Source organism: Phaethon aethereus (genome assembly GCF_964289735.1).
Source record: "Phaethon aethereus genome assembly, chromosome: 1".
NCBI lineage: Eukaryota > Metazoa > Chordata > Aves > Phaethontiformes > Phaethontidae > Phaethon > Phaethon aethereus.
Genome location: NC_138575.1, coordinates 219,011,424 through 219,082,417, shown reverse-complemented (window position 1 = coordinate 219,082,417; position 70,994 = coordinate 219,011,424). Strand labels below are relative to the sequence as shown.

Below are 70,994 nucleotides of genomic sequence, written 5' to 3'. Positions count from 1 at the left end.
AGTACCCACTGATTTGGTTTTTTAATTTTTTTTTTTCCTGGGGGCCTATCTGTTTCAAAGAGCCCAGGTCCAGATGAAGAAGGCATCTGCCATCACACAGCGATGCAGGCATTTGCTACCTCTGGAAACCAGGATCTGAGCTTTTAAAAGTTTAGCATCCCAAATCAATGGCTCCTTTGGAAAATTAGGGCCCTGGCTTCCAAAACATTTGTGGATCTTGCAATGTGGAACGTGCAGTGTGAATTTAAAATGTAATTTCTGCTTACTGTAGCAATGCAGGCAAGCAGCAGGCAGGACTGTAACTTATCCACTAGTGCTGGAAAAAAATAGCTTAAAGCAAAAAAGGTTATTTTATGCCTGTGTAAAAGAAGATAGGGTGAAGAGGGACCTTTGGATCTCTGGATACATGTCCCTGCTTTGTAGGCGTTGACATTACAGACCCCTTTCATGAATGTTCAGCTACACTCCTCAAAGCAGGAAAGGCTTTTGCTCCCACTGCGCTTCTTTCATCGCTGTTCTACCGTTGGGTTGCTTTAGTGGTTTGAGTCTCTCTTCTAATATCCAGTCTATATGTATTTCTGGCTATCTTATAGTTCATTTGATCTTAATGACAACATAAATAGCTGAAAAAGCTCTTTTCCCTCCCTGGTGTTTATTCCTTCAACGTACGCAGGCAGAGCAGGCCCTTCCCATCTCTGCTCTCCCGTGGCCGCGATAAACAAGCCAGGTTATTTTAAGCTTTTCTCACAGGAAAAGTTCTTCATTTTTTTGACCACCTTAACAGGCTCTTCAACAACTGCTCCCACGTCAGTTCATTGGTCTTGGACATGGAAGGTGAGGTTTGTGCATCATGTTCCAGGTACGGTTCGTCATGGCCTTAGACAACAGCTTGAGAGGTCTTTGTTTTGCCATAGAAAACACCTTTTCTTCTGCACCACAGCATGGTGATGGTCTTTTCCATGGCTACAGTTACACTGGGAACTTTTAGTCACCTGGTGTCCAGCTGGATGTCTCCAAGCAGATGAGTTACTGTCACATAGCATCCATTTCTTGTGCCTTGCATGCGTTTTGAATCAATTCATTTCCTCCTGGTTCTACATCTCTAATCCTCAGGGTCTTCCTTGTGATTCCTTGATCCTCCTCTTGTGTTGATGATGCCTCTCAGTTTTGCATCATCACAAATTTCACAGCCATGCTCAGAATGTTTGTGCTAACATCATTAGATCCTGAAGAATGTTGCTTTAACCTCCTTTCAGAGAGCCAGTCAGATATGTTCTACTTCTGTCCTTTGACTAGAAATTCATATATCCTGACAAACCTGACTTTGGCATCTATGGTAACCCACTGTGGCACACTATTCATTCTTCCCAGTCATCCCGCCATTGCCTGTCTTCATTATAGGAACTGTCTTCCTATTCTGCCCACAGAAAGCACCATGCTAAAGTTAACAGAGTCATTAAAACTCACCAGAGTTGAATTTTACATGATGGAAATCACCACCTCCTCTTGCTTGGAGTTCATGAGCTCTTCACGTTTCGCTTTCACATCAGCTGTTGTTGCTCTTGTTTTCGTCCTCAAATCTTTTAGCTGCCTCTTCTTTGCCACCTTGATCAATTCCCTCCTCTTGCTGAAAACGAGGGCAGAGGATGTGTTTAGCTTGGAAGTCACAGCTAGAGGCCATATCATATCTTTAATCACCATCACATCCTCCGTATACCGTGACTGCATGGCTTTCCTTATTCTCCTCTGATACAAATCTCTGCAGAAGCTTTTCTGGTATTTTCTTAGTTGTCAAACTTGGCTTGACTTTTGGTATTTCTCAACATTCCAACATATTCTGATCTTCAAGCTTTACTGACTTTACTTCACGCCTTACTGGCTAGCCTTTTATTTTTCCAGTTCCTTGTAGACTTCACTTACTCCTGCTCTTTGCCTTGTGGTGGTTAGTTATCTGTGTTCCCTTCGTATATCAGACTGATAAGCAAAAAGGACTGATTGGGTAAGATAGCTGGGCCGAGGCGGGAGGCTGAAGATCTGGGACATCTTCAGATCAAAGGTACTGAAACGGTTAGCAAAGTTCGACCCTTGGAGAGCCCAAGCCTTAGTTACGTCCCATTTTTGTTTAACATTAGATTTAAACAGAAACAACCTGTCATCACTCAGTCTGAGGTTATTTTTTTATGAGTGACTTCTGTAAAGTACTTATTACTTGCAGAAACATGACAACGTGTTGGTTGAGTGGCTGTTGAATAGATTTGTTAGCTGTGACATTCAGGAATATCTGGCTTCTATTAGGGTTACCAGTATGTTTTTTTAATGCGTTTTTAGAAATGAATGTTTCCCACACAGAATTTAAAGATCTGAATCTGAGTGGATTATCCTTACCAGTAACAATGCAGAGATCATACCAGTATCACTTGTTCTCTAATGGTGACAATGGAGAGACCTTGATCAACACCTCACGCAGATACAGATATCCATCATTACCCCTTTAGATCTGCCTTATGATGTTTTAAAAACAGAGGTTGTCCTTCTAGGGCCTCCTCTGAAAGATATATTAGAAAATCCACAAAGCAGAACTGTGGTATACAGAACACCATATTGATGATAAAAACTCAAACTCAAGTTGACTGAAGTTAGTGGAAGAAAACCCCATTTTCTTCTACGGACTTGGGTCAAGTCCTCTGATGAGCCACAGCATGCTGATGACATTGGGGTAATTCAACTTCAGGCTCTATTGTGCTTTGAATAACACGTGAAATGCCTTATATGGAGCCCACCTCTTACTTGGTCATCCCACTGACTGGACACGAATTTGAAGGAGGTTGAACCCAGAGCGGAGCTTGGCTTTCACAATAGGTGCATTAAATTTATTTTAAGAGTTTGTATTTCATTTCAGGATGATCGAGTGGGTGTCCTGGCCACTGGGAAAGAACATAGACAAGTGGATCATTGCTCTGCTGAAGGGTTTGGCTGCAGTGAAAAAGTTCAGCATCTTGATTGAAGTTACTCTTTCGAAAATTGAAAAGGTCAGTGGCCTCTTTTAAACACAAATGTGAATAACAGACTTATCCTTGCACCTGAGATATCTCCTTGCCTCTCAACTGAATGAGGATGAGATGTGAATTCAGGTGTATCGAAAAGAGAAAAGGGGTTTTGAAGGGACCGTTGTGCCCTCTGCTCTCTCTGCAAGTGCTGCATTGCTGTGCATGGGGTGGTGGTCTGATGCCATTTTTGCGACCAGGACTGATGTTCTCCAGAAGAACCTGCAGTTCTTTCTTTAGGTTTTGGTTTGCAATGGTACTGATGTCGTAAAGGTTACAGACTAAAAAAGGCCAAGGATTTGCAAGCCAACCAAACAGTTTTCTTCCCAAATTATGGAGCTCTTGTTCAACCTGCCTTTGCGAATATGACACGCTCTCCTTCAACGGTGCTGGTTTTAATTTCAAAATACACACCTGTGAGCATGTTAACAGTTCACAGAGTCTCAGGTCAGTTTTAAATCCTGTGCCATGGCCTTAGTTAATTTAATAGTGCAGATAAAGCCCCCCCCTGCCATTGCCATCACCTGTTTCAGCAGGTGATGCTGCTCTCTGAAAAACAAGTGCTGGAATTGGTCACTGCTTCAAAAACATTTTCCATGCTGTGGTCCTGCTGTCCCCTCCCTCGTAAAATGGTGATAACACCTGGCTGAGCCTCCAATGGATGTCACCATAGAAGTTATCAATACCATAATTATCAGCATTGGAACATTATCAATAACTGCATTTGACCCTGTGATCCCCCACGTGCATTGAGCAGTCGGAGAGTAGCCAAGCATCTCTGGCTTTTCTTTATCTTTCCTTTCATTGTTATTGCATAGGAAAGGGACACAGCCCTTAAAATAACGTGATTCTTGGAACCTTTCAGAAGTATAGTCTGAAAGGGGTAGAGGGCATCGTCAGCTTACGCCGTTTTCTGTAAAATAGGATAAATATCATTACTTAACCTTTGAAAAAGGCCTTTGCTTTCTATCTCTTTGCCTGAAAGGTTGGTGATAAAGTTCCAAATATCACAATAAAACAGAAGAGGCACATTTTAGAAAATCTAGCATTGATTTTGCTTGCACGGCCTCATCCATCAGGAGGTACGGAGCTCTGCAGCATTCTGTGCCAGGCATTGCACAGGCCTGAAAGAGTGAGGATAACTCACACGGTATTTTTAGGATGCCCTGAGGCCATGCTCTGGACAGGAGATGACTCTGGAGGACTGGCTGTAGGATGCTTGCTTTGATGTCCACCATGGAGTAGGGACAGACCAGCAGCCATGGTAGATGCCCCTCTCTTTCCTGCTGGCCCCCTCTCATGCGTGTTGCAGTGCCATCCTGCCTTCTCATTTGCTTTTTTTCTCCCTCGCCAGGTCTTCTCCAAATTGCTGTACCCCATCGTGAGAGAGGGGGCTTTGTCCGTCCTGCAGTACATGCTGCTGAGCTTCCAGCACTCCCACGAGGCATTTCACTTGGTAAGGCTGCATCCGGCACTCGGATGGAGGCATCACCCTGACTGTAACCGTGCCACAAGGCAGCGCGGGTGGGAGGGAGCCTAAGGTGCTGAGATATTGGGGAATATTTCCCTCACCTGCTTGATTTCACCAAGTGATGTAAACCCAACTGTGTCCGTCCGCTTCCAGCCTGTCCTGGCAACTGCTCACCCTCTCCCAAAGCCCAAACAGCTTTTTGGGCACTGCGGAGCTGGTGCTGAGATGCGGAGGCAAGTCCTGAGCCTAAAAGGAGTCGGTTGCCACAGACAGAGCAACCACCCTATGTCAGAGCACGAGGTGCAGAGGAGAAGTGAGGCTTTGCTTTCTCCTCGGATGGTTCCTCCCATTTCTCTTAAGGCTTATCAGCTGGATGGCTCATCTCTGGGCATAAAGCAGTATAAAGCTAGTTGGGGCTTGGCCCTTCCAGAGTTGAAATATGTGCAATGTGTGCACGCTCTGCTTTTTTTCTGGAGTGGTCTCCGTGGGCAAGTGCATCCCCATGGTCCTCTCTGAACTTCAAACCCCACCAGCCAAGGATACAGATAATGGAAGTACGCGAGATGGCCTGCCTGAGCCACACCGAGGGTCTCATCAGCAGTGGCTGTATTGCTCTTGCAGTTGTTTTAACCTGGTGTTGGCAGGCCCTGCAGGAGGAAGAGGAGGTTCCCCTCTTCCCTGGTCTTGCTCTTAGAGCGCTCGCTTCTCCCAGCCGCTCCCCCTTGTGCTGAGCCTTTGTACGGCTGAAGTGTGGTAGATGTTGCCACTCTGGCTTTGGGATGCGTTAGGTGAAGCCTTTGCACCGAATGCGCCTCGGAGGGCTCAGGCAGTGGAGGACAGGGAATATATATATATTCTTAAAGAGAAAGACACAGCAAGAACACCTTGCCTGACTGCCTGTTGGACTCAATGGGCCCCATCCCACATGTGACTTGAAATTGTCACCAACATATGGCACCCATTACCATTTCTTGAAGTGATGGGTCATCTTTTAAAGCATTGCCCAGTATCAGCACAATAAGACTTGAAGACGGGACCAGGACATTTAGGCTTCATGAATTCTCTCTTGTTAAAAACAAAACATCATCTCTAGAATCACAGAATCATAGAAACTTTGGGTTGGAAGGAACCTTTCAAGGTCATCTAGTCCAACCCCCCTGCAGTGAGCAGGGACATCCCCAACTAGAGCAGGTTGCTCAGAGCCCCGTCCAGCCTGGCCTGGGATGTTTCCAGGGATGGGGCATCTACCACCTCTCTGGGCAACCTGGGCCAGTGCTTCACCACCCTCATTGTCAAAAATTTCTGCCTTAGATCTAGTCTGAATCTGCTCTCTTTTAGTTTAAAACCATTACCCCTTGTCCTATCACTACAGGCCCTGCTAAAAAGTCTGTCCCCATCTTTCTTATCAGCCCCTCTCAGCCCTGGCAGCTGCAGGAAGGTCTCCCCGGAGCCTTCTCTGCTCCAGGCTGAACCCCCCCAGCTCCCCCAGCCTGTCCTCCCAGCAGAGCTGTTCCAGCCCTCGGACCATTGCTGGGGCCTCCTCTGGCCCCACTCCAACAGGTCCATGTCTCTCCTGTGCCAAGGGCTCCAGAGCCGGACGCAGCACTGCGGGGGGGTCTCCCCAGAGCGGGGCAGAGGGGCAGAACCCCCTCCCTCACCCTGCTGGCCACGCGGCTTTGGGTGCAGCCCAGGACATGGTTGGCCTTCTGGGCTGCAAGTGCACATTGCCAGCTCATGTCCAGCTTCTCATCCACCAGTACCCCCAAGTCCTTCTCCAAGGGGCTGCTCTCCATCCCTTCATGCCCCAGCCTGTGCTGATACCAGGGGTTGCCCTGACCCAGGTGCAGGACCCTGCCCTTGGCCTTGTTGAACCTCATGATGTTCACCTGGGCCCATGCCTTGAGCTTGTCCAGCTCCCTCTGGATGGCATCCTGTCCCTCAGGTGTGTCAACCACACCACTCAGCTTGGTGTCATCTGCTAGCTTGCTGAGGGTGCACTCGACCCCACTGTCTATGTCATTGATGAAGATATTAAAGAGTGCTGGTCCCAATATGGACCCCTGAGGGACACCACTCGTCACTGATCTCCATCTGGACATTCAGATGTTGACCACTCGGTGCATCCATCCAACCAATTCCTCATCCATCCTACAGTCCACCCATCAAATCCATCTCTCTCCAATGTAGAGAGAAGGATGTTGTGGGGGACCGTGTCAAAGGCCTTACAGATCGTCCAGGCAGACGACATCAGTAGCTCTTCCCTTGTCCACTGATGTGTTCACTCCATCCTAGAAGGCCACTAGGTTGGTCAGGCAGGACTTGCCCTTGGTGAAGCCCATACTGGCTGCCTCGAGTCACCTCCCTGTTCTCCATGTGCCTTAGCATAGCTTCTAGGAGGATCTGCTCCATGATCTTCCCAGGCACAGACATGAGGCTGACGGGTCGGTATTTCCCAGGGTCCTCCTTGCTACCCTTTTTAAAAATAGATGCAATGTTTCCCATTTTCCAGTCTCCAGGACTTCACCTGACTGACAGGACTTCTCAAATATCATGAACAGTGGCTTGGCAACTACATCAGCCGATTCCCTCAGGACTTTGGGATGCATCTCATCAGGGCCCATAGACTTGTGCATGTTCAGGTTCCTCAGGTGGTCTCAAGCCTGATCTTCTCTTCCAGTGGGAGAGACTTTGCTCCTCCCGTCCCCATCTTGCAGTCCATCCCCTCAAGAGGTGTGGCAAGAGACACTGCCAGTGAAGAATGTTATTCTTTGCATCCCTTGCCAAGTTCAGCTTCAGCCACGCCTTGGCCTTCCTGACCCCATCCCTGCACAACCAGGCAGCGTCCCTGCACTCTTCCCAGGTTACCTGTCCCTGCTTCCACTGCCTGTGCATTCCCTTCTTGCCCTTCAGTTTGCCCAGCAGGTCTCCACTCAGCCATGCTTGTCTCTTTCCTTCCTTTCCTGATTTCTTACACCTGGGGATCGAGAGCTCTTGCACTCTATGGAAAGCGTCCATGAAGACCTGCCAGCTCTGTTCTGCTCCCTTGTCCGTGAGGGCAGTTTCCCAGGGGGTCCTATTGACCAACTCCCTGAAGAGCTGGAATTTTCCTAAAACTGAGGGTCCTGACTTTACTCTTTGCCTGCCCCATTGTCCCTCAACACTGCGAACTCCACCAGTGCATGGTCACTGCACGCCCGGCTGCCTCCTTGACATCACCATTTAGCTCACATGCATTGGTGACCAACAGGTCCAGTACTGCATCCCCTCTGGTAGGGCTGTCTGTTACCTGGCATAGGAAGTTCTCCTCCACGCGCTCCAGGAGTCTCCTGGATTTCCTACAGCTCTCCGTGCTCCTTTTCTAGCAGATGTCGGGGTGGTTGAAGTCCCCCAGCAGGACGAGAGGCTGTGAGCACAGTGCCTCTTGTAGCTGGAGGGAGAAGGCTTTGTCAATAGAGTCCCCTTGGAGCATTTTAGCAACATTTGAATCTCCTCTTTTCATTTCCACAGGGATATTTTATATCTTATATCGCTGTTGACACTAAGGCACAACTCTGCTTCTCGCTGGCGTTGCCCCTGGAATGCTGCAATTAAAAAGCAAGGCTGAAGGCAAAGGCATGCTTGCAGTGATTGAACTTATAAAAGCAATACTGGAAATTTGCTCCTATTAATGTTTGATTTTATACTTATTCGTTAAAGCCCTTACATTTGGCTTTTCACTAAAGTTCACAGAATAAACAGATAAGACTGGAAAAAAGCAAAGCTAGCCAACATTTTCAACGGGTGTTTTTTTCATTCCTCAGCTGGAGACACTTTAAATGAGCCTGAATTTCTTGAGAAACTCTTCGGTTTCTAAAAATAGGGTCATTCCAACAGATTGTCTTCAGTTGGGCGTCCAAATTTTTAAACACTCCAAAAGCTGTCGGTTGCTCTTGGCTTGAAGTTTCCATCTGCAGCCCAGCGAGCATAAATTTCCTCCCCTATTTTTAGGAAACAGGGCACAAACCTGTGTTGCTTCTTACCTTTTTGCGTTTGCCCTGCACTTTGGAAGAGTTTTGAGAATTGTTCCCATCACAGCTTGTCAAAATATTGATGTGTAAAATAGTAATGGGATCCATTTGCTTCCCCAGCAAAACTTTTCTGTTGGACAGGAAATAGTTAAAATCTCCAACATTTTGAGGAGAGAGAAAGAGAGAGAGAGAAAGAAGAGAGGAAGATGAAGAGAGGAAGAGAAAGCCAGGAAGTAGCTGGACTGGGGATCCTGATACTTTACTCCAGGATTGTTCTGGGGTAAAAAATAACATAAAACATAAATATGAAAAAGGTTGCGTAAGTTCCCAGGGTCACTCTAGCACATCTGCAGGGTTGGAAATAGGTTATTAATCCTCTGTGCAGCTGCGGGGTCAGCAGAGGGTGCCCGTGAGCAGTGTCTCATTTGCGTTTGCGTCTGCTTGTTCAGTTTTAAATTCTCTAGATGAAAGCAAAATAACAAGTGTGCTGTTTATGTGCCTGTCGCCATCCATCCGACCATAGCCATTCCAGTTTAGTTTATACAGTACAAAATAAAATATAGCACACCCGACAACACTTCTGGTAGGCTAATTCATCTGCCTTGTAAGTTTGAATCCCTACACTTGGCAGCCGGCATATGATGCACCTCTCCACCGTGATTCAGTAGAGATTGATCTGCACAAGGAACGATAATCGCATCGTGGCAAAGCAGCAGCACCAACCTGCAGGTGTCATGCAACATGAAACCCTCTAAGGTCTATAGCATTTGCACTACTAAAGTCAACAGAAGAGTTGCTGTTGAGTTCATAGGGTGAAGGATGAAGTCCAGAATGGGACTGAAGTCAACTCCTGTTGACTGTCCTTTCTGCCTGCGGGTGAATTTCATTCCCCTGCATGTGTGTTAAAGCTCTGCGACTAATTTGGAGCCATTTTTGATGTAGTGAATTTTCCTTTTCCAGCTGCTCCCTCACATCCCCAGACTGGTGGCCTCTCTGAAGAAGGAGGACTCCAACTCTGCCACCAGCTCCCTCGAGCAGCTGGCCGAGCTCATCCACTGCATGTTCTTCCGCTTCTCAGGATTTCCAGATCTCTACGAACCAGTCCTAGAAGCGGTTAAAGTAAGGCACGCACCTCTCAGCTATTTTTCTGTTTTCCATATGGAAATGACATCTTAGTTTGCAGCCTAGTGCAGAGGGATGTCCTAACCTCAACACCTCAAATTGTGGTAGAAGAAAGGGTTTAAAATTCCAAGTTTGAGCCTCACAAAGGCAAGTTGAGGGAAGATACTTCTCTTACAGCGGCCTCGCAGAAGTCCTGATTGTGCCTGTGGGTTTTAGCTATAACTTTAATCTTGAATGCCTAAAAATAGCAGCTAAACACTTCCTTGCATGGATGCATGTTCAAGCAAAGAGCAGAGGAAATGAGCTGCGTGAACACCTCTAGCAAAGGAGTTTTGCAGCTGCCGTTACTAATTCTTCGCATGGAAAGATAACGATTCGTAACACCAGTCTCTCTTTCCAAGGCTCTTCCTATTCCAAATGAAGATCGGATTAAACATCTCTTGGGACAAAATGCTTGGACCTCCCAGAAGAACGAGCTGGCCTGCTTCTACCCACGCCTGGCATCCAAATCAGAGACGGGCAAGATCGGGTTAATTAACTTGGGAAACACCTGCTACATGAACAGCATCCTACAGTCTCTTTTCATGGCTTCGGAGTGAGTTTTTGCTCCCTTGCTCCCACTCAAGACTTCTCCAGCGGTTGCTCATCGCACCGGCCTTGCACCTCCTGCAGTGATTTTCCATCTTACTGTTTGCGTCTCTGCTTTTCTTTTGCAGCTTTCGGCATTCGGTGTTGAATTTAACCGAGGGTAACTCCCAGCCCCTGATGACAAAGCTCCAGTGGCTCTTTGCGTTTTTGGAGCACAGTCAGGTAATTATTTCATGTTCTAGTTATTTGTTTGGACTGTCGGCTGCGGAAAGGCTCGTCTCCAAGTAGCTTCCTGCCGACTCCAGCGTGCTGATAAGGAGCTGTGGATCTTGGTGGGTTTTTATAACGGGACGGATTTTGTTTATATGAAAGAGGCTAATTTTGGGGGTGGAGGAGGCAAGCTCCTATCACCCATGAAAGTGAACTGTGTTCACACCAGGCTGCCTGTCTTCAGCCCGTGGTCCTCCTGGGTTGGGCTGATGTAATAACTAATAGTTTTGACAGTGAAGGCCATTTGGTAATAGTTTACATATGTGGCCAGCTGAAAAGCCTGTTGGTATAAAGCAAAGGTTTTTGTTTCTTGCTGTGCAGCAAGGAAGACTGGAGCAGCTCACTTGTCCCCTTGCTTCACACCACAGCACAAGGAATCGATGAAAATTGCCTTAAAGGTGGTTTTGTTAAAAGTATAATAATACCACCCCCCCTTAGATTCCAGATGCCTTGAATGCTCTGTATGTGAGGGAAAGTAAAATAAAAGTAACACCCTTAAGCAAATCAATTATGAATGCTTTCTTGACAAACATGAAATTTGAGCGACTCCTGGAGATACAGGTAGGTCATATCTAGCTCCTCCCCTGAAAATACATCTTTCTGTCCCTAGAAAGACATGATTTTGAAAGTCCAGTGAATTTTCCCTTGCTGTGAAACCAGTCATCTGGGCTTCTCCATTTTCCAAGCCTTGACTGACAGAGCTGGCTTATTGCATTGTGGTATTATGTCATTACGGATGACTTTTGGGGGAAAAATATAGACAACCTGTTAAATTTAATATTTGGTTATAGAAGAATCTAATTTTTGATGGCAGGTTAGGCTGTCTGTGATCTGTGATGAGCAAATATAGAAGCATATTTGCTTGTTGTGTAGTTTATGGTTAATAGTTTCCTGCTAATTTCCTAATAGCTTCTAGTTATTTTTCTTCTTCAGGCTGTTCTTAAAGTCACTTCTTTGCCAAAGATGGGTCTTTTTCCATGTTAATTAGACAGCAACTTCCTAACGGCAGTGATTACATTATCCGGTAATGCAGATTACCTGCCTGCAGTGATCAGAATGACGGGTGGAAGTTGAGTGGATTTTTCGCTTTGTGGTTTTTTTTTTTTTTTGAAAAAGGGATTTGGTGAGAGGGATCCTGATCAAATTAAATGGAGCATCAAATTAAATTCAGGCTGAATTAAGTAGAATTCTCTGGGTCAGGCCAATAAACCATTTTAAAATTGAAGGAAGAAATAAACACATGGATATTTTGGAGAAGTATATGTAAAATAATGGCCGAAATTCATCGTTACAGTCCTGGCTTGCAGCAAACCAAGAAAATCTTCCCGTGCACTGGGATTAGCCCTTGTAGGGGAAGAAAAGGGGACCGTATCAGGCGCACAACCATACCCTGCTCCCAGCGAAGCAACCAGAAAGACACTCCTCTTCCCTCTCCACCCCCCTGTGTGAAATGAGAACCAGATCCCCCGGGTTAAAAGCACTTCTCCTTCTTCTGTGTTGTTGCCAGCGACCTGCCATCTCACCCGAGAGCTTCCTCTCTGCCTCCTGGCCACCCTGGTTCACTCCCGGCGCCCAGCAGGACTGCTCTGAGTATCTCAAGTACTTGCTGGACCGGTACGTGGTAAGCGCCGTGATTTCGGCGCCTGGTGACAACGGCATCCCTGGCCTGACGTAATGTTTAACACTGACCCACCTGCAAACGGGGCAAGCGGCTGAGACCCGGAGGAGCTGGGAGAGTGGAGGCTTGGGGTGAAAGATGACGAGATCGGTCCAGGGCTCCTTGATAAAACCCCGTTTGGGCTCGCTTAGGCATAAGGGCAAAACGTAGTTCAGTTTGAAAATTTCTGCCTTTCCTCTGAAGGCAATTCTACCAAGTTTAGAGATGTGTTTAGAGATGCCTTTCTTTTACCTAGAAATCCCAAATCTCTGGTGTCCCAGTGATCCCTCTAGAAGTGGGGGGTCGATGGCACATGGAGACCTCAGGTTCCCAAATCCTGCCCAACTCCTCCCCTCCTGCAGCACCCTGGGCACAGGCAGGATAACCCAGATTAACCCGTTGGAGTGAAGAACAGAAACTACTTTAGAAACTACTTCTTGGTGTTGTATCGGTGCATAACGCAGCTTTCTTTTCCCCTGCCAAAGATTACATGAAGAAGAAAAAACTGGAAAAAGGATCTACCAGAAACTCAAGGAATCCAGCTTGATGTCTCAGGCAATGGAGCATCATTATTTAAGCAAGACGTTGATTGAGAAGATGTTTGGGGGTAAAATGATGACAAAGATCCGCTGCTTGAAGTGTCTGAATGTCTCCTCCCGAGAAGAAGCCTTCACCGACCTGTCCCTGGCTTTTCCGCCACCAGACAGGCACGTGAGTGGGAGCACGTCTGTTTTACCAGTGGAAGAAATCGGCCCACAGTTTATTGAGCCTCCTGAAGACCGAAGCCAGCTTACGGGGTCTCCCTGGATCCTGAGGAAGGCCCCCATGGCCAGAGACCCTACAACCCTGCCGATGCCGGTGGAAACACTGGGTTTCCAGGAGCCAGGAGAAGCGGCAAATCCCTTCAGTGGCGATGCCATTGACGTGGATGCAGCCAAATACCCGGCTTTCGGGGAGCAGGCATGTGTTCCCAAGGACTCCAGATCCGTCCCGGATTTAATCAACTATTTTCTATCCCCAGAGAGACTGACAGCAGAGAATAAATACCACTGTGAGAAATGTGCATCCTTGCAGGACGCTGAGAAGGTGGCAGAGCTGACGGAGGGTCCACACTACCTCATCCTCACGCTGCTGAGGTTCTCCTTTGACCCACAGACTATGAAGAGGAAGAAGATCTTGGACAACATCTCCATTCCTGTGGTGCTCAAGCTGCCCATCCTTGTCGCCCCAGAGGAAAGCGAGCATGGGAAGGACAGGGGTGCCCCGGGAGGTGGCTTCATGTCTGTCGTGTATGACCTCTGCAGTGTGGTGGTGCATTCAGGCATCTCCTCCGAGAGCGGCCACTACTACTGCTACTCCAGGGAGTGCACCGACACCATTCCCCACGGGCAGGCCCGGGACCGGGCACCGAAACCAGCCTCCGACAAGCAGTTGGACTTCGAAATCCAGTGGTACCTCTTTAACGACACCAGAGTTTCCTTCTCCTCCTTCGAATCGGTCAGCAACGTCACCTCTTTCTTCCCCAAGGACACTGCCTATGTCCTCTTCTACAGGCAGCGGCCGGGCAGGCAGAGCTGCCTGCTGCATGAGGCTCTGGCCGAGGCCGGCCGCCTGCACGGCGAACCCTCCCTCCATAAGGACTTGATGGAAGCCATTTCCAAAGATAACATCCTCTACTTGCAGGTAACTCCCGCTGCCGTGCACAGCAGGGTGCGACCTTGTGGCTGCCCAGCTCACGGGCCACGTTCCCACCCATGCGGGCAGCAGCAGGCTCGCATCCTGCGGATAAACCCGTGCATGCAGGTACCCGCCCAGTCCCTGAAGCCAAATCCCTTTTCCTTTTTTAGCACCCAGGTATAAACAGATTGCGGTTTCCCGATGAAGTTGGGCGTTGAGGTTGGTGCAAGACCTGATGGCTGCGCTTAGGGTTGACTTGACGGTTGGACTTGATGATCTTAAAGGTCTTTTCCAACCTTAATGATTCTGTGTGATTTTGTGTGTGACTTTGCTGTTGCTCGCCCGAGGCAGCTCTGCCCGAAATTTTCTCCTATGTGCCTGGGAAAGATGGATGAGCTGGGAATACAAACTAGAACAGGTTTCATTCAACCGGTAGAGTTCAGCTCTTTGTAAACAGCAGTGTCCTGTAGGAGAGGAGCAGCACCCAGGGGAATTTGAGGGGTCCCTCCTCTCCCAGGGGTGATGTGGAATGGCTGTTTTTTGATCACTGGAGAGATGCAATGCTTTGCTGCATCCCTCCCACCGAGCTCTACAGATGACCACATGGCCTTCTCACCCCGGTTTAATTTGGAGGAGGCTCCAGGGGCAACCAAACAGGCTCCTGGCTCCTTGGGGAAGGTGGGAGCATCTCCCCACCTGGGTCATTTAGCTGCAGATATCCTTGTGTTATTTCTTTCCCTTCCTTCTCCCAGGAGCAGGAAAAAGAAGCAAGGAACCGAGCCGCCTACATTTCCGCCTTGCCGAAATCCCCGCTGTGGTGGAGAGACTTGGACAGGGACAAGGATGATGACAGCTCGTCGGGGGGCTGCAGCCCGGCGGCCGGCGGGGGTGGATCTGGCTCCTTTCATGGACTTGTCTTCTAGCCAACAGGTTAAACCAGATAGTCAATGCCCATGGGGCCAACCCAAAGCTAGGGGCTCCTCTTCCTCCCCCTGATGACAGCGAGCATCTTGGAGGAGGATGTGGGGAACATTTCAATGGAAAAGGACTCAGGGGCCGATTTGGAGACGCTTGGAGGGTCCCACCGCTTCCTATGCACTTGGTCTTCATGCCTTAATGTAACTAAGCTAACGCAGAGATGAGCAGCTGCCGACAGCTCGGAAAAGTGCCCTTTTGCTTCAGCGTAGCTGTGTCTTGCCTGCTGTGAGCCATGCCACCAGCCTGGGGAGGGGATGGGGGTGAAGGCAGACCCTGTGGGGCCTCAGGGACGGAGATGTCCCGTGCACCTCCTGTCTGCAGCCCTTCCTGTGGTTGCTGAGTCGGTTTTAGGGGGACCTCTGCTTGGATGTTTGGGTTTTTTTAATGTGGTTTTGAGAACCCGCCTTAGCACACCTTTAAAGGTAGAAAAAGGCTGATAAGGCTGAAAAATGCTGAGCGGCCAGCATGGCAATGCTGATCTGGCGGGGCAGTGAGCTTGCAAGCCTGCTTGGTGACAGCGAGCAGTGGCAGGTCAACCAGAGAGGTTTTATGCAGCATTGCAAAGCACGTGAAAGAGACCAAGGGGCACAAATCCGTCCAGCCAGGAGAGGCTGTCCTGGTCCAGACGGGGTTTCTTTGGCCTCCAGTGAAGCCCTGTTGTGTTACTGGTGACCATTGGACACTGCTGGTGTACACAGCAGGCCCAGACACGCAGCTGTTTTCCCAGAGATGTCTTTAGGACTCGGTTAGCCTCTTTCTGCTGCTGTCATCTCATGGCTTTCTGGGCTGGATCTGCCCTTTAAAACTTGGGCTTTCCTTTGCGGTACCTTGAACTGAGCAGCAAATGACAGAGCCCCCCTGAACCCACTCTGATTTGCAACGAGAGTAGCCCAACCAGCTATATCAACCCAATATAAAAACATACTATGATGTAAACTAAGGTATTGTATAAATCAGTAATGGGACAAGGGCTGATTTTGGTGGCAGGAGGCCAACCCAAGCCCTAGGCCACACGTCTACAGGACCGTGGCTTCCTCCTATGTCCCTCCCCAGGCATTGTCCCCGTCTGCTCCTCCCTCGCACCTGTAGTAGAGATTTCTCTAGCTCAAGTGGCAGAGACTTGTGCCTTAGGTCCTGGGTGCAGGGCCTAATCCTGACCGTGGGGTATTGGGGTGGGAATACTGTGTTGCTGTGGAGGAAAAGGCGAAGCACAGACATTGAAATGGATAATGTGAGCAGAAAGTCTGCTAGAGAGGACACTTGGGATCAAATCTCTGGCGTATACTATTGTGTTGTTTTATTGCCTTTCCTATATATAAATAAAGGAAATTAATAAATTCAGCATAGAGGCTTGGTGTCTTATTGCAATACTCATAGCCATTGGGCTGATGGGTCAAAAAAGAGATGGGGAGGCTGGTGGGAGAGGAACATCTGAACTGGGGCTGGCTGAGGTGGAGTTAGTTTTCCCCATAGCAGCCCTCCCAGTGCTGGGCTGTGTGTTGGTAGCCAGAACGGTGTTGACCACACACCAGCATTTTGGCTGCTGCTGGGTGGTGCTGGCACAGCATCCAGGCTGTCTCTCCAACATTCCCCCCTCACCAGCAGGCTGAGGGTGGGCAAGATCTTGGGAGGGGACAGAGCCAGGGCAGCTGACCCAAAGTGGCCAAAGGGGCATTCCACACCGTATGAGGTCAGCTCAGCAAGAAAAGCTGAGAGAGAGGAGCGGGAAGGCGTTCGTTATCATGGCGTTTGTCTTCCAGAGCAAGCGCTATGCGTACAGAAGCCCTGCTTCCCGGGCAGTGGCTGGACATCGCCCCTGATGGGAAGTAGAGAATAAATCTTTTGTTCTCCTTTGCTTCCATGTGTGGCCTCTGGTTTTGCTTTATTAAACTGCCTTTATCTTGACCCACATGGCTTTCTTCCATCTTAATTTCTCCCCTCTGTCTTGCTGAAGAGGGGAGTGATCAAGCAGCTTGGTGGGCACCTGGTGTCCAGCAAGGTCAACCCACCATAACCTCATGGACCTGGGACAGCCTTGCAGAGTGGTGGCTTTGCAGAGGGGAGCAGGCAGAGGTGGGACCCCAGCCTGGACCTGGGCACCCTCCAAATGCAGATGAAATAAACTGACAGCAGACAGTAAAATCATAGAATCATAGAACATTTTGGGTTGGAAAAGACCTTTCAAGGCCATCTAGTCCAACGCCCTGCCATGAGCAGGGACTTCTGCAACTACAGCAGGTTGCTCAGAGCCCCGTCCAACCTGACCTGGAATGTTTCCAGGGATGGGGCATCAACCACCTCTCTGGGCAACCTGGGCCAGGGTTTCACCTCCCTCAGCGTCAAAAATGTCTTCCTTAGATCTAGTCTATCTTTTAGTTTAAAACTGATGTCCCTTGTCCTATCACTACAGGCCCTGCTAAAAAGTCCATCCCCATCTTTCTTATCAGCCCCTCTCAGCCCTGGCAGCTGCAGGAAGGTCTCCCCGGAGCCTTCTCTTCTCCAGGCTGAACCCCCCCAGCTCTCCCAGCCTGTCCTCCCAGCAGAGCTGTTCCAGCCCTCGGAGCATTGCTGGGGCCTCCTCTGGCCCCACTCCAGCAGGTCCATGTCTCTCCTGTGCCGAGGGCTCCAGAGCCGGACGCAGCACTGCAGGGGGGTCTCCCCAGAGCAGGACAGAGGGGCAGAATCCCCTCCCTCACCCTGCTGGCCACGCAGATTTGGGGGCAGCCCAGGACACGGGTGACTTCTGGGCTGTGAGCGCACATTGCCGGCTCCTGTCCAGCTTTTCACCCACCAGGACCCCCAAGTCCTTGTCCATGGGGCTGCTCTCCATCCCTTCACCCCCCAGCCTGTACTGATACCAGGGGTTGCCCCGACCCAGGTGCAGGAACCCACCCTTGGCCTTGCTGAACCTCATGATGTTCACCTGGGCCCATGCCTCAAGCTCATCCAGGTCCCTCTGGATGGCATCCCGTCCCTCAGGTGTGTCAACCGCACCACTCGGCTTGGTGTCACCTGCAAACTTGCTGAGGGTGCGCTTGACCTCACTATGTCACTGATGATATTAAATTGTATTGGTCCCAATACACACTCTTGAGGCACAACCCTTGCTCCGGGTTTCCACTTGGGCACTGAGCTGTTGACTGTAACTCTTTTGAAACGTCCATTCAGCCAATTCCTTATCCATCTAATGGTCCATCCATGAAACCCATATTTCTCCATTTTAGAGGTAAGAATGTTATGGGGGACCATATCAAAGGCCTTACAGAAGTCTAGTATAGCGTTAGTATAGCATGTTCCTATCTATGCTGTACCAATTGTAGTACATGCTATATTGATACTAGTGTTAGTAATAGCAGTAGTATTTGTATACGGTATATTGGTAAAGTATATGCTATAGTATACATAATAGTATGGCCCATAGTGTCACACATGCCTCTGGCCAAGGAGAGCCCGCAGTGGAGTCCGCCACTCCAAGTTTGGGATCCCAGATGTGCTGCAGATGTGAGGTAATGCTACCATTGTCTAAAAAAGGGGGTTACACGGTCTGTGCTGTAGGGAGGTGTCTTTCCCCAGGTGTCTTTTTTTATAAAGTAGGTATAAGTGTCTTGAAGTGGGGAGGGTGGGTTGAACGTTTAACTCTGGTGAAAAAGATTTGTTCTTGTGCTTAGGTTTTATGGGTGATTTGGTGTCCTGAGCTGGGGCTCACAGGTGCTGTGACAGAATTCGTCCTCACCCTGCACACACCGAAGTATATCCCTGGAGCAGATATATAGTATGAAATTCACTTTAGCGGTTGAACAGTTTGGGTTCTGGTATCAGGAAAAGCCCTAACTGCATCCTAAAGGCCCTCATTGCACAGACGGGACACCTGAAGCTGTAGGAGATATTTGGTGACACGCTGGGAAGATGCTCTGCAAGCTTTAAAGGTGCTGCATAATTCAGCTTGATCCAGTCATTAATTCCTCCTTTCTCTCCCCACTCCGAATCCGTGTTGGGAGTGACCAGTGAGAGATGTCTTTTTATTATCATTCTTTTACTTTTCCATTGCTTTCCCGCTGCATATACAGTACTTAAAAATGAGATCACCTTCATGTCAGGCATGTACCATGTTTATTAACAGCAAAAAAAGTATTATCTAGGCTTCACTCAAGACAAATTTACAGGATAAATAATTGTTTCAAATTACTTAAAAAAAACCAAACAACAAAACCCCGAAGAATAAATTAATAACTTAAGTGATTAGCTGTCCACAGTGATTTGAAAACTTAATAACCATTCAAACAGTGACACCACAAGAAGACACGTACTGTACAGTTTGCCACAGATTACTCTTGTCCTTCCTTCTACAAATGGGAAAAAAAATTAAAAATACTTCTCTTTAAGAACAGTCATAGACTTTGAAACACACAAAACATCCCTGCGAATTGGCTGCCGACGCAGCGGCTTCAAAGCCAGGGCTCCGACCCCCCCTCGCAGCAGGTTAAGAAACAAATGGAGAAAACTACCCTAATTTGGCTGGGTCCGTTGTCACGAAACGATGCCCAAAGTCAATGGAGACCCATTGACTTCACCAAGGGCTGGGTTGAATGGGACATAACTACTCTAAAGGTTTGGTCCTAACCCTACGGGATTCGTTGCTGGGCTCCCTGTGGAGCCCAGGGTCCTGCTCCCTTCCCCTCTCCGCAACGTGCTTCAGCCACCACGTCCAAAGGGCTCTCGAACAAAACGTGGTATTTTCAGGGTCAGTGTGGCAGCGGAACGCTGCAACTGTGCAAATGGCTTTTCCCCCACCCACCTCACTCAGGAGAAAATCCTGCCAAGTTTTTTTCCACCTTGGTAATTAAGGTTGAGGGTTTTTTAATGATTTGCAGAGCAGGATGTGCAGTGTCATGTGTGATGCTGGGCATGACAACGGGGTAGCACCACATGCTGCCGGGCTGCTGCATGCAAACTCAAAACATCTCTTTGCATTATTAGATGTCAATTAATTACACCTCACAATGCATCTGTGAGGTAGGGAAACGAGTACTAAAAGTCTTCATTTTACAAGCCGGAGAAAAAGCAAGATACAGAATTCAAATGAACCCCCTTGTCCCACCTGAAGATAAAGTGTGGTGTCACCCAAAGAATGACAGTAAAAATGATGGTTTCTTAATTCCTGGTCTTGGGGCAAACCTCTCCCACATAGTCAACCCACCGGCCTACAAATGAACCCGTTATATGTTAGCAATGGGCTGCATCAAAAATTAAGAGCCTGCTGACTGGAAACAAGTCCATTGAGAAGCTCTTTTAACTCAAGAGATTGACCCATACGGCCCAGCTCCTGTTCCAGCTGTTGCTGGTTGGTGTTAAAATTTGGACACCATGTGTCAGGACTGACTGGCTGTGGGTTGGCGATGGGAGACCTGTTTGGTGAAAATTGCTACATATCAACTTTTCTTAAGAGCAGCCACTGAAGCAGCAACCTGATTAACAGTACAACTCCAGGAGTTGTGAACAAGGAGATAAAATTGTGGCTGCAAGGGTGAGACACCAAGGAAAAGCTGATGGAGGGATGAACTGCTCCAGGCCAAGGAGAAATCATGGCCAAAATGTGCACGTCCTTACCTGCAAAAGCCTCACTGACAGTTGCAAGATCATTGCATACATGTGGGCAACTTGGTGCTTTCTGGGCAGAGAAGAGAGGCTTGCGGACCAGAGGCCCTAAACTGGTTTACTAGCCCTTGTGATTTGATGCTGGACTGGCCCTTTTGATTTTCTTGATGGCTCTTTGATGGCCATGCGTGTCCTCTGGCTGGGGTTGGGGTTAGGTTCTGCTCTTCGCGCTTCCCGTTACAAGTAGGACTTCTCCGTAGGCACAGCCCCACTGCACCAATCTCATCCAGACAACATTGCTCCAATGGGACACACACTGGGGGTGAGTATCAACTTTCACATGGCATAGCAACATCACCAGGTGGGAAAACATCAACACAATGCAAGCATGACTTGAGAAAACTGTCCTCTTATTCACCTCCTAGGCCAGGAAGATCAGAGAGGACCTGGGAGCTATTTAAACATCTTCCTACCAAAATCCACCACCACATCTACCCCTCCTAAGGGCCATGCTCAATGGGTGGCCAAAGCAAGCCAACTCTTCCTGGTATGCTCAAGGGACTGGGATGCCAGGTGTAGGGGCTGGTGTGGGGCTGCAGAGAACTCTGGGTCGATGTCTATCCTAAAAAATTTAGAGGTTCAAGCTGTCTCCCAATTGCTCAGACTGTATGTCTGTGTCCTGGATGATTTGGTCTGGGACAGCCAGCCCTCTTCCAGGTGCAAGGGATGGCCCCAGTGTGGATTGGGTCCCCTTGCTGAGGGGTGTGGCCTTAGGGGTTGAGCTGTGCCTTGCCACTTGGCTTCAGGGCCAGAGAAGAGGCCCTCGCCCTGTTTTGGATGCTATAGGGCTCTAAGCAACACATTTGGCCTCTTCCCTCACATGGAGGAGTCTCTGCTCAGCCCCAGCAGCACAGGGTCCCACAGTAAACTCAGGGGAAGAGACGTCTCTAGTCCCACCCCCTGGGTGGGGGGTGCTGTGTGTTGATCCAACCTGGTCTTGAAAAGCTCCAAGGATGGAGGCAGCACCTCGTGGGACAGCACTGTGAAGCCATGGCACTGCTGCCCCATGACTAGCTCATGGGAGCCCCAGAGCAAGGTGTCTCCCAGCATGTCCCAGTCCCCACCACATTTCTAGAAGGGCTCCTCCTGCCCAACTCAGAGCTGGGTGCATAGACCGGGGCTGCCTGAAAGCCAGAGTGCCAAGGCATCACATTGTTGGTCAGGATGACCCCCTCAAGAGTAAAGTGCCCTGGGTAAGTCCCGAGAGTGGTGGGAGCTCCCCTCCCACCAGTGCATGGCTTTTACTGAGCAAACCCCACTCCACAACCCACAAATCTTCTCTGTATATCTGACTCGAGACTCATGCCAAAGGAGCATAATTGAGGACCAAGACTCAAATCTTCCTGGCAAACTCCCCTACCTTCTCTCCTCCCAACCTCATGTTCCCCCTTATATAATCTGTCAGTGGCTGGTGGCCGTGGGTCCAAATTCGTCCCAGTTAGCTCCCATTCTACCGAAGCCTTCTGGTTCCAGCTCTGGATTTGGCCCTGTCTGCCAGACACTCAGCTTTGCCCTGGCACAATGTGCACTCACACGTATTTTCTTTCTCTTCTTGAAGGCTAAGGCTAAGCCTGTCGATGTGTTTCCCACCAAACACTCAAAATGTCAGTCCAGAGCAAATCAACTCCAAGGCAGCTCACACATCTCGCCAGACAGAGGAACCATGAGCAGCGGTTGTGCACTCACAGCAAGGGATACACAACTTTGGAGGCTTGTGCATTTAAACCACCAGTTTAGTAATTTTAAAGCTCAGGGAGAGCTTTAAGCCATGGCCATGGTACTTCATAAAACTAAATATTGAGGTCATGATGCTTGTCCCACAGACAACCCTCTCCATAAGCGCACACACGTAAGCACAATCCTTTTCTTAAATGGACCGTAGAGCTGAAGAGCAGGCTCTGATGAGAAAACTCAAGTCATTTTAATTGCAATTAAAATGAATAATTTGCAATATTCTCAGCTTCCTAAAATACCTATTTCTAACAAAAGAGTCAGTCATACTTGAGCATCCAAGTATAGAGTGGATGTGATAAACTCAATGCCTTCAGGACAAAGTTCTTGGCAGTACGCGTAATTAAACCAGCTGCTTTTCAATACGGTTTAAGACTAAATACTGCACAAACATTAATCATCAGGGACTGCTGTAATCAGCTCAGCAACCGTCAGGAATGACTATTTCCACCGCAGCCATTGATTACTTAATGGCTTTCAGGAGGGGTTGATACAGTCATGTCTATACAGCAATGCATAGGCTCTATGGGCTCCTACTTAGTTTGGAGGGGCCATGCCTGGCGCTTCGTGCTTAGCAGGGGAAAAAATGGAGGAATATATCTGTTTCTGGGAAAACATAGGTCTCACTGCAAAGCAGAGAGGGACCAGCAACCAGCAGTTGCAAAATAACTACTTTTGGGCTGTTTTGATCCTTGGTCTGCCAAACGCAAAGGGCCAGTTACTGGGGATGCTCATGAAAGCAGAACATGAAAACAGGAGATCTGAGCCAGGGAAAAGAACGACCCTGTGGCAGCGCTTGCCCCATGAACAGATACAGATGTTTGTGGGATGTGGAGAAAAAGGACTAGTTTCTCTAGTATCACGAAGGGCTTTTCCAATCTTAATTAATGTTTTGGATTAGATGTGGGAGTGGGCACTGGATGCACCTAGTCCCAGCGCAGAAGCACAGGACATCAACTCAGCAAAATGCATCCCAACCCATTGTGTTGTCTCTCAAGCCACTGCACCATCAGAAATGACTACTGCTGCTGCCTCCCCCTCGCATGCCCACTTCCAGGGTACCTCTGGGACTTGTTGAGCTCCCCATCTCCCAGGTGGAGAAAAAGACTCAACCTGAGCTCAGGCTGTCACTTCATTTCTCCAGGATTTTGGTCTGGTTCAAGATTTTTTTAGCCTGGAGATGGGCTCAGTTTTATCTCAAGAGTAGTTGCACTGTTTTACTGGGGGAGACCCAAAGCAGCATAAAGAGCTATTCCCAAAATTGCTGCTGCAATCCACCCCAGGGGTGGCTGCGTTTTAGTGTGGGAGAACAATGCAATTTTGGCAGGGAAATACAACCAGCGTGCACTGTAACCCTTCTCCCCCAACCTCATCTTCCTTTGTGTCCGCCTAACAGTTTAGAGGATAAAATAGGAAAAAATCAGCTTCCCTCTTGAGTCACATTTGCTTTTCGGTGGGGATGGGGAGCTCGCTCCCAGCTGGGTGAACGCACACTTCGGTGGGCCCTGGATCAGGCCCAATGTTTAGTCTCCCCTGAGATGCACTGATGAAAAGGGCTATAGAAATACGAAGGACTGTGCTCTGGTCTTCATTTCATTATCTCAGCATGCAAGCGTGCAAGCCCCCAACAGGAGGCAAAGGCCCTTGCAGGCTGTAACACACTCCCCGACCTTCAGAAAGCATCTGGCTGTGCTAAATCGTCTCCTTTGGGTCTTTTTTTTTTTCTCCTAGATGATTATTATTTTTACCATGAGCATTAGGATATTTGCTTCATTATTCCTGTAAAAGGCCAAGATGTCTTAAAAGGGTCGTCAGAGGTTTTCCGTTAATATCCTTCCCTTTCATGGCATGAGAGAAGAAAATATGAACTGGTGTTGGAAGTTTAAGACTTATTTTACCAGCACACAGCCCTTAAGGGACTGGTATCCTATCCTCGTGTGCGTCAGGTCTGGCCCTTTCCAAACTCAGACCAAGATTAAACGAACATGTTAACGCTTAAGCGTCAATAATCAATACAGCTTGGTGGCGTTGGTGGAACATAGAGCCTGTGGTGCTGGGAGGGGTTCAGCTTGCAGAAAGAATAGCTCCAGCTATTTAATAAATATTATTACCTAATCTTTCTAATGTCTCCTTCATTTGGCTCTCGGTTTGCCGTTGGCCTGTTTATTTGTGTCAGTGCTTGCTGTCTGGCAATCAGGCTGCTTCATGGCAATCATTAGTCCTTCCTGTTTTCATGAGATCATGAATTATTATCTCTGCAATAAATTGTTTCTTCCTTCTCTGCTCTCTGCGCCTGGCAGCTGCCTGGGGAACGATCCCAAAACCTGGACGTGTCAAGGATGTTGGCAAGGAGCAACAGCAGATTCCCACCCATAATTAGAGCCTAGGGTCGTTAATGCCAACAAGCCTCATTTCTGTGTTTAAGAAACATTGATGAAGACGGGGAGAATATATTAGTCCAGCTCCTTGCACCCACCACAAACCAACCATAACGCTACATCACAGCTAATACTGAAACACCTTGCCCTGACTCTCCTGACCAGCCTCTTCCCAAGCCTAAGGCCTCACCGTCAACGAACATTTCAATTACTCTACTCCTTTCCTCCAAGATACACCCCACCAGACCTCCTCACCCACGACCAACCTCTGCAGTACAGCGTCTGCCTTCTCCCAGTCCTCGCAACAGTCTTCCGCTCCCTCCTTGTCACTCAAGCCAGTCCAGATATACAGATACACAGGGTCTCCAGAGCCTCCCTGCACCCCTCATACTCAACCACAGAGCTTCTCATGATGGCCACAGGTGTAGGACTCTCACTCTATGGGCTTCTTTTGGTGCTACAAAGGGCAGATTTTGGTTCTTAGGGCCAGATTCAAACGCAATTGGTTTCGGATAGGCAGTGAGTCAGGGCTTAAATTCTGCCATCCAAAGCCAATCTCTCAAGCCCACTGACATTGAGAGATGCTGGAGAGCATGAACAGCAGAAGACATCCCTACAAAATTGGCTGTTTCATGCATGCATGCATGTGTGTGAACATGTGCTGGCATATATGTGTGTGTACGATGGGGCAAGTCCTGGGCTTCTAAGTCAGCTCAGTGGGACAGTCTGGATGCTCTTCAAGCTCCTGAAGGTTAACAACCACAACCAAAAACATGGGGTCTGTTCCACCAGGCAGAGAATAGCCCTCAGAAGTTTTGAACATATTATTTACAAGAGATGGGACGACGAAATTGATTTCTAAAGGAATGGTCCTGCTCAGTTTTGGGATCAGGAGGAGGCAGAGAAGGTGGCAATCATAAGGAGTGAGGAATCAGAGCGGGGGAATTATGTCCTATGAAAGATGCTGCAAACCTGCATGGCACAGTTTAGGGGTATGGTATGGAAGAAGTCGGGGAGAGATGATGCAGTGTTAGCACATACAAGATGGCTTTAATGGCTGTAAGCAAAAGATGTATAGGGTGAAACCTGGTATTGCTAAGTCAAAGTTCCTGGATAGTTCATCCAGCAGCTAACGCACAAACCTAGCCATCAAACACGGTTGGTCTTTATCACTGGCAAACAGTATCCGCCAAGTCTTCCCCTGAAATTAAGTTACTTTTTGTCTTGAAAGAAAAAAAAATGAAGACCCCCTCCCCTCCACAGTCTTAGAAATCCAGCCCAGGTGGAGCTGGCAGCCCAGCAGGGCCCCAGCTGGGGAAAACCACCAGGACATTTGCCTGTTTTGCTGCCTGCCCCAGGCACTACTGCTTCGTGCTCTTGGCGGGCTCCGAGGACTGCCGCACATCAGTCCACTCCTGCATGGTGCTCTGCAGTGCCTGTGTCTTCTCCTTGTCCACTTGCACGTAATCAACCTTCTCATCCGAGGCGACCGATGAGGTGGAGGGCTGTGGGGAGGAGAAACATGGACAACCGCCTGGTCACTCATCGGCAACCGGCTCTTCCCCCTCGCTCCTTCCTGCAGCAGCACCTCCATCTGCTGCACCTCCCCTGCTTTCTTGCAGAACCCATGGCTCACCACCCTCCCTCTAACCTACTGAAGGGTCTCGGATGAAAGATTTCAGGCTGCTTTGCATTTTGCTTGCATGAGACCGCGGTGCAATGGGAGGGTAGGAACAGCACCTGGGTCTCTACCTTCATGCCAGTTCTGGGATGTGGATGTTTGGTTGCACATGTGTGATCTACCTGCTGATATTGCAAATTCAGTGTTGCACCTTGCTCATTTTCTTGTAAAGAACTCAGGAACTCTTACAGATAGATACACATAAAAATCCCAGCTCCATCCTTCTTAGCTGTGCTGACTCTACACACCTATGATGCCAGATGATCTTCATCCCCAAAACAACAGATAAGTTTGCAGGTTCACCCAGGAGACCTGTTGGAGATACTTTTTTCCATAGTTTCTTGAGTCCCAGAATTTTGTCTGCCTCTACAAGCATTTCAGAGGACCCCGAGCTGCTGGCAGCTGGAGCCAGATGATATTTTTTAATGGTCTAAAATCATGTTTCCAGGTTGGGATATAATTTAAATTGGTAATACCTGCAGAAATATTGCTGGTCAGAAAGAAACAATCAAGGGACAACTGTCAAATAATAAAAAGACCTAACCAGTGGGATGCTTTGCCTAGGAAACAAGGCGGTGCTTGAGGAAGTCGAGGCCAACTCACAAGTGGTTCCCACAAAGGCTTATACAATGCCTTGTCCTTCATCGTCCCCTTGCTCAGATGCTGTTTTGCTGGAGCCAGTCTCTCCTTCCCCCTCCCAGTTTGCTCAGGGTGGCACGCAGCAGGACCTGCCTTTGGTCCCTCCCCAACCCACTCTGTCAACCCTGGGTGTCCTCTTCATCTTGGTATGTGGCCTTGCTGGGGCAGTTGTGAAATCTCCATCATATGAGACTTTTAAGCCTCGTCTGTCACCTCAAGAGAGATGGCTTCATTTGGATGTGGGGATGCCCTGAGGTCCTCCCTTGCCCTATTTTCCTATGATTCACTTTAAGATGGTGTTTGTTTCCCCCATGTATGAATCTGGAGAAAAATCACCAGCATCTGGGTCTTTAGGAACTTCCCCTTCTACATTTCCATAGGACACTTGGCAGAGCCATCCCATCCCCGACCCATGTTCTCCCCACAGCTCTTTCTCACCAGGCAATGGCTTCATTAGCTCAAAATAGTCTAGCTTTTAAACATCAGCTTCACTTTTTGAAAGCAGTTTGTACTTTTCCTGCCCAAATGGCACTCTTTAAAAGCATCTGACTGCCAGGAGACAGGTGCCCATCATTTTCTGAATGAGCTCCCAAAAGTATCTCAGGTGGAAAACCCAAGTCTGGGGTTTTGCCCAAGTCTTTGGAGGACCTGTTGTTCTGAAGGTGGGAAAAAAATTTCTGATACTTCTTGGGATACCTCCTGACAGCTTTTGAATACACAATCTCCACGTGAATTTCTGGACTCAGCATCCCTGAACCCCTGCGTATCCACAATTCTGGTAACGCTTCCAGCAAGGCTGCAGACATGCAACAGAGTCTGAGTCTGACCTAGAATAAAAAGAGCAGTGAATCTGCGGGAAAAATCGTGCCTCTGAGGTTACTGTGCCACTCACCAATCCTGCCCATTTTATGCCAATGTCCATAAACCCCCTTAAAAAGTGCATCACTTTTAACCAGAAGTTTATAAAATCCCCCGTACCTTTCTGTGTGGCCCTGGTGAGCTTGGCTGGAAGTCCAGAGCCAGATAATCCACACTCCCCAAACTCTTTTTAGGCGCTGGGCTGTTGGTGCCACTAGGAACAGGAGAAGCAGAAATGGGGTTTTGCTAATGCAGGGAAGAGACAGGAGAGATAATGAGGATTAAAATTGGAAGAAGGCCAAAAAAAAAAAAAAAGACAGACTTAACACAAATCTGGCAACGAAGTGCCTTGGTGGCACTTTAAAAAGAGGTCCCAGCCTGGATATGTGCTCCCCTGCCTCTCTGGGACCATGGTGTGCAGAACCACTGGGGGACTATATATACTGTATATTGCGCTGACAAATATTTCAAGCTCATGCTTTTGATTTTATGTATCAGAGCAGTTCTGCTGCCTTTGTGCTGATTTTATTCACATGCCTGACATCAGACATGGGCTTCAGCATTTCCCAGGAACCACACCTCAGCGAGGCCAGACCAGCGCTGGGATCTTCACCGATCACAACCACGCTACACAGAGCACAGATTTCCTCTACTACCCCCTTAGTTACACAGCCTCAAAAATATGCTTCAAGTCAGCAGCTTTGCAAAGAGAGACAAAATCCCCTCCTTGTAAGCAGAGCCGCTCCCTGCTGCTGCTCTGATAGCCCCTGCCCTCCACACAAACATGATGTCAGCAGCGATCAGAGGGAAAAAATCCAACTTAAAATGAGCATCCCAAAAACAACTGAAAAAAATCAACTTACAAGAGGAAAATAGACTGTGAGAGTCCATAGATGCTCTTATCCTCTCTTAATTCCTGGCAAAGTAGGTGATAAGTGTTCCTGCTCTCATATACAGTTAAAACACCAGTGGGACATGTCATTTTAGGAACGAAAGCCACTGTTTTGTGCATGTAGGGATGTATGAAAGGACCTACACCACGCTCATCACGGTGCTATCTGAGCACTTCCATGTCACAAGCTAGGAATGTGTTTGCAGATGTGGGAAACATATACGTCCTGCCAGGACCACATATCTTAGCCGTGGGGCCCTTACCATCGCCACATAGTTCTCCTCACTGTCTCCTGAGTCAGTGCTGGTGATGCTCTGGGAGGAGACAGGGCGACAGTATTGCAAAGAGCCGGCGTTGAAGGTCTGGCTGTAAGGACAAGGGTCAATGTGTTAGTGATGGTTGCAGGTGCTGCTTGTCCATTGCCAAGGAGGGATGGGAGAGGGCAGCACCTGATGCTTCCAAACATCACCATGTTCAGGTCTGGGGACTGGGCATGAAGAAGAGCTGGTGGCATTGAGGTTCTCCTAACCTGACCTTCCCATGGTTCAGAAATCACTGGGTTTGCTTGTCTGATTTTTTGTTGGTTTTGGTTTTGGTTTTTTTTCCCTAGGACTTTTTAGTAACACCTTGCTCGCTACATACCTGTAACTCTCTTGCTATCAGCTACATAAATCAGGCTCCAGGAACTCTTATCTCACAGGAAGCTTTTAATTGTGGAGGATGCAGGGCCAGCCTCAGTGGAGCTTCTCACCTCTAGCCTCACCGCAGCTCCAGGATTTGTTTACCATGCAGGGCCCTATCCAAAATGTTTGCTGGAAAACAAAACCTCCGAGGCGTTGTCTTGCTTTCAATTGGCCAAATCTAATTATACAGAATAACATAATGCAATCAGCATCTGGCATTAAAGCTTGTGTCTTAAAAAGCTGTTTGTTGCCTTGCAGTAAAGGCAGGGTCATACGATTAGCTGATAAGGGAAAAATCCATTAGCTCTCCAGGGTCGGACATCTTGTCAATCAAAGCCCACTCACTGTTTCCCGGTGCAGTGATTTCAGCACACAGCGCTCATGCCCTGCAGCCAGCCTCCACACAATCCAATTTGTCAGAGGAGTCACAGCAGCCAGGCTTTGCTTCTGCCTTTTATTGGACAACATCAGACCACGAATTAGCAGCAGAACTGGAATTGTGTGAATCCTGTTATTTTTGGCCGGCAGACTTTGCTCTAAAGTGCTTCGGTTTCATTTTGCAGACTTCCTTCGGGCTAGGCTTTGCTTTCAAGGCAATCAAAACACAGCTTGGTCAGACCCTGCGAGTGTCACCTGGGTTTTGAGACTACAGCAGGGTTTTGGGGCGAAGAGCTGGATGTGAAATCGTGCCCTATGCCCCAAGTCAGGGTGGGTCAGCTGGGTCATGAGTGGCGGTGGACCACAGGTTCTGTGTCAGAGCCACAGCTCTGCAAGAGTTGTCAGATCCCAGAAAAAGGAAATGTCTTCAAGGGATCTTAATTAGCTGCTCGGCCACATGCTGGGCTTTCATGTAAAATCCCGACATAAACAAATCTATCTTCCTACCACCAGCTGTGATGTGGGGAATATGACTCTGGCTCTTACAACACTTGACTAGGCTCATGAGGAGTCCAAGAGAGTACCCCTCTGCTTTGATAGCATCTGACCGAGGTCCTAAGTCTGGCCATGATGTGACCAAGGAAACCCCTGAGCCCTGAATCGCCACGGTGTGGCAGGACATTTTAGGAAAGAATTACTCCATAAATGCCGCTCTTCCCAGATAGCTCCTGCTGGTCCCTCATGGGGATAGAGTGTTGGGCAAGGTGGACTTTCATCCCAGTGCAGATGTTTGCACGGCTCGACCCAGCTCTGCAGCTCCTGTTTCTAAAATTGACAAAGAACACAATGAGGGCTGAAGGGATCATCCAGCTTTTGGGGAAATTCGGGTCTGCATCCGAAGTCTGGGCTCCCTTCTAGCTTGATTCAAGATGGTCCACAAGAAACGTGCCCCTTCAACAAAAAGAGATGGTGGGCCAGAAGAAACCTCTGCAGCGAGTGGAGGCAGAAGGGCAGTCAGCATCCCCCTTACACTCAGCCAGAGATGTTTAATCCATGGCAGAGGTGACAGTGTGGCTACGTGTGGACACCAGCAAGAGCAAGACCAGAGATTTGTTGTCAGAGCAAAGCAAGAATTCACACCCCAACCATTACTCACGTTGGCCTGGACCAGGATTTCGTGACTGGCGATTTGAAGGGAAGCTCATCGATGACAGCGTTGTTCCTCAGGTCCAGCGGCGATGGCTTTGCTGGGGAGGGAAAAAGCCTTTATTCAGAGGCAGCAGACTCCTACAATTCAGCGCTCATGACTGGCATGAGAGGGTCCCCAGCAAATTGTTGATTGCTTCCCATTCTGCTAATCAGCCCCCCAGCCCTCCTTGCTGATGACAAATACCCCCAACCAAAATCCCTGCACTCATTTACACCAGGACTGGGGGAAAACAGTGAATTTCTCCCTCTGACCCACAGCCCCAAAGTGGGTGTGTGGCCCCAAAGAAGGAATGTGTCTCCCAGGGAATGGAGATCTGCTAAAAATGCCCAAACCCAGCATATATAATAAACAAATTCATTAGGGAGATACGATAACCCGTTAGATGGGGACAAAACCAGGCTCTGCCAGCCCTGAGCTGCCTCTGGTCAGTGTTTCCCCATAGGGAATGGGAAAGGACATCTGCAGGGTAACATGAAAGCTCTTCTCATGATGGATGGCTCATTAGGTGGAAGAGTGCTGTGCTCTGGCCCCAGCCCTCGCTTAGCGTGTTGATAGGGTTAGGTGTTGACACCCTATGATGGGAGCCCTTCTCCTCAGCATCTCCTTGGTGACCCATCAGGCAATGGTTTGGGGAGGGATTTGGAGGATGTAGGCAAAGCCCTGAGGGAAGAACTTCCTACACGCAGCCAGTAGGAAACAGTAGGAGAAATTTGGGTCATCTGAATACAACACAGAGGTTTTGGGGTAGAGCATAGGGAGGGGTGCAGGTGAAGGACGTGAGATCCTGCCTGTGACATGCATCTCCTGTAAAGGTCAGGAAGGGTGTGAGATAGGCACATTTCAAACACCATGAAAGCTGCATTTGCACCATAGTCCTCCTGAAAGAGGAAGGGGATGGGGAAGATCTGAAGGTCTGACTGTGCTGGTGGTAACAAAGCACACCCCACATAGGACTCTACTGAGTGTGCACAAGACAACAGATGTAGTCCGAAGTATTACAAGAATAGAAGGGTTTCTGGAAAGATTTGCCCACAAACAACCATTCTTACCTTTCCGGTTGGGTTTGAGGTTGCGGTTGACTGGTGGGGGCTGGATTTCACTCAACCGTCTGTGGCACTGCGCCATGGCTCCTCCTTTATGCACGGGGAGGGTGGCTGAGGACAACCCCACCAGGTCGAAGTGATGCGGCCCAGGGCTCATGGGGATGTAGAGATTTTGGGCATTGTCATTGGCTTTCTCGGTGTGGATCAGGGGCGAGGAACCGGGGTTCATGGGGACATAGTTGTCCTCAGAGTCAGTGCTGTGGGAGCGGGCCACCGCTGCCTTGGCTTGCTGGAGGACAAGTGGGAGGATGTGCTGTGAGCATCAGACACTGCTCAACCCCATTCCACTATAAACCCACTATAAACACACACCTGAGGTGGGACCAGCTCTAAAATTTCAGCACAGATGGAAGGGATGGTCTGTCCCCTCCTTGGCCATCAGTTTGCACTGCGAGGGTCTACCTCCACTGTTTCCAAGACATTGCAACATCCTGAGTTCAGGGAAAGGTCTTAACTGCCCAGACTTGAGCCTCTTCTCATGATCAGAGTGAGCTGCAGAAGCATGCTTAACCTGGAAAGTCATTTTTCCCTGGGCTCTGGCCATGACTAAAATGCAATATGAAAGGCTGCTTTAATGTCATTTCCAGCTCAGGAAGCCTTAGAAAGTGCACAAAAGAGGCTGTTCTGGCAGCATGTCAAAATTCAGCTCAGCAGCATCCCAGGCCTTCAGGAAGAAGCCAAACTCCTGGGTGCTTTTTTGGGTCAAAGCTCCAGGCAGATACACTCTGTGGAAGCACCTAAAGCAAAGCTCTGCATGCGGTGCTGGGTTAGGTGGTTGTCCCTCCATCCTTACCCTGCAGGCCACCATGGTTTTAACTGAAATCAGTAAAAAACCCTTCTTGACTTAGCTCTGCAAGACTGGGCTGTGAGGTCCAACCTGGAACTGAATTATTTCTCAATCTACAAGGTGCAAATGGTGCCTTATAGTATGGCGGCCTACGTCAAGGCCAACTCACCAGGTAGGAGTTGTACCCGTCGTTCATTGACTCAACTGACTGCACAGCGCTGCCGCCCCCGTGCTGGGGATATTCATACGTCTCGCAAGAAGAAGCTGCAACACAACCACAAATGTACAATGTGTCCCAGTGCAACTGCTAATGAAAGGGGCCCCTGAAAACAAAACGCAGGTACTGGGAGGGCAGTGTCTATTCTTGCTGATTGTGATGCTGGTGGAAAGACATGGTTTTTAGCCTGTCACAGACTGCCTGTTGTGCTCCCTCCCAACTAGCACCTCTTTGATGCGTCAACATAACTGCACATGCCACACGGACCTAATCTGGTTCTGTCAAAGTGCTGCAAAACCCCAGGGGTAAAGACGTCAGATAAGGTAGATCATGGTGACAAAACTGGGTTAAGGGAGAGCTAGAGCTCCGTTACAGCTCGCTCAGCAGAGGTACGGGCTGGCAGCCTCCGGTAAGGGGAGGATGGGGTGAGGATGGGATACTAAGCTCCTTGACTGGTCTATGTACTGCTGAACATGGGTCTGATGTCACCCTAAATGTTGGTATTTAGGTAGGAGAAAATGGAAGAGGCATTTCAGGGAGCTGTGTGTATCATTTGCAGTATGTTTTCTCTCCAACTGCTCCTTCTAAGTTACCTTGCAACTATCTCATCCTAGCCACAAGGTTTGGAAAGGGCACGCTCATCCACGTCCATCCATGACCAATGGAAAGGGTGGCTATGTTACACTGGGAACGTTGAGTCTTGGAGATGTGCAAAATTATGTCCCTGACTGATGAGCAAAACCAAGGCAGCTCCAGGCTGAAGTACGTGCTGATAAACCTGGTTATGAATTAAAGTAAAAGCAAGCTAAAAATGGCTGAAATCACCAAAATCTGGTGAAGGACTGCATAGGCAAGCAGGTTTGGGGTTTTGGTTCAAGGCACAACACAGCCAAGAGCCAGCTGAGCAGCTCTGGTGGGCAGAGCCTTGGGGATGCCTCTGCCTTCCCATTGCATACAAAAAATAGGGCCAGACCCTGACTGGGGAGAGCTTCTTTGTGTTCAAAGCCCCTGGTTGATGCCAACAGCCACCCCAGCCCTACCACAATCCAATGGGATGGCCCCATTCAAGGCTGCTAGATAGGACAAATCCACCCTCTGCTCCCCATCCCCAAATTCACCTCGGTGCAGCCTGCTGTTCTCCACTGCCGGCAGCGTGTTTCTCCGGGGAATGGTGGCTGCCATGGGGGCTAGCCCTAAGCTTTCACCGGGCTGGGGCCGCTGAGGAGGGCTTCCCCACCGTGGCTCCGTCTGCCCAGGTTTCGGGGGCCGTGGGGGTGGCGCGGCGGGCGAGTCACTGGCGGCCACGGCCAGAGCATTGTGGTTCTTGTCCAGTGTAAATGTCCTGGGGATCTGGTAGATGGAGAGCGGGGTGGCAGGGATGTCATAGGAGTCCGTGGAGAGCTCCCCAAACTCCTTGCATAGGGTGTTGTTGGGAGTCTTGTAGGTGTAGACCTCCTCGTTATCTGTTTCGGAGCTGGTGAGGCTTGACTTGGGGTGGGTGTAGGAACCAAAGGCGCGCGGGAGGTCGTATGCACTGTCCCTGAACTCTGAGTTGTGCCGGCTGGGTTTTGGCAGGCTGTAAAAGCCATGGAGCTGCCCACCAACCCCGTTCATGCAGTGCCCATTGCCCTGTGAGAGCTTCTGGACCGCTGTGTCGCTCCGCATGAAGAAGGTGGACCTCGTGGCTTGGGAGAAGCTGGCACTCCTGTGGAGGAAGGGGAGAAGGGGGCTGAGATGGGGGGAGAGTCAGTCTTGGGGTGCACCGAGATCTTCTCCCCCTGTTCGTCACCTTCCCGACCTGCATTGCCCAACCCCAAGGCAATGGGAACATCTCAGACCCCTCCAAATGTGCCTGCAACCCATTTTGTCCTGAAAACACCTTCAAAATGACCCTGCCACAGGTGGGAGTGCTGAGCTCCATGACGGGGCTATGGGCAGGAATGAGCCTTTTATTCAGACATAAATTGCTCCAGAAGAGCTATTTTCACATCAGCTGACAGCAACCCAAGATATGGCTGCAAAGCAGTACCCCATCAGCATCGCCATCACGTGGCGGCCACCCATCCGCAGTGCAGGAGGGAGGCTTACTTTCCCCTCTGCCTTGCAAACGTGTTTGAGAGGGACTGGAAAAATTCCTGACAGGGATTATTTCAAAGCCTCCAGCCATGCCACCACCCTTCTCTCCTGCAGGGCAAGACCTGGGGAGGTGAGGACACACCCCAGCTGGGTTTTTGGGTTTCACAGAATCATTAAGGGTGGTAAAGACCTTTAAGATTATCAAGTCCAAAAGTTTGCAAGCCCTGATCCTCAGGGGAGGAAGAATAAACCTCACGGTTGAATTCAGGTTTATAAAATCCCTCGAGTGCCCTGGGTGGAGTGGGGCAACATGGTCATTATGTCCCTGCCTCGCTAATGACTCCTTGATTTGTGTTGTGGTCATGCCTGGGGACACCAGCCAGGACAGAGAGCGAGCACTGGGGAGACCTCAGTCCTCTAACGACTGCTCATTAGCCACTGCTTCTCTGCCAATTCCCTCTGAGGTGTTTCATCTCCTGTTTTATCCCTCCTGCTGCTGCTTTTTTCAACGCTCCAGCATTGCAGAAGGTGATGAGCCCCATGGGCTTGGCTTTCTGCACCTCTAACCCCAGCAGATAACATTTTCTCGAGTCAGGGAATGCTTGAATTGGTCACTTGGACTTTCCTCCCCCCCACCTCAACTCCTATCCCACAAAACTGGGGGAAATGCGAGCATCACTGTGGAAGCACTGGGACACGAGGATGAGATGCAGCAGAGCTGAGCACAGGTGATGATGATGCTTTCCCCTGAGCTGGCTGAAGCAGTGTGGCAGAAGAAAATATGGCAAAGCTCAAAAAAAGGGTTACCCTGCCATGAAAAGGTAATGCTTTTACCTCCTTTACACCAGGAGAAGGTGACAGGTAACCTTTAGCTGACTCTTTCTGTTCTCAGAGGTATAACCATGTGTGGGTCAGACTTTTGGGGATCACGTGCTCACAGCCAGAAAAGACTCAGCCAGCCCCATTTAAACATAGAATCACAGAATCATTAAGGTTGGAAAAGACGACTTTTAAGATCATCAAGTCCAACCATCAACACAACACTGCCAAGACCACTAAACCATGTCCCAAAGTGCCATGTCTACATGTTTTTTGAACACCTCCAGTGATGGTGACTCCACCACCTCCCTGGGAAGCCTGTTCCAGTGCTTGACCACTTTCTCAGGAAAGAAATTTCTCCTAATATCCAAACCCCCCCTGGCACAACTTGAGGCCATTTCCTCTTGTCCTATCGCTGGTTACTTGGGAGAAGAGACCAACACCCACCTCACCACAACCCCCTTTCAGGTAGTTGTAGAGAGTGATAAGGTCTCCCCTCAGCCTCCTCTTCTCCAGACTGAACACCCCCAGTTCCCTCAGCCACTTATCAGACCTGTGCCCCACGTCTCCCTGTGGATGTTCTGCCCTGGATCAATACTGCACTGGGAAAAAGTGAAATGGATACGGGGCGGGGGGTGTTTCCAGTTGTGGCAAGTCACTGAGGAAGTGCCAGCCCTATGGGAAAAGCTGGGAGATGCTGGTTTACACCACTCCGGTGGGGCTGATGATCTGCAGGGACAACAGGGACTCTTTCATGGAGCCAGCACGAGATGGCGCTCAGAAATAGGGCTTATTGAGGGAAAAAATCAAGGGATGCTGCGATATGACAAATGAATCCCTGCCACCTTCGGAGCTCAGTCTGCCCGGGAGACGTTTGGGCTCTGGCAGGGTCCTTTCAGCTGAGGACTTGAAGTATCTCATGGGTTAATTATTCAGCATCATTCACCAATTAGCTACTATTACCCTCATTTTATGGATGAGTAAAGTAAGAGCTCTGGAGCTGAGAAGGGAGGGATTCCCAGCAGTCCTGCAGCCCCGTGCACTGGGCATTGATCAGGGTGATTATTTCTCGCCCGGTTGCAGAAGCTGCCACTGGCCAGTTTTGTCTCTGCCCACCAATGCATCAGTGCTTGCGTCCTCTTCCTCGGTGTCCCGGCTGCCCTTGGGCTCTCGGGGGGTGGCTTTGAGGTACCCTCACAGCTGGAGAGTCAGAGGGCCTTTTTTTAAACACTGTTCCGTTAACTCCATCTGAAGTTAATTTCTCTGAGCCTTCTTCTGTTTTTGTTTTTCGAGTCGGGAAAGGCAGCTGCAGCAGGAAAGCCCAGCGGAGGCTGCAGCCTGGGCTCTGCTCTCACCTCACTCCAGCTGGGCTCCGACCGCCTCTCCCTCCCTCCTCGCCGCTCTCGCGAGCCAACACTCTTCATGCCAAAAAAACTCCTCGCTATTTAAGGCAACCGGCTGGGTCCGGAGGCGGAGAGCTGCCGCTCGCTCAGAAATATCACACAGCGCACCACGGGCTGCCGCGAAGCCCAGCGAGCTCTGGGCTACAGCAGGGATGAACGGCAGAGTGGTGCAAACCCTGCCCATGCCTCTGTGTTTTTTCTGGTTAAAGGCAAGAATTAGGGCCCTGTCTGCAGGATGACAGAGTGGCTGAGGTTGGAAGGGACCTCCAGAGGTCATCTGGTCCAACACCCTGTGCTCAGGCAGGGCTACTCAGAGCCTGCTGCCCAGGACCGTGTCCAGATGACTTTTGAATATCTCCAAGGATGGAGACTCCACAACCTCCCTGGGCAACCTGTGCCAGTGCTCGGTCACTCGGACATCGAAAAAATGTCTCCTGATGTTCGGAGGGACCCTCCTGTGTTTCCGTTTGTGCCCGTTGCCTCTGGTCCCGTCACTGGGCACCACTGAGAAGAGCCTGACTCCATCCGCTTTGCAGCCTCTCTGCAGGTATTACATACATTGATGAGACCCCCTGAGCCTTCTCCAGGCTGAACAGTCCCAGCTCTGTCAACCTTTCATGCTAGGAGCGATGCTCCAGTCCCCTCAGCATCTGCATGGCCCTTTGCTGGACTCTCTCCAGTATGTCCATGTCTCTCTTGTACTGGGGAGTCCAGCACTGGACCCAGAACTCCAGGTGTGGCCTCACTAGGGCTGAGCAGGGGGGATGGATCACCTCTCTTGACCTGTTGGCAAGACTTTGTCTAATTCAGCCCAGGATACCATTTGTCTTCTTGGCTGCAAGGCCCCATTGCTGGCTCATGTTCAACCTGGTGTCCACCAGGACCCCCAGGTCCTTTTCTGCCAAGCTGCTTTCCAGCTGGGTGACCCTCAGCATATAAAGGTGCCTGGGGTTGTTCCTGCCCAGGTGCAGGACTTTGCACTTCTCCTTGATGAAATTCATGAGGTTCCTGCTGGCCCATTTCTCCAGTCTGTTGATGTCCCTCTGGTTTATCAGCATGACCCTCTGGTTTGTCAGCCACTCCTTCCAGCTTGGTGTTGTCAGCAAACTGGCTGAGGGTACACTCTGCCCCACCATACAGGTCATTAATGAAGATGTTAAACAGGACTGGACCCAGTATTGACCCCTGGGGTACACTGCTAGTGACTGGCCTCCAACTACACTTTGGGCAACTCATCATCACTCTCTGGGTCTGGTCATTCAGCCGGTTTTTAACACAACCCAGAAAGCCAGAAAAGCTGGGAGCTTGGAAGGTCGCTGCTCCAACCTCCTCCTCCCAACCGCAATGAGATGAGACCATCGCTCAGGGCTGCCTCCAGCTGGGTTTTGCAGACCTCCAAGGACAGAGGTGGGTTGAGCCGTTCAGCCCCAGCCCTCCCTCATCTGTCCCCAAGGTTTGCTCCCAGGCGGGGTACAATACCTTGCGTTTTCTGACTTTCTGCTCATGCACTGGTGGAGGAAAAGGTAGTCCTGGGGGGCACTGGCGGACAGGGTGCTCTGGAGGTGGCTGGCGGGCGAGTCGAAGGTGAACAGGGTGGGCTGGCTGGAGTGGGACGGTGCTGAGGACTTGCGCTCTCGCAGCAGGTGGTGGCTGGCACCACTGAGCTCTGCCGGGGAGGACCGTGGTGCGTGGTTCATGGAGGCGATGCTCCTCAGGGTATCTGTGAAGGGAAAAAACACACTGGTGATGCAATGATCCCACAGCCTGTGTTCCCAGGGTTTTCCTTACTGAAACGCTCCGGCATTTAGGGAGGTGTGTGGGGTTTGCTTACAGCTATGAGTGATGCATTCAGCAGCAGGCTCCTCTAACTTGGAGCACATGCAACTGTAGGTACCATGTAGGGAAATACATATTTTATCATATTTTATAATTTCATCATATTTTATCACACACTTAATGGCTTGCAGAGATGTCTGGGGGATGTCAGCCCAATTCACAGGGAGCTCAGTGGGTTGTTAAAACCTGGTTAAAAAGGAGAAAGAAGAGAAGAGCTTTCACATCGCAGTTTTTGCTGCTGTCTTTTCTTAGAGACCTTTTGTAGGTGGCTTTAGAAATGTGATTTAAGTCATCCCCACCCCTCTGTGTAAGGGCATCGCTGCTATCCTTTTATGGCTGGGTAAACTGAGGCATGGGGTGTGAATGTGGAGGGACATAATGACAGCAGAGCTTAAAAATATTCCCACATTCCCCAAATTCTCTATTAATTTTGTGACCTCAAAAGAGTTCCTGTTGTTTTCTGCTAGTAAAATCGGATGTAGACCCAAGGCATGACTCCTAGTGTCCGCTCCCCTTGCTCAAGAAGAAATACAGTCTAAAATATTAAATTAATTTCAACAGAGAATATCTCAGAGTTCAGCAATAATCACCCAGCTACTCCAGCCCTGTAATAAGTGTGCTCCAAGAATTTGAATCAGGGATGAATTTTTACAGCCAAGCTGTAAAGCCCCATTAAAAAACCCAAACAGAACAACAACAAACAAAACCCCAGAAAACCCACAAGCTGCAGAATATTTTGGGAAAGCTGATCCATCTCTGGCTGCAGAAGACCATGCAGAAGACCATGCATGGTCTTCCTGCCATGCATGCACTCCTGGCATGTGAAAACCACTCGTGGTTCACTGAAGTCACCCTTTATAACAGCTGTGATTTACATTTACTTGGTGCTGATGCAAAATGCAGAAAACCCCCCAAACCTTAACAAAAAGGCCACATTTCCCTGGGTAAATCCACCCATTTTCTGGCCACCACTGATTTAGGGATTCCTCCCAGTTTTCCCCCAACACTGTGTCCATCTGCTCCTTAAATGCGACTTCAGACATCCATAAGGGAATCACAGAATCACAGAATCACAGAATCACTAGGTTGGAAAGGACCTTTAAGATCATCAAGTACAACCATTAATCCAGCACCACCATGTCCCCTAAACCATGTCCTGAAGTGCCACATCCACACGTTTTTTGAACACTTCCAGAGATGGCGACTCCACCACCTCCCTGGGCAGCCTGTTCCAATGCCTGACCACCCTCTCAGTGAAGAAATTTTTCCTAATATCCAATCTAAACCTCCCCTGGAGCAACTTGAGGCCATTTCCTCTTGTCCTATCACTAGTTACTTGGGAGAAGAGACCAACACCCTCATCGCCACAACCCCCTTTCAAGTAGTTGTAGAGAGCGATAAGGTCTCCTCTCAGCCTCCTCTTCTCCAGACTAAACAACCCCAGTTCCCTCAGCCGCTCCTCATAAGACTTGTTCTCCAGACCCCTCACCAGCTTCGTTGCCCTTCTCTGGACACGCTCCAGCACCTCAACATCCTTCTTGTAGTGAGGGGCCCAAAACTGAACACAGTATTCAAGGTGCGGCCTCACCAGTGCCGAGTACAGGGGCACAATCACTTCCCTACTCCTGCTGGCCACACTATTCCTGATACAGGCCAGGATGCTGTTGGCCTTCTTGGCCACCTGGGCACACTGCCAGCTCATGTTCAGCCGGCTCTCAACCAGCACCCCCAGGTCCCTTTCCGCCGGGCTGCTCTCCAGCCACTCCTCCCCAAGCCTGTAGCGTTGCATGGGGTTGTTGTGGCCAAAGTGCAGGACCCTGTGCTTGGCCTTATTAAACCTCATACAGTTGGCCTCTGCCCACCGATCCAGCCTGTCCAGATCCCTCTGCAGAGCCCTCCTACCCTCCAGCAGATCAACACTCCCACCCAACTTGGTGTCATCTGCAAACTTACTGAGGGAACACTCGATTCCCTCATCCAGATCATCTATAAAGATATTGAACAAGACCGGCCCCAGAACCGAGCCCTGGGGAACATCACTTGTGACCGGCCACCAGCCGGATTTAACACCGTTCACCACAACTCTCTGGGCTCGGCCATCCAGCCAGTTCCTCACCCAGCGAAGAGTAAACCCGTCTAAGCCATGAGCCGCCAGTTTCTCCAGGAGAATGCTGTGGGAGATGCTGTCAAAGGCTTTACTGAAGTCCAGGTAGACAACGTCCACAGTCTTTCCCTCATCCACTAGGCGGGTCACCTGGTCATAGAAGGAGATCAGGTTGGTCAAGCAGGACCTGCCTTTCATGAACCCATGCTAGCTGGGCCTGAGCCCTTGGTTGTCCTGCAGATGCCCTGTGAGCACTCTCAAGACCAACCGCTCCATAATCTTCCCTGGTACAGAGGTCAGGCTGACTTGCCTGTAGTTCCCAGGATCCTCCTTCCGCCCTTTCTTGTAGACGGGCGTCACATTGGCAAGCCTCCAGTCTTCTGGGACCTCCCCTGTTAACCAGGACTGCTGATAAATGATGGAGAGTGGCTTGGCAAGCTCCTCCGCCAGCTCTCTCAGTACTCTCAGGTGGATCTCATCAGGCCTCATAGACTTGTGGGTGTCCAGGTGGTTTAGCATGTCCTTGACTGCTTCCTCCTGGATTATGAGGAGTACATTGTGCTCTCCATCCCCATCTTCCAGCTCAGGGGGCTGAATATCCTGTGGATACCTGGACTGGCTATTAAAGACTGAGGCGAAGAAGGCATTAAGTACCTCAGTCTTGTCCTCGTCCTTGGAGACAATGTTCCCCGCCATATTCAGTAGGGGATGGAGATTCTCCTTGCCTCTCTTTTTGTTGTTAATATATTTGTAAAAACATTTTTTATTATCCTTTACGACTGTGGCCAGACTGAGCTCTAGCTGGGCTTTTGCCTTTCTAATTTTGTCCCTGCTTGACCTAACAAGATCCTTGTACTCTTCGTGAGTTGGCTGCCCCTTCTTCCAGAGGTGATAAACTCTCCTCTTTTCCCTGAGTCCCAGCAAAATCTCCCTGTTCAGCCAGGCCGGGCGCCTTCCCCGCCAGCTCTTCTTACGGCACATGGGGACCACCTGCTCCTGCGCCTTTAAGATTTCCTTCTTGAAGACTGTCCAGCCTTCCTGGACCCCTTTGTCCTTCAGGACTGTCTCCCAAGGGACCCTCTCAACCAGTGACCTGAACAGGCCAACGTCTGCCCTCCGGAAGTCCATGATAGCAGTTTTGCTGACCCCTCTCCTTACTTCCCTCACAACCGAGAATTCTATCATGTCGTGGTCGCTAAGCCCAAGACAGCCTCCAACCACCACATCTCTCACCAGTCCTTCTCTGTTTGTAAACAGCAGGTCCAGCAAGGCACCTCCCCTGGTGGGCTCAGTCACCAGCTGTGTCAGGAAGTTATCCTCCACACACTCCAGGAACCTCCTAGACTGTTTCCTCTCTGCCGTGTTATACTTCCAACAGATGTCCGGTAGGTTGAAGTCCCCCACAAGAACACGGGCCAGCGAATGCGAGACTTCTGCCAGTCACTTATAGAATGTCTCATCTGTGTCTTCATCCTGGTTGGGTGGTCTGTAACAGACTCCCAGCAGGATATCTGCCTCATTGGCCTTCCCCCTCATCCTTACCCACAAGCACTCTGCTTGGTCTTCACAGTCTTCGATTTCTATGCAATCAAAACACTCCCTAACATACAGAGCCACCCCACCGCCTCTCCTTCCCTGCCTATCCCTTCGGAAGATCTTATAGCCATCCATTGCAGCACTCCAGTCATGAGAAGCATCCCACCATGTTTCTGTGATGGCAACTACGTCATAGCTGTCGCGCTGCACAATGGCTTCCAGCTCCTCCTGTTTGGTGCCCATGCTGCGTGCATTGGTGTAGATGCACCTGAGCTGGGCTATCGATTTCAACTCTGGCACGTTGAACCTATCCCTAGGTTCAACTCTAGTGAGCCCAGTTTTATCCCCTCCCCCCTCCAAATCTAGTTTAAAGCCCTCTCAATGAGGCCTGCCAGCTCATGAGCAAGAATCCTTTTGCCCCTCGGCGTCAGTTGCACTCCATCAGCTGCAAGGAGGCCTGGTGCCATGTAAACCGCCCCGTGGTCAAAAAACCCAAAATTCTGACGATGGCACCCGCCCCTGAGCCACGTGTTGATCAGGTGTGCTTTCCTGTTCCTTTCAGCGTTCTTCCCCGTCACTGAAGGGATTGACGAAAACACTACCTGTGCTCCCGCTCCATTGACCAGTCGCCCCAGTGCTCTCAAGTCCTTTTTGACTGCCTTTGGGCTTCTTAGCGCAACCTCATCGTTGCCAACCTGCATGACCAACAGCGGGTAGTAATCAGTGGGCCGAACCAGACCAGGGAGTTTCCTGGTGCGGTCTCTCACCCAGGCCCCAGGGAGGCAGCAGACTTCCCTGTGAATTGGGTCTGGTCGACATATTGGGCCCTCTGTACCCCTTAGAAGGGAGTCGCCTACAACAATCACCCTCCTCTTTTTCTTAACTAAGGACGTCTTGATGCGTGGGGCTCGTTGACTCACCCTAGGCACCCCCTCGGATGGACCTTCGTCAGGGTCTTCATGTTCCTGTCCCTCATGTTCCAGAGCCCCATACCTGTTGTGTAAGGGCAGCTGGGATGGTGAGGGAGGCCGGGAGGGAATTCGCTGACCTCTCCGAGGAGGGACCTGCTTCCATTTCCCCTCATCTCTTAGGTCCTCTCCTTCTGCCCGGCAGCAAGAGGCCAGGGGATCCCCTGCTGCTTGTGGAGCCTCCACCAGCTGCCCCTGCTTCAGGGAAGGCCGGGTGCGGCTCCACCAATCCTTCGCCCTCTCACACTCTCTAATGCTCCTCAGCCTCTCCGCTTCCTCTGTCAGCTCTGCCCCAGGCTGAGCAGGTCGCTGACCTGGTTGCACCGCACGCAGGTAGCGTCCCCATCGGTCTCTGGGACAACCGACAGGCTCAGGCACTCTCTGCAGCCGGATACTTGGACAGCCGCGTGCCTGAGCGGGAGCTCCGTCTGTGTCGCCACATTCTTTCTGGCCCCGGTTTTCAGCCGAGTGGCGACCATGGCTGAGCCTCCTCTGGGAGGACGGTGGCCACTTGTACTGTACCCCGCCCGCGCGCCTTCCCTGCACGCGCGAGCTGCCGCGCAAACTGCCGCGCTACGCCCTCCTGACGTGCCACGCCCTGTTCGCCGCGCTCCGGGTCGCTCGCGCTCCCAGGGGCTGCTCTTGTAGGCGAGGGGCTTTGGCCGCCGCCGCCCTGGGCCCCGCCCGCGCTGAGTCAGAGCTGCCGCTCGTTAGGAGCCCGCTCCGCCGGCCGGGGGTCGGGGGGGGAAGCTGGGGCACTCTCTCGCTCCCTGTGCTGCCGCCTTCGCGGTTTGGCCGCGTCGGGAAGGCTCCCTCGGCGCGATCCTTCGCTCCGTAGCCCTTCGCCTCGGTGGCTTCGCCGAAATGACGGGCGCACTGGCTTTTAAACTGCTGCCGCCGCCCTGGGCCCCGCCCACGCTGAGTCAGGGATAAGGAGCATTTTACAGATTTCCAACCTCTTTTTTCCATTCCTTCCCTCAAATCGCAGATCTTACCAGAAATTTTGGGCCTGACTCTCTTAACGCTGCAGAGAAATGAGTTCTCTGCAAAATGGTTGTCATGGCTCGGACAAGGAGATTCTCCACACGGGGTGATTTTTCACTGCCTTCTGAATCGTGTCAAGATACAAAATCGATCTGTCTGCCGCTCGTTCACTACTGCTACATTTTTTTCCCTGGCATTACTGCAAACTTCACCCGATGCAGAAAAAGTACATTAATAAAAGCCAAAGAGCGTGGCTCGACTCCGCTGTTTGGTTTGTGCTAAACACAGAAAGGATCAATATTTAACATTGACATTAATGGTGGGGGATGAGAGCTTAAAACTCTGATTTCTGTCGCCTTTGCATGGACGTTAAAGATCCCTTGGTGCTTTTCATGGGAGTAAATGGCCGTCTCGGTGTCCTTGGACAGCATAGTGCCTTGACCCTCATTCTGATTAAATATTTATCCCGTAGCAGTGCAGACTGATCCCCATTGGACAAAGAATCTTGAGAGCTCTGTGAGTCCCAAATCTTAGTCCCAAATCAAGTGATTTGAGGTCAATGAGAACGGTAGAGCCCATACCCATGTTGCTATCAAAACCAGGGGGGCTGCAATCAAAATGGCTCTCAGGAACAGCCCCTCAGTCTTGCCACCTCCCAAATCCTGGCCAAGAATTGTCCATGACATTGGCTTTGGCCAAGGCTCTTCCCAAGGATGGCATGAGGATGGCAGGTTGGTGTTGTGACCCCATCCCAGCATGAAGGTTGCCTCTGGGGACAACGGTGAACTGGGTTGGTGTCCCTCTGCCCTGAGCAGTCCTCCAACACAGTCCCTGAAGGCTCTGTACTTGTCATTGCATGGAAAAGCCATGGCAGGTCAAAATACACCTGGGAGTTAAAAATTACACCAATTTATTTGTGTTGACACAGCCTAAGGGGAGACCTGGGACTGCATGGAGGAGACAGTCCCCACCATCACACTGGGGCACAGCAAATTAAAATCACAACACTTTGAGGAGCCCAGTGAATCCTGCATTGCCAGGAGACTTTAATCTTTTCCCAAAAATTAGTCCCAAAAATAGAGAACGCAGTGCAAAAGACGAGCTCATTGAAAGCAGGATGAATTACTCCACGGTTACTCCAACTGCATAAAAGAAAAAGGGGGACCGAGGGGAGCAAGCAACAATGCCTGGTAAAAGCACGTCGCTTCCCCGGGGGAAGCCGCTCTATTGACATCTGCATCGATTTTCAAAATGAATTCCCAGCTCGCTTCCCGCAGCGACCCGGCCACCGAGAGCATTAGCGGGAGCGAATTCAGGACTCACGTACTCCATTAGGTCTGTGAGATGAACTCCGTAATAGCAGGTGAGAGATGGATTGTTTTATGGGCCTGGGTGGGTGTTGCAAGTGCTGGGAAGATAAATCCTGTGGCTGCAGAAGGGGACTGCCAAGATTGCTCTGTGTTTCTTATGTTGGCTTTTTTTTTTTTCACTATCAAAAAGGGCAGCTCGTGCGCCCAGGTCACACGGTGATAATGGGTCCTGCTGGGGGGCTGAAAAGGAGGCAAGAAAGGAAACGGACACAGAAAAATAGTATTTGATGACTAGTACATGCAAAAAAGGAAACGTCAAGACATTTGTGCTCTCATCCTGTCATGAAATGGAGAGAGGTCACCATGGGTAGATGCTCCATCCCTGGAAACATTCCAGGTCAGGTTGGACGGGGCTCTGAGCAACCTGATCTAGTTGAAGATGTCCCTGCTCATGGCAGGGGGGTTGGACTAGATGGCCTTCCAACCCAAACTATTCTATGATTCTATGATTCTATGAAGGTAAGGCAAGGCATACAGCATGATTTATGAGCCAGAGGTCCCAATGCCTTTTCAACTCACCATGCCACAGTGCCTGGCTCCCAGTGATGAGGACCAAGGCTCCTTTCCTGTGTCCATGCTGGGTGCTTAGTGAATAACCTGCTGGGCTTCCCATTCAGATGCCTCTGGGCATTGTCCCCACACACATCATGACCAAAGGTGCTCAATTCAATCTGGCCACGAGCCAAAAAGAATGATGCTCCTCCATTCCTTATGGCCATCTGCCTCGACACCATGGATAAACCCATGGCCCTCCTTTATTTAAGAGCATAGATGTAGCCTTCAAATCCCTTGCCTTTACGTTGAGAGATTGAGTTTATGTTGAGGGAATGCATCAAATACAGCCAAGGAGGGATAAGATCCTGTTCCAGTTCCTATTGCCATTCCCAGGGGTGGCAAAGTTAAGGTTATGTAGTGGGCCCATGTGGGAAGTGTCATCTTAACCCCACGTTTCCTGGCTGGTTCTCCTCCGAGTTCGGGGAATTGGACTCTCACGGTCTGGAAAAAGCAGCGTTGGACACCCACAACCTAAAATTCAATGTCAGCAGCATTGCTTGCATGCATACATCTCTCTGGGCTCATGCTACAGCTGTTGCACGAGTCCCTGCGAGAAAGCAAGCCAAAGGCTCAGTGGGGATGAGCCAGCACAGCCCTGCAAAACCCCACGGTGCCAGGTGGGCTTGGTCGGCCGAAGGCTCGGCACTTACTAGTCCAGGTTAAGGTGTGCTTTTTTGGCCATGTGTTACAGCACAGGGGGAAATAACCTCCTTACAACTCCGTCCCCAAAGCAAAAATACGCAACTGCAAGCACGGCCAGCAATGGGATGGACTGGGCTGGGAGCCAGGAATTTTTTATGAATGTTTTCAATCCCCCAAAGCAGTAGTTTCCCTCCTTGCTGACAGCTCTGAATTCCCTTGCTCCGAGTGCTTGACTATTGCTGTGTGCACATAGCTTCACACAGTGTTCCTGAGTTTATCTGAGGGAAATAATTACTCAGCCTCCTTCAGAAATCGTTGCTCAAAACGGCCTTTTTCACGGGAGCGACGTCAGCTTTCCCTGCCTGAGGGCAGAGGCTGGGACTACAACTCCCTGTATCCCATGGACTTGAAATTAGGCCCCTGGGAGCACAGTGATTTTTGGGTGTAGCTAAATTCCTATGCTCCCATCGCTGGTTGCAGCAAAGGTGCCAGGTTTGCTTGGTACGAAATTGCCCGTGATGCCCACACTGTGCTGGCAAGGGTGAGCTGGTCCAAGGGGCCTCTCAGGTAAGGGTTCCTCGGATCTGCCCAGGCAAATAAGGCCATGAAACTCCTCATACTGCACCGCTGACTTCGTGCCAGTAAAAACTTACGGCCAATGAGATTTTTCTTCAAGAGGGAATAGTAGAAATCTACTAGAAATAAGCCCTAGGAGGGCACGGGGCAGAGCGTGCTCATGCGCTATCGTCTTCCCCACCCTTTGGAGCAGCTCCATCACTTATTAGCAAAAAAAGGGGGAACCTTCTCCTCTGGGAATCTGCCTGCGCCTCCGCTTTTGCTGCCAGCTCACTCAGAAATACAAAAAAATAATTAAAAAAAAGACAAACAACCCTACCAAAACAAGCCCTCCGCGTGCTTCTCCTGGCAGGGAGAGAACAAACAGCATGTCCGATGGATGAGTCACCATGGCACCGTGCTGCCAGGAGGCCCTGGGATGCCACAAGGATTAGTGTGGCACCCGAGGATGGTTTATTTACCGAGCTTTCCCTATCGCCTCCGAGTTGGATGGCATTTGGAAAAGCTGTTGTCAGTCTAAGGATGCGTTGGCAGGTCGCCCGCTAAAGGTTTCCTCTGGCAGGTTAGTTGGAAAGGGCATCCGATTTGGATAATTTCCCCTCTCCAGTTTCCATCAGGGTGGGGAGCTGCATGCAAAGACACGGGTACCCTAATACTCAGCGTTGCCTGAATTTTGAGTGCCAAGCAGGGGGAGTGGAGGTCCACAAAAATGAGGATGGGGCAAGGTAGGACTCGCCACAGCTGCATCCTCCACTGCAGAGGGGCCGAAGGGTGGAGAGAGAAGTGGCATCAGAGCTTTTTCTTTCTGGTTTCTGCTGCTTATTTCCATTTGCTTCGAGAAGCCAAGCAGGACAGGCTGGCCAAGGGAAAGGAGAGCATCACTGCTTTATGGACAGGAATCTGCTGCACAGAGGACTAAGGGCATGGTTTCTCTTTACCCAGTTTCAGCCATCTAAATGATGCTCAGCCTAAGCTGGTCCCCTTAGGTTTCCTCTACCAGCAACAGTGAAACCCCCAACTATTTAAGCATCCAACACAGGATGGGTAGAATTACCTGAGAAAGAGTTGATGGGAAAGACGGTGAGACAAAGATGAGTGGCAATAAATAGCATTGTCTCTGCCCATGTCAGCGTTCTACTTGCATTTGTATGAAACAACTGAAAAATAGTGGTAATGTAGGAATGTTTGCCTCAAAGAAGCATGGGAACCAGGGGAAAAAATCACAGTGCTGGAGAGCAAGTGAGTGAGAAGAGAGGGAAAGAAGCCAAGTCAGATCATCCTGACCTCAAAGCATTTTATATCTCAGTTATTTTAACAGTAATCAATTATTTGAAGGACGAAGGCGCAGAAGGGAAAGAGACTGCAACAGAAATGATGGGGTGATGCTTCTCCTTGCAGTGCACAGGTTTGCTGCTGTGAGATGAGGCTGCACCCAAAATTCCATCGCCATCCTGGGAAACACCCCTTGTTGACAGTGACCCCGCTCTGTATTGTATGAGCACGCCCCACGCACGGCGGCTACCCTTTAAAGAGCAAATCTGCCGCTCGGTTGTGGAGCTCAACCCTTCGTGTCAATATTTGGAGGTCTAACATTTGGCCAGATGGGGCTGCCTGTTGTTCACCTATTTATTTTTGTTATAAGGCGCTTCAGTGCTGAAGATAAAAGCAGATGAATGTGGATGCTCGCAGCCCTCGTTTACGCGCGACCTTGAACATCCCACCTGGGACACCCTTATCTGAGAGGCCTGGAGTGGGACAATGACCTACAGCTGGGAACGAAGGACAATCCCAGGGCCGCAGCGTGGGCTGGGACAGGCTTCATTTGCTCCACAGAACCAACCTCATCTCCGACCGTCTGCTTCATGAATCATTGTCGTCAACATTGCAAAACCAATTTGAGGAGGGATTAAATGAAAAAAAAAAAAAAGGAAAAAAAAGGCTGGAAGAGAGGGAAAGGGCAAAGATAGTGGGCTGTAAGTCTATAAAACATAAAGTGGTCTCAAGGAGGGTATTTTTGCCTTTTTCAGGGTAGGGATAAGGTGGCAAAGACAAGGCAATGGGGATGTAGAGAATTAGCTATTTTCTGTCTGTGGGCAGCACATGCAATTCTCGCGGACACCAGGGGCATCCTTAGGAACTCTGGATGGAGGTACGAGCAGTCTGCGGATCCCAGTGCTGCAGGACAGGGCTGAAGCTGTTGAAAGCTAAGTGCTATCAAAAGAGATGATACATTTATATGAGAAAAGTTTTTTTCCCCCTCCAGAGGAAGCCTCGTGATGGCCCAGCATCAAACCAGCTTTCTCACTGCATGAAATGAAGCTCAAGCATCCTGTTTCAGGGAGATCACACTGGTTATTATTAGTGGTTATTATTATTGGTTACTATTATTGATGATGATGATGATGATGATGATGATGATGATTAGTGATTTTAGGTTTTACTAAACGGGCTTGCCCTTGGACATCATGCCAATGCAGTCTTGCCCAGTGCTGTGGTCCAACATACCACCAACGGGCAGGATGAAAACTCAGAAGCTGGTGTGCCATTGACTTTGCATCCCCTAGCCTGGGAAAAACTTGGGTTTAGGTCCTGAACAAATTTTTTTTTGTCCTCCTTGTTGTTCACTGTGAGCAGGACATGAGTGCCTTTCCTTGCTTGAGCGAACGTGGGTGCATGCCTCGCTTAGCAGGGATGGAGAAGGAGAAAGGGTGAATCCCAGCCGAATCCCAGCCTAATCCCAGCCAGGGCTTCCTCTTACTGCTTAGCAACTCAATTTGAATTTTATAGCCCTTTTTATGGCGGTTGGAGTGTAGGTCTTTAACGCTCTGGGAGAGCAAAGGAAAAGTTTCACTAGGAGGAAATGTGAACCCATTTTACTTATGCATGATTTAGTAGCATTTCTATTCAAGGGAGCGCACGAGAGGCCCAAATATTTGCACTTTGTATTATAGAAGAACTGCTGTTCCTGGCTCTTTACAGAAGTAATTTATTTCGATTTCTCCTTACCTTGGGGGAGAAACGTTATAACTCCCGGTTTGCCAGGGAGTCAATAAACCAGCAGCGCTGTTAAGGGTCTGCCTCACCATTGATCAGCAAGGCAGCGATGGGGAAAGAGGATCCCCAAATTTATCCTCTCAGACGCCCCTTCTTCATGGCTGCATTTGCACCCATGTGTGGGACCAAACCTCAGGAGTTTGGCCCCTTTTTTCTCTCCTCTATCTGGGATTAATGTTATTTTTTGCTCCCAGGGTGGTATTTGAGCTGACGGGTGACAAGGGAGGCGGGTGCTGCGCAGGGGGTAGTGGGGAAGGTGGGGTCACAGGGTTGTGGTAGAGTCCCGAATTTCTCACATGGCTTCAGGTGAGCCTGGCATGGTCAGAGGGGGCAACATCAACTGCAAAAGCCGAAAGGGGAGACAAAAGAAGTTGTTAACCCTGGTGGCTGCAACACCGTGTCCCTGAACCGGCGAGCAAAGCAGCCCAGGAGTCAGTGCGGGCAGGGGTCAGTTCATCCCCAGAAAACATGCCCTTAGGGATGGAAACTCTGAAAAATAAAATAGTTTGACCGGGTTTTTTTCTTCCTGGGAGTTCAGCTCTCCCTTTTCCATCTCTGCAGCCTTTCTGCAGTCTCTCTGCAAAGGTTTTCCATGCAATTTTTTTTTTTTTTTCATTTAGGGGTATAGGCATACCCAGTCCACACACTAGAATCATCTAAAGAAGTCCTGAAGGCAAAACCATTCCTAAGATGTTGAGGGTAAAATGCAAGAAGACAAATCTCTGCAAGCAATGGGAGAATTGCACCTTGCACAGCTGCTCTCTAGCTGGGCTCTGTCACACCAGCACTCCAGTAAAAACACAAACAGCTCAAAAAGCCATCCTGGATCTCTCTACCCATCATTAAAAACCCGAATCCTGCCCATTAGGCAGTCTATTAACAGTGCTCAGTGGAAGCAGAGAGAGAAAATGTCCCTTCCAGGGAGCTGTTCTCATTGCCATGAGGTTAAAAATGCCTGTGACCCCAAAAGCTTTATGCATTCAGAAATCATGAGTTCATCTGCAGTAAAGGTCTTAAGTATCGGCTAAAACCTGGAGGTTTTTCCTCCTCTTCTTTTAAGATGCAATGATGGCAAAAAGGACTTGGAATTTATTCCCTACACATCGCCATAATCAAATATTATGCTAATGCTATTAGCATGGGACCTTGCATTGCAAATGACTTAGAATCATATTCTCTTTCAAAATACTAGACTTTCATTTAAATTGGTCTCCACAGCAACCAGAAATGAAATGGAATAATGTCGGATGAAAATCTTCATGGCTGGTCATGGCAAATGAGGAATTTCACAGCAGGGACTGAGGGGAGAGCAATGAAGATGTCGAGCCCACCATGGTTGGCTAGCCAACCAGTTATCAGCAGGGACCAAATGAACCTGCATGTCCAGGAGGACCTCAAAGCATCCTCATTGTAAAGGGCTGAGTAGACACGATGTTCATGTAGATGTGAAACCTGAGGAGGCCTTCTAAGTCCTCCACTCCACAGATAGATACTTTCTAAGTGGCCCCAGGGGAGATGCATATGACAAGTGGTTTTCTTCACGCTAAATCAGTTCTCATCTGTTAAGCTCAAACCTCACTATTTGCGAATGGCCTGAGGAAACAGCTCCTGATCATGGGCCAGACTCCCATATCTTAAGGCTGTACAAGCACAGACCAGGAAGAAGGTGTTTGCTGCTGGCTTCCCTCCATTAAAGCAGGAGATGCTGCTCCTTCCTTCATCTGATCTGCTTTGCTCACAAGCTTGCCATGATGGGCACTGTCTCTTGTGAGGGTCTAGGATGGGAAGGGCTTGCAGCATCCTCTGGCCTGTGCCCACTAGCTGATTGCATGGTTTCATCCCATTGAAAACGCTCCCCAAACCCATTTGAGAATGGGATGAGCTTTGCAATGCCATGGCTGGAAAGCTGCTGGTTAGAAACCAGCTCTAATTTCCCATGAAATGTTTTCCCACCCATTCCACTCATCTTCCCTGCACTTGTTTCGCTCTGCGGTCACCGTTACATCAGCGGGCATGGTGCGATCCTCATCCTGGTTGGGGTTTCTCAGCGTTCCCCTAATAAAACAAGTATTAGCAATGTGGCCCACAAAAATGTCTTTGAAAGCAATGTCAGAAAGTGGGAGGCTTTGAGAACAGCTGAGAGTTCAGGCAATGAAAAGAAAACAGCCCCAGCCAGTCTCTCGGTTCTGTTTGCAATTATCTGGGCTCCGGTGGGTGTTAAAACATCTGTACTGGTTTGGCAGGGACTGGGGAGCACGGCTTGTGCCAAAGGCAAGAACTGGCGTGGGTTGGGAGCAGCACAGCGGTACGTTAGCGTGGTATTCACGCCCAGAAAGGGGAGGCTGCAAGCCTTTCAGGTTCGTGTCAGCCCCAGCCCCGTCCCCGTCCCCATGCCCCCATCCAGCACGGCTCGCACCCCCCGGGACCATCCCGAGGAAAAGCTGAAGGTGGTTAAAGGAGGTGCAGCTCTGGCTGGAGTCCTGAACCCCGCTGGCCTTAGCACCCTGCCGGACTTCAGTCGCCGTCAGTTCAGCTGCACATCACGCTCCTGCATTTCTTATCTCTGTGCACGACCGTTTCCACCGGGACACCCTCCATCTCCCCGTCACGTCCGGCTGCAGACAAGCAGATCTCTCCCCACTGGATATCTGTGCACGGAGCAGTGGGGCAAGCTCCCAGCACGGATGTTGCTGTTTGAACCTTGTGCACTAAAGCATGGGCTGGTTTTGTGGTTATTTTTAACACGCAGAAGCAGCAGAGCTGGGTTTAGTGGGGCAACGGAGCGTAATGCAGACCGTGGTCCTCAGGAGACTCGGGCAAGGCAGATTTATCACACTTTCTTTGAGGGTAATATTTTGGGATTTTGGCGTTCCTCATCCCCTGACTCGGGAATAAAACACCCTCCGGCAACCCTCTCTCCCCGGATGCTCTCTCATGGGTTGGGAACCATCCCATGGCCTTATTCAGCAGCTCCTCACCCTCCTCTCCCTCGCTCAAACGCAGCTTGCAGAGTGTGGCGAGCCCATCCTTAAAACCCAGAAGAGCCAAATTCCACTATCACCCCTGCGGCTGCGCCCATCCTCGCACACACCACAGATGGTACCAGCACCCAGACCAAAACCCACATCTTCTTGCCCGGTGCCTCGCCCGTGCTTCACGCTTGGCTTAGGGCCAGCTGGAAATGTTCTGACATCCTCCAGCTGGAAAATGCCATTTAATCAAAATAGGAGCTTGCCAAGGGATCGCTTGCAGCCAGAAATTACAAGAAACCTTTAGAGGATAAAAGTGAATTTTAAGTGAAAGGGGAGAAAGTCAAGGTGTTTCAATTTGTTCTCGTCAGAACAGATCGTATTTTGGGGGTGGATTGCCCTGCTTTGCCCGAAGATCATCACCATACACTCTTTAGATGTGAAAACGCGATTCTGAGTGAAGCTCTCGATTTTTTTCTGAGTTTCATTCAAATTCAGAACAAAAAGGTGTGAATCAAAATTGCCATTGAAAGCGGATGAACACGAATACCATTGGGAATGAAAATGAACGCGCTGAATTTTTACCACCTCTGAAGTGGAGTTTGTGATGGGCTCGTCGCCTGCTCCGCTCGCTGCAAGGGCAGCGTTGCCCCAGCATCAGCTTGCTCAGACTCCATATGTGCCAGTTCTGAGAACTCTTCCTTCCTCACAGGAATGGGACTTTTTTTTTTTTTTTTTTTAATTACGTAGATGACCCATGTCTGAACTCGGACTTAGTCTTTTCCAACCTTAATGATTCTGTGAACTTGGTGTATTTGGCTGCTGAAACAGATCTGGACGAGATCCAACGCCTGGTACCCCTCTCATCACTATCACAGAGCCCTTCACCCATGGGATGAAAAGTGGTTTGGTGACGCATACACAGTGCGTTGGAGCCCTTTCTCTCCACAGACGCTGGGATGAATAGGCCACAATATAATGGATTTGGGCTACGACCACAAGAATGCAGGAATTAGCAGGACCAGATCATATGAGAAGCCAACCTGCTCCACCTTTCCATCTCCAAATGCTTCGGAGGCAGCTGAGAACTTCACAGGGATCACTCACGCAGCAATGCACCCGCCGGGAAAACTGATTTGCGCCTCACTTCATCATTTATAAACCTTATTAAAGCAAATATTTTAACTTCTCTAATACAACTGACGGCATTCTTGCATTTATGGAAGTATTAATTCTTTAAGCCACTCTGTCTTGTAAAACAAACCACCCTGTGTCATACAGGTCTGTGAACACAGGGTTGGTCTTCCCTTCAGACTGCACCAGGAGACAGCAGTGTGTGTTCTCATTACCAAGATATGTCAGTGTAATTTTTTGCTGCAAGAAGCACTGCTTGTCCAGGGCTAGGACATCATGGACTTATCTACATAAAAATATTAGTGGCAGGCAGAGGACAGGGTGGTCCTTCCAGCAATGTGCCAAAGGAATCCAAAGCATTTGCAAGTCTGTACTCTGAGTTCTTCTTAAAGGTAGCAGAAACGGTGGAAGTGAGTTTCTGAAGCATCACAGAAAAGCCAGCAGGATCTCAGACTTTCAGAAGGAGAGATACAACAAACTTTCAGAAGAACAGATACAATGGTATTTAAAACCTGTAATAAAGCTGTAAAAGCATGAATGAGCTTCAAGTGAAAATCACAAATCCACCCCTTTTCTTAGACTCATGGAATGAAGTTTGGGAATGAGGAAAAACCATGTGAGTCAAGAAACTGGGATTGAGATACTTCAAAAAAAAGAAAATGTAAAGACTGAAGAGACACTATGGTGCTCTCCAGGAAAGACATAGTCTTCTGCTCTATCAGGAATCTTTTTCAGACTAATCTCAAGGAGAAAGGCAGCATTTTCACCTGGAAGAGCATGTGTTGACCAGGTTTTGACCCTAACACTAATCATCAAAGCAACCATCAACTAGCAAAAAGACTCATCACAGAATTTGCGCATTTCAAGTGGGTATTTGAAAGACTTTATCATGACTCATTTGAGAGCAACTTGAACTGTTATGGCAAGCCAGCAAAAATAATTACCATCATAAAGGCTTTATATCAAGGTTGAGCTTGTGCAAAGTATATGCAGGCTTGCGGGAACGGTTTACATGGATAGCAATGTCAAACAAGGTGGTGCTTGGCAGGGCAGGTGATCTGCCGTGAGATAAAGGTGAGGATGGAGCCACAGGCATTGCGATAGCCACTCACTACACTTTTACAGGTGATGAAGTATTTGCAAGTGCCCGAGTGCCCAGACGCCTGCCCAACGCTTCAAAAAGAGGATTCGTTGTCAGTTATGGAAAAAAAAAAGCAAATGCAATGCGTCACTCAACTCCAGCTTACTTTCAAAAGCAACGGCATACAAGAACAGGGGCAGTTTATATATTTGGCAGTAAAACGATGGAAGGCAATCATACCAAAAATTGGTAAGGAGTAGCTGTGTTGGCCAGGATGGGATTTGGTCATGTGGAGCTGAAAGAACACGTGATGACATTTTTGAGGTGAAATATTATTTTCCATCCTAATAAACAGATATCACAGGATGGCAATCAATCAAAGGTGCAAACGAGTCAGACACGTTCCTTGGCATGTGACAATGACCCAGTAAGTATGAAAGGAAGCTGAATCCCCAGTAAGGGCTGAGACGTGCCAGAATTTCACCACCTGCCACCCGCTGGAGGACTGAGGGACATCACACAGAGCAAAAAGGGTAAGAAAACATGAGTCTGGACTTACCCAGAGCCAAGGGATATCAAACAATACGCTGTGATATGGACTCAGACGAGGCAATGTCTCATCTCATGCTCTGCCCTCCCACCTTCCTGGTGATGCTAACGGTGAACAACTCCAGTTCTACCTTCTGGGATTGCTGAGGTATCTCAGCTCCTCACCATACTCTGAAGCCTGGTATTTCCTTGCAGTGTAAATTCATAAAAATCACAGAATATCTGGATTGGAAAGGACCTCTGGAGATGGTCTAGTCCAATCCCCTGCTCAAAGCAGGGGCAGCTACAGCAGCTTAGGACTGTGTCCAGCTGGGTTTTGAGTATCTCCAAGGATGGAGACTCAAGTTGTTTGGGTTTTTTTTCATGCTTAACTATAAGTCTTTCCTTCATCTTCTGTGGCTTAAAGTGATCGTAAGCATGGACCAACTGTTAAACTGCTCCTTGGATGCCTGGTGGAAACTGTAACTCCCTCCTAGGACTGACTCCCAGAGAGAGAAGTAGTAAACTGAGGGCAAGGGGAGACCAGGAGAGATAAATGACATTTCATTTTCTTGGACAGTCTCATTTTCTGCCAAGTTTTTCAGGACCTCTGGCCAAGTGTCCCTTTTAAGACCATTCCCAACTTGGAGGGAGCAGGTACCATCAGTGAGCTGCCTCTGGCAGCAAATGGCCACAGGCAGAAGAAAAGATGCACCAACATGTCTGTGCTGTGCTTCGATGATGAATCCCTTCGAGGAGAGGCTGCCTTTATGCTTAGTGCTTGTGCAGCACTCAGCACAGCAGGAGACTGTTTTCTTGGCTACATCTACAACTGTGAGGGACCCCAGGAGATGTTCTCAGCCTTCCTAGAAGGAGCCGGGATGTGGCCAGGGCACATATGGGGACACATATGTCCCCAGGTCAGGTGTAACCCCACAGCCCAAGTAACAAATTGCCAACATTACAGCTCTGACATCGTACCACACTAAATAATGCAGAAGTATGTTTGAGAAGCCGGCAGTAATTACAACTGAAGCATAGAAAGCATCTAGGGAAGAAGTGTTATCTTTACAGATAAAATCAGTAATAAATGCTACTGCATTCATAAATAAAAATCAGTCTGGAAACAAACCCTGAGTGGTGTCATGGAAAGTTCACAGCAATCGACAGCTTCACGGCTCCTTCCTGCTCCGTGTGCCTTCACTCAGAGGCTTTAAAGGCTTTAGAAAGCTTTCCGTTTACTCAGGCTTGGGTTTAATTGGGAGTATAGAGCAATACAAGCCAGTAAACAAACAGGCATTGGTGTCTGGGAAATTAGAGTCTAATTCTGTCCTGGCTTTTGTCAGGTTTTACAAAGCAGCGCTTAGGGCATATAAACCATGGCCCCTGTCAAAGATTTGGAGGGAACAATGTGAAATATATGGAGGGAAGAAAAGGGGAAATACGTTGTGCTTGGGCGAAAAAAGAGTCACGCTGTGAAAAACTGCCTGAAATTATCTGCCGGGAAGGTCGCTGTGATTTTCTTCCTTGTCCTCCAACTTGCTTACACACGTTTTGGGGTCCAGTGTCCACCGCATTTCCCAGACTGGTCCCTACACGTTGGGCATCGCCGGCAGATCCGCATCCCATCCTGACGCCCGCGCAGCTCTGCGGGCACGGGGTACAGCCCCGTGACCCCCACGCGGCACGGCGGGGGCACACGGGCTAAAACCATCCCAGGACCCCTCTGGGAAATACAAACACAGGCGAATCTGACTGTGAGTTTCCTCCCAGCTGGCCGACAACCAAAACGCCTCCCTCCCTCCCTCGGTTTTGCTCAGACAGTGCCGCTTCGCCGGTCGCTTTGCTCCAAGCCCATCAGCTGTTTTTGTTTCCAAAGGCTTTGCACGGTTTGGCTTTTTGATGTGATGCTGATACCGTCTGCTGCACTCATTTTTCCACGGTCAGTAAGTCATCCTAAAAATTCCTCAGCACCCATTAAACTAATGGGGCTGACCTGACGCACACAGGGCTTGTAGCGATAAAAGCCAATTATAAAATGAAGAATTATTTTAAATGGGTTTCTGATTCTGGGTAGCAGGCCCAGGAGACAGCCCTGGGCAGAGCTGAGAGGTATGAATGCAGCTTGCCAACCTCTGCTGGGAAACCTGTGCTGGAAAGGCTGGGCGATGCTTTTTGCTCTAAAAAACCCTCAAACCTCTTGAACTTCACATTTCTTCCTTCTCCTCCCAGCTCAAATCCCAGACTCAGCTCAGCAAGCCCAGTGGGACTTTGGCCAGGAAAGAGCAGGATTTTCCCCAAAGGGCCCAGTCCTCCAGCTCCGAATTTATCTTCAGAAGAGGCCAGCCGGATACCCTTGTGCTGGGCGCCTGCTGGGAAACAGTCACGAAGAACTGGAATATTTGGCCGTTGGTCTCTTTTGAAAGCTGAGCATAAATTTTTTTTTTTTTTTCTGGTTGATGGGTTTATTATTTGCAGTGAGATAAGAGCATTCTTTGCCTGTAAACCTGGTGTTCCCACAAATGGCCACATCCTCCGCCAGTTCCCATCAATGCTGGGTAGGGTTAAAGGGGGCTCAGCTAACACCTATCTCCTGGTGGTCTTTCTGGGATGGCAGAGTTATGGATTTGCAATCACAAAGCTGACAGATCTTCTGGATTTTTCCAGCCCCATCTCTCCAAAATGCCCACAGTCACAAGAAAAAAAAAAAGATCCTAAAAATTCCTAAATTCCCAAATCCCAAATTCTGAAGAAAATGTTGATGCAGCACTGCAAACCTCAGATATGCAGTTGCATCAGAGCCCCTGAAGCCAGAAGGTTGGCTTTCTATCATGCAGATACTGTAAAGACCTTTTATTTTTTTTTTCTGGTTTCTAAAGCCCTCTGCATCCTTGCTTCAGTCCTTTTCTTGGCACCCAGATGAGCTAGAAATCTGCCTTTAGTATTAAGGACAGTGACCATCACAGCAGCACAGTGTTGACTGCTCCTGCAATGCTCCTGGTAGCACAACATGATGAAGAGTTGAGTACAGGAAGAAGAAGGCATGGAAGAATAGTAAGGGTTGATCCTCATCTCATGTAAATGAAATGATGACAAATGACACCATCTGAAGATCCACATATTTTGAAAGGTCTTGACAGCAATCCTGAGATGGGTGGGATTAATCTCAGCAGTTTTAGGAATCTACAAGGTGGATGCCTCCACCTGAGCTCAACAGTCCTGGTTCCCTGGAGAGCCGCAAGAATGAAATGGGCACTTTTAGGGTGCAAATGATTTGCCTCAATTTAGACATCTTTTTCTATCTTCTCTCAAAGAGTGGACAAATTATAATCGTGAGCGCACGTATCACTCTCAATGGCACCAGTTACCTCTCCAAAATATTGAGGGAACCACAGCAAGGAGACCCTGATGGCTTGGTAGAGATCAGCAAGGATCTCTCCTTATTTCTGCCTTCTAGGAAGCAAATTCTGCATCCTTAGTGGCTCTCTGCTCTTCAGCAGACTCATTAGCACCTGAACTAGCTCATCTCCAAAGGGAATGAGGGGGAAAAAAAAGGGGTAGGGGGGAGAGGGGGGAGAAATAAGGCAGCAAGCACTTAACTGCTCTCAAGCTGCTCCTTTGTGCCAAGACCACTCCATCTCCGGTATTGTTTACACTGAAATAAAAACTGAACAGTGTCAGGTCTTAAAATAACTTGCTGTTTGTGGAGCAGGAAAACCAGGGTCAGGGAAGTTTGGAACAAATTTAAAGAGGCAGGATGACTAAGGGATGAACTGGGACTCAGGCAAGAAGGCGTTCGCATGCACCTGAAATTCAACCGTGAGCCTGGTGCAAAGTGAGTTGGGGTCACTGGGTCTCCCCCAACCATTCCAGGGAGGCCAGGTCAAGCCTGGGGCTAAGATGTGACATCTGCGTTTGTCCTCCTAGAGCAAATCTGCAGCCACGGCTGCTTCCCTTGCTAGGAAAACTCAGCACACAGTAGAGAAGGAGGGGTAGCACTGACCCAAATGCCCTTGAGATGTGTAGCCAGTGGGTCTTTATGTGACATATGGTGTTTTAAAAGAAGGAGTTCCATGATGCTGAGTGCAGAAAGTGCTGAGGAAAAGGCTAGATCTATACATATGGTAGGGTGTTGGGTGAGAGGAAAGGGCTCAAGGGACTCCACGTTGCCATCCTAGGCCACTTCCAGGTCCCAAACAGGGCAGGGGACACTAGGTCTTTGCATAGGTGAACGAGACATGGGAAGGTAGGATACACAAGAAAGAACCCAACCAGATCTGCCCCATCCAACCCCAGAGTCAAGCTCAACTCAACTGTAATCTTGCTTATCACTTGTAGAGTGTCATGATGTCTGCTGGGGGACAAATTGGCCTCCAGGTGAGCTGATATCTATACACAACCAATACCAGAGCTTAAAGATGAGTCAAGACCAATCGGCTTGTGTTGACTGAAACTGAAGAGTCAAGTTCTGGCCCAGCTTAAGGTCACAAGGCTCCGCACGGGGCTGCCTCCTTGGCTGCCCTTAGGTGGCAGTGCTGCCTGCAGATACCAAAACACAGCGCATCAGGACCTGGGTGCTTTCAGGGACATCAGTGCACCCCCACATATCCCTCTTTGCCCCTGTTTCTCAGCCCCCATTCCTCAGCCCCCGGCACACTCCCCAGCACGGCACAGGGCTTGCAACTCATCCAACGCACGAGCAAGGAAGGAAGGACCCTTGTGCCGGGTACAATAGCAAGGAAGTACCTGGCCTTGTGGCGATCATTAGTGTTTCCTGCCTTGTCATGGGAGAGGTGGTGGCAGCGGGAAAGTGGGGACTGCCGTGGGGCCATCACCTTGCCTTGGCTCCCCGGTGCCCCGCTCCTGTGTGCTGGGATGGTCAACATCAGTGATTTGGGGGTGTTTGTGGGAGGTGGGTGGTATATGGCATGCAAACATATATTTTTACCCTAGTCTTGCCACTTGCAGCCTCTTCACCGAGCTTTTCAGCAACTCCTGTCCTCCCAACAAGTCTTCAGGGGTATCTTTGTGCTTTTTTTTTCTCCAGCCCACCTTGAGCTCCCTTTGCTTGGCAAACACCCATGCAAATCTGGCTGCAAGGAACCGAGGGGATGAGAGGCATCACTGGCTTGATGCTGGGACAAACACATTTTTTGGGGAGAAGCAAGGAGGGACCAAGAGCAGCCATACGGGCTGATAGCACAGACTTGCAGGCAGCTGACCGGGGAGCAACAAGCCAGTGACCCATACGAGACCCCCAGCCAAAGCAAGTCAAGTGGGTACTAAAACAATAAATTTGCTCTCATGGGCTGGAAGGGGACCACCAGTAGAAGATCGGGGGCAGCATCGAGCCAAAGAGACCCTTATTGGAGACCATGCACGTGGGGTGTAGGAACTCCCATCAATGTGAGCAGAAAGTGACTGGTGTCCAGGGGCTGATCCGGCAAACTCTGCTGGAGTGAGCGCAGCTGAGTTGAAGGAGGAAGGAGAGACACTCAGCTCTCCATTAAACATTAATGCTCAGCCCCGACTTGTGTTTGGCGAGACAGTAAAAGCCTTGGGATTCCTGGGGATCGATCCCAGCCGCGACAGCAGCGCCGAGCCTTGGAGATGGAGCGAGGAGTGAGCTGGAGCCCCGGACTGCCCTAGCACAGCACCCTGGCAGAAAGCGGAGAAATAAATAAAAGAAAAAAAGCCCCAGATGAAAAAAAAAAAAGAAGACAACGTGCCTGGGCTGGGTGGGAAGAGGCCACCGCTGCCAGACACGACCCATCGGGGCAGGAGCCCAGCGCCATCCCTTTCCCACGCCCTGCTCACCCTCTGAGCAGTGGGAGCCTTCAGCTCGGAGCAAGGACATTTACTCATCCACAAATGTTCCCTTCCCTGCTTCCACGGCTGGGCTGAACCTCTAGCGCCGGGGCATTAATGCAGAGGATGAATAAGCTCTTAAACCTCCCTGGGTGTTTGCTCAGCACCCACGAATCCGAGCCCCTGAGACAGGCCCTGCCCCAAGGCGAAGGTGAAAGAGGAGCTCCAGCGAGGTGCTAGGGCTGGCACAGTAAGTTGGGACAGAGTTAATAAAGGTATCGACCCTCTGAAAGAAATAACCCGTGCACAGGACTCCTGCAAGGACACACATTGGTTCATGAGAAATTAAATTACACGCTGCCGTAGCGGCGCCTCTGTCATGTCGGGAATGGGAGCAGGTGAGGTTTTGGCTGAAGCATCAGCTCCAGAAAGGGTTAATGGCACACAAGATATGTTTAGTGGGACTTGGTATTTTTTTTAACTCCGACAAACAAAGCATATGAGAAAATCCAGTTCACAGCTGAGCCCTGGCTGCCTGCCCACTAGGGCAGGGAAAGTGCAGATGGTTTGAAATACCCACACGCCTGCGTTTCTCCTGCGGCCGTGGCTCAGGCTCCCCGGCAGGTCTCGCCGCATCGTACCCGAGCCGGCTGAGGTGGCACCAGTGCAGATTGCAGTGTAAAAGCAGAACTGATCCAGGAGCAAATCTACTTTGCTCAAGCCCTGCTGGCTTCCCCGGACCCGTGGAGGAGCCGGGATCCTGTCAGGCTCCCCTTGTTAAAAGCAGTAATTAGCTCTCAAAGTAAAGAGGTGTTAACAGAAACAAAAAGCTTCACCGCAGTCTGGGTAAACACAATAAAGTCAGTTTAATTTCCCTTCTCCCAGCAGACGCAATCGCACTGCTCTGCAGTTCTTTTCGCGCCGGGGCAGCCGGAGGTACCCGCCACTTCACTGACGTTTAGGTTCCTGAGGCTGAAACGAGCTTCCTTTCGACGAACCAGATGTGTAACGCAGCTGGCGATCAGCTAAACCAGCATCTAACTGTAGCACAACATTAAACCGCCCTAAACTCCGTCCTGCACCGTAATCCTTGGAGTCCCTCAGTCTAGACAGGACACGAAGGACTAATGTGAAAACCAAGTGACAGAAAATTTACATCCTCCCATCGAGCTGCAAACAGAATGAAGCATCAAAGGGTATAAATTCGTTTGGCCTTTTATTTTTTTGCCTCTTGGGAGCGTGGGCAGCACCCAAGCACGGTCCCATGCCGGGGCAGAGCGCTTGCAGACAGTTTGCGTCACCACATGCAACTGCTTTTGGGTTGCCTGTTTGCTCACTACATCGGGCTAAAAAACAATCAAAACCCAGTCTTTTCCCTACTGTTGTGGGGAGCTGGCGAAACAGGCTTTTACCCAAACTGCCTCAAAAGCTAATGAGTATTTCCTCCACCACCGGTGGGTTCAAAGCAAAGCCATGACCAGTGGCTGGAGCTCAGCTGACGCGGGGTAGCCTTTCAAGCAGGAGGTACTTCAGCCTGTGATGGCAGCTGTAGCAAGCACCTTTGCTGGTGACGGAGCACTTCCCTGGCCGGGATGCGAGTATAACCCAGCCGGGAACAGCCGGGCTTTGGGGCTGGACCCAGCAAGGCTTTCGGGTCAGCATAAAGAAGTCACGCACCCAGGAACAAGAGCAACCAGAAAAATGTGCACAGAGGCTTCCCCGGCAGTTTCTGATCTCGTTCTGCCACACTGCCTGTCTGTTGGGAGGGGGAGATTTAGTTAATTAACTGCTACAATTAGCATGGAGCTATTCCTGCCCACGATGGTTATGCTTTTGTCCCCTTTTTGGTGCACCCAATTACTGACTCATCCACTCTCCAAGGCAGAGGCTACAACAAGGCACAAAGAGGCTCAAGAAAGAGGGGGTGAAGGTCTAAGAAAGAAATACAAGAGGTCCCAAGCTCTGTTTTTACCCAGGAACCAGCTTATTCTCATGCAAGCCCCTCATCCTCTCCCACCCATCAACCCATGGCTTCAAGGAGGTGATGACAAGGGAGCACGGCAGTTACAACTATTGCTACAACGGTTTTGCTTCTTCCTCCAGCTGACCCATCAGGAAGGATGGGTTATGGGCTTATGGACCCTAAGACGGACAAGTCTTCCAATACACATCACGCTGCAAAGATCTCACAACCTCTCTGCCCAGCCTCGGGCCGTGGGTCCTTCAAACACACGTTATCTACTTTGGGAAATCTATGATTTATTTGCCATTACGTAGCAGCGATAGCGAAGGAAAGGTGAGTGTGGGGTCACCCCTTTGGTGAGCACCGCAGAGAAGCACCAGCCCTGAATAATTCATGCTCCCTCCCTTCTGCAGCATCTGGACACATCTGCTGCATTCGCCATCACAGGCTTTTTCTCAGCTGACTCAGAAAATCATGCTTTGGCAGCCGGGTAGTGTTTCAAGTGGGTACTTTCCCTACAGCATTAACGAGCTGTGATTTTGTTACAAATAGGGATTTTTGTTCCTCTTTTGCTGATGTCACTCTGTGATCCTGCAGGGAATAGTGCTCGGATCTCTGCAGCCTGACGAGCCCTATGTGCCCTTCGGGACAGATGTACTTGCAAGCGGGAGATTGTTTTTCCTTTTGCTGCCCAGATTTATATTTCACTGAAGTCCAGTATCGATCCCGCTGCTGCTGGGCTGAAAGCTCATTTTACTAAATGGGAAGAAAAACAGTTCCCCCAGCTGAACGCACGCAAAATGGAAAATCCCGCAACAAAACAGCTCTTAAAAAAGGGGCCTGAATGATTTTGCTGAACCTCGAGGACTGCGCTGCTGACATCGGAATGGGATGTAATTTATTTAGCCTGACCTTTCCCTGCAAGATCGTGCTGGCGGCATTATCAAGGATCCTTTCGACCACTTGTACACCCATTGCCAAGGTGACGTCCCGTTTCATGCGTCAGTCGGTGAACATTGCATCCGCGCTGCGGCGATGCTTTGTTTGCTGTCCTGCCTGCCGAGCTCTTGGCAGGGTTTCAGCTCCCGTGGATGGCAGCTGCTCCACGAGGGACCAAAACAGATTCAAGCTGGACGTTGTTATGAGGAGTTTCACGCAGATAGAGCATGGGACTGGGGTCCCTTGGATGAGACTGGACCATGGGTGAGATAAAGCAAAGATGCCCAGAGGTGCTACCGGGGGTAATGGGACCGGCAGGTGACCGCAGTGCTAGTCCCCATGCTCATTCCCATCCCATCTCACTCAGGATTTATGAGCCCTCGTGGTGCCAGGGAAGTGGAGGCAGCTCACCGGTGCTCACCGCAGTGGCTTCCCAAAGCGCAGCCAGGTTTGGACAGTGGAGCACGACTGGTGGAACAGGTCCTGCTGCTGCGCGGACCCACCTGGCGTTTTCCTCTCCCCTCCCAGTGCTTTCCCAGGGGGTCCCAGGAGGAGACGGGGATGCAGATGGGAGGGATGAGTCTGCCCTTCAGAAGAGATCCTGTCGGCAGTGGGGCAGCCACAGTGGGGAGGGTCATGGTCCCAGTAAAGCATCTCCCCCACCCCACCAAGGGATTGAAACCTCTGAATGAGGGGAATTTTCACTGCTGGCTCCCATGAGCAACCTGGTCCAGCAGAAGGTGTCCCTGCACATGGCAAGAGGGTTGGAACTAGGTGATCTTTAAGGTCACTTCCAACACAAACCATTCTATGATCCTATAACCCTCAAGGGGACTTCAGTGATGGATGAGGACAAAGGCTACAGCTAAAAAAGTCCCCAAACTCCACCAACTCCTTGTAAGAGACTCAAAGTTCTACAGTCATGGGGGAAAAAATTAATTAGGTGGCTCACAGGGGCAAAGCTTGCTCTGCTTCAGATGTCAAAGGTAGGAAACACTTGTGGAGGTTTCCAACATGTCCATCCATTTACCACTCCAGCCCTCTGAGCCTTGTGGTGGGCTGCACCCCCCTCCCACAGGTCTGATCTGAAAAAGGAGTTGGGCCCTGTTGGTAGTACAGGACAGGAGATGCTCTTGGCCACAGACACAGCTCTCACGGTACCTGTGCTCTCCTCGGACTGGTTGAAGCCACAGATCTGGCAGATGCTGCGAACCCACTTGTTCATGTCGTCCTCGGTCTCAGCCACCAGGTAGAAGGTCCTGTCACTGGTCTTGATGTCGAAGATGTAGCTATCTTGCAGCTCCTTCTTGTTGAAGGTCAGGCCTGCGTCCACTTGCTCACAGAAATTGAGGTTGATCACACGCAATGGTTTCTTGGAGTGGTCATTTTTGTAGTACTCCAGGACGTCGGGGTCGCCACTCATCCGACCGCTGCGCAGCACGAACCAGCGTTTCTTCCATGCCTGAAACCAAGGAGAGAGGAAGCATGAACCCCATCGCTCAAGTCATGAGGGCCAAGAAACCACTGCCAGACACAGGGTGACACAGATGGACATGACACCTCTCTGCCCCAGGATGCTCTGGGATGCTGTACAGGACACCTGCAAGAGGTGCACAGACTCAGCTCAGTTCATCAGTTCAACACTCAAATCCCACTGGTTATCAGGAGAATTAAATATCGAAATACCATTGTAGCTTAAGATGACCCCAAGAAGTGCTAGTCTTGAGGCTCAGAGCAACCTTGCTCCTACCCTACAGCCCAGCCACACTCTCAGGAACCAAATACCCTTTGGCCGTTGATGTGAGAGAATCTGCACAGCAGCATTACCGGCAATCGCAGTGCCGAAACGCCTTCCAGCAGCTCAGAGGAGCTCAGGTGCTTCGGACACAGTGCCCTGGGTATCCTGCCCTTCAGAGATACCCCTGAGAGCATCACAGCGTGCGTCTGCAGATACCGACCACGCCAATCCCGTCTCTGTTTAAATGCCAGGATAGAAAGGCTACTAAAACCAACGGGGAACTGGTTTGTTTTTTTAAATATCCAGAATAATGCCAGGGAGAGCCGTGGAGAATCCAAGCTTCATTTGTTTTTCAGCATCTTCTGCTCTCTGGTACGCAGGAAACTCCTTTAGCAAAGGAAAAGGTTATCATCGATTCTTCCGAGCAGTGCCGATGGTGGCCCCTGGCCAAACCACCCGGGGAACAGACGCCGGGGGTTACAGCGTTTGAAGCAAACTGGCAAAATAAATGTCAGCCGTCAGCCCCGGCTGGGAGCTGTGGCCCCTCTGCTCTCCCCACGCCCAATGCAGGTGGGAGCCCACAGGAGGGGGACTAGCCACAGCGATAAAGTGCTAAATGCTACGACATATATTACACAGAGAATCGTGCAGGTGTAACTCTCCATCCCGTGGGCTGGAGGGTTTTTTTTTGGGTGGGCTCTGCATGAGCATCCTGGTGCCTGCGGGAGGGATGCGCGGGCTGAGGGGCTACCTTGAAATGCTCCCCGTTGCAGAGCTCTGCTGCCTTGCAGAGGGCTCAGCTCCCATGCTGTATGGAAGGGAAGGACTACATCTAAGCATAGTCCTTAAAACATCTGAGTTTGTTCAGGCTGCCTTTGAAGGCAGTGAAGGTTTGAGAGGTGCACGAACAACACGGGCTGGATAAAGCCCAGGTGGATAAGGAAGGTGATGTGGGTTATTACCAGCGCTCCTGCATTACCCGACACAGACCTTGGTTTGCACCAAAGGATGCCAAGGGAGGGGGTGTGACCCCCGCCATCCTGCCCTGGCCGTGGACATTTGTTTTTTAATGAAATTTACTTTTTTTTTTTTTTTAAAATCACCAGTTTTGGGGTCCATATGATTATTAGAGGTTGGGTCATGAGGAAGCACATGATGTTCCTAAGAAGGAGGAGCCAACAGTCACAAACCTCTTTAGTAACCCAAGAGAGGCAGCAAGGCGAGCTGTGTGCTGGCACGTCCATGATGCTCCCCAGGAGGTGTCCACAGCCCTGTGAGGCTTTGCATATTGGTGATGGGCACGTGCTAGATCTCAGCCAGCCAATTACACCAGGATCCCACAACCTTGGAGAATGTGGTGGCTGAAATAAGGGTAAGAAATCCCTGCAATGTTTTCTCTGAACGGTCTGATTTGCACAGTACTTCTCAAAGGCTTAAAAATACCTTTTGTTGGTGTCTTTGAGATTTGTAACTAAATTAGTTTTGCACTAATTCTCAAACCGGCTCCTGGTGCCAGGAAAGCAACTTCAGTGCAATCTTCCAAATGCAATGGAGCAGCAAATTGCTTAGCAAGAGGACATGCAAGGCTGGCAGATTTTAGTTTCATCCACGAGATGCTCACCCACATCTCATCAAAACGGCTGCTTTTAGATGAAAAAAACTGTAGACAGTGGAGTTGTGTCCATCAGGGAGGGAAAAAAACAATTTAACCAGGCATCAGCAATGATTTCCTAGTCCATCTCCTCAAAATGGATCACCTGAATCACTGAGAAACAAACTCATGAACATTTTTTCTAGCTCTAGGTGGAAAATGTCCCATTAGCTTCTTCCTATTAACACTGAGCCATTTCTCTGCAGCCACTTGGCAGGACTAAGACATGGGCATACAGTGAGGGGGTCTGAAAGAAGATCAAGTTGTGCAACCACACGAACCACCACCTGAATGAAGACCCATCCAACACCAGTTCTTGCTGCTTGGCTCATTGCTTTCTAACCGTTCGGAGCCAAGCTTTGCAGCATCCCTTCATGGCTGAGAAGTTGCATTAAAAAACCCAGACAGTACAGAAACTAGACTCCAGAATTTAGAGCTTTCATGGAAAAAATAGGAGGAAATGCTGCAAGCAAGGCCAACAATGCTACCACAGCTTCCTTTTTTATCACCAATGTGAGAGCCACAACTTCTCTAGTTCTCTTTGGTCTGTCTGGAAGCAATGGAAAGCCCCACGCAGTCAGTATTTGGCAGAGAAAACAGTATAACACATGCAGGCTGGTGGTATTGGGTAAGTCCTAACTTAAGTTCGTTGCAAAAGAACGGCTCTTGCCAGGACAAAATTTCTTGGGAAGCTTCAGGAGCTGGAGTATCGTTGGAGGGTGTGACCCTTGGACAGGGCAACAGCCCCACCAGTCCTGGATGACCACCCTGTCCACCTCTCCTGGTGCCCTCCTGATGATAAACAGTCACTGGTGTTCATATAAAACTGCTTCTGACCCAGAAAAACAGCTCATGGCAGCAGCCTCTGGACTTGCCTGTCCTGGGCAGGCAGCTGCAGGCAGCACAGCTGGATGCATCTCCGACCGCATGTCCCCGCAGCAGGATCAACTCTTCCTGCCTCCTAAGGTCAGCTTCTGAGCCAGAAGAATAAGCACTGACCATTAGAAGAGAATGGAATAAAATAATAAATAGCCAGAAACCTTCTTATTTTTGTGATTTTCCCCATTTCTTTGAATTTTTGAGTACTGAGCTCAGCAAGTGTATTTCAGTTCTTCCCCATGGATTTGCTATGTCTTCGTTAGGGAAAGGGCTCAGCTTGTGCTTGCCAGGCTGGGGCTGCTCTTGGAGCACCTCGTGGCACTAACGGAGCTTGCTTCAACACCTAGCATATGTGGCAAAGGAAACGCAGCCCGCAGCACGTGGCCCATCCTCCTGGGACACCTATTTCTCCATTCAGATCTATCAATATCATCCAAATCTTCCCTGATTAGGCTTCCCTAGAATATCACCTTCCTACAAGAGGGTGATTTAAGGGACTACTGACCACCAGCTGCGACAGCAGTAGGATGCACAGGATCCATATGTGCGTGGCAATCGCAGCCCATGCCAAACCAGAGGAGGATGCAACCCCACGTGAACCTACACACTCTTTTTTTCCAAGCCCACCTTCTCCCACGAGGCTGTGATGGCCAACGTGCATCTCCTTCTCCACCTGAATTTTCCTTCTCTCCTTATTTCTATTTCTTCCTGGCTCCTTTAAAACTCTTGTTGCTGTCAGCCTGCTCCTGCACCGTGCCTCACCGACACATGGTGTGAGCCAAGGGCTGTGTTTGTTTAACAGCTTTACAACGTAGAGAGGCCAACAGCTTAACAGCCATAAAATGGTGCCTTTGCGGCACAAATTTCCAGCTGTGTGGTCCTTTGCCTGCATCAGGTCGCTTCACAGTTAAATTACAGCTGCTAAAGGCTCTTAATAGCATTGAGAAATATTTTGGCACTTGGCAAGTACTTCTTTTAAAGACTTGTTTGTTAAAAAAAGTGCCCATCATGCTGCCAGTATACCAAGAACTGCAACTGCTGCTTGATTGCTTCCCACCTCAACAGTGCCATGGCAAGTTAAAGGTTCCAAAACTGACCCCTTTCCAGCTGGATGCTACCTGGAATTGTTTTATGGGTTGGAGAGTTGGGTTGGCAGAGACGAGGCAGTGCTGCTGGGTTCATTGGCTGCGTGCAGTCAGTGGGGATGCTCTGGGGGGCTCAGGGCATCGCTGGGACCCTTCCCATCACCTTTGCTGGGTGAGAAAACAGGAGAGCCCAACTGGAGAGGTGGCTGCTCTTGAGCAACTGAGGTACCGTCATGGGAGATATTCTGCCCACACCATGAGTGAGGTCCC

The 70,994-nt window shown here is 49.7% G+C and overlaps 2 protein-coding genes across 2 annotated transcripts in view; one reads left to right on the top strand and one right to left on the bottom strand.

Moving 5' to 3' along the window:
• The window catches only part of USP35 (ubiquitin specific peptidase 35), a gene marked incomplete at its 3' end in the record, with an annotated part of 18,394 nt that extends 3,635 nt beyond the window's left edge, over nt 1-14,759 (top strand). Inside the window, exons 3-10 of the mRNA XM_082000395.1 lie at nt 2,900-3,029; nt 4,399-4,500; nt 9,483-9,641; nt 10,046-10,239; nt 10,361-10,454; nt 12,010-12,116; nt 12,645-13,842; nt 14,589-14,759. Of these exons, the coding sequence (XP_081856521.1) occupies nt 2,900-3,029; nt 4,399-4,500; nt 9,483-9,641; nt 10,046-10,239; nt 10,361-10,454; nt 12,010-12,116; nt 12,645-13,842; nt 14,589-14,759 (2,155 nt within the window). The remainder of the gene's footprint in view (nt 1-2,899; nt 3,030-4,398; nt 4,501-9,482; nt 9,642-10,045; nt 10,240-10,360; nt 10,455-12,009; nt 12,117-12,644; nt 13,843-14,588) is intronic.
• An 11,180-nt stretch (nt 14,760-25,939) lies between these two features.
• GAB2 (GRB2 associated binding protein 2) lies at nt 25,940-66,833 on the bottom strand (the record flags this gene model as incomplete). Its single annotated transcript, XM_082012199.1, has 9 exons — nt 66,533-66,833; nt 38,804-39,044; nt 34,145-34,731; nt 32,979-33,073; nt 31,969-32,251; nt 30,866-30,956; nt 28,912-29,014; nt 27,877-28,002; nt 25,940-26,083 (listed from the first exon to the last, which is right to left on the bottom strand). Exons 1-9 carry the CDS (start codon nt 66,792-66,794, stop codon nt 25,940-25,942), a joined length of 1,932 nt encoding a protein of 643 aa, XP_081868325.1. The 5' UTR covers nt 66,795-66,833.
• Between the last annotated feature and the right edge of the window lie 4,161 nt (nt 66,834-70,994).